This window comes from Adiantum capillus-veneris, chromosome 12 (assembly GCF_014529385.1).
Source record: "Adiantum capillus-veneris isolate H3 chromosome 12, ASM1452938v2, whole genome shotgun sequence".
Lineage (NCBI taxonomy): Eukaryota > Viridiplantae > Streptophyta > Polypodiopsida > Polypodiales > Pteridaceae > Adiantum > Adiantum capillus-veneris.
Genome location: NC_140942.1, coordinates 159,979,482 through 160,051,570, shown reverse-complemented (window position 1 = coordinate 160,051,570; position 72,089 = coordinate 159,979,482). Strand labels below are relative to the sequence as shown.

Sequence of the window (72,089 nt, the reverse complement as noted above, 5' to 3'; positions counted from 1 at the left end):
TGGAGAGAAGGATGATCCACCATTTGTCCAAGATAGACTCCATTGAAACATAAAGAGAAGCAAGTTGCACCATGTCTCCCAGATACTAGCCTCCATCGAAATACCTTAAACCCACATTATTTTGTACATGGGGAGTTTACATTCAAGGTCCACCACTTGTCCAATCTATTATCGCTAGTAGAATGAGTGGTCTGCTCTCAAGATTCACCACTTTTCCACTCTATGTCGTTATATTAAGAATATCTGGGTGTTAAGGTCCTCCACTTGTCCAACCTATAAGACTACATCTTAAAGGTTATTCTTTCTTACCAATTGGAGTGACCATGATAGGTTTTACATGGGGTTTTGGTTCCAAGGTCCACCATTTGTCCAAGCTAACTCTATTGAAACATAGAGAGAAGCAAAGGTCCACCACTTGTCCAAGCTAGGCTCCATTGAAACATGGAGAGAAGGATGCTCCACCATTTGTCGAAGCTAACTCTATTGAAACATGGGGGGTTTACATTCAAGGTCCACCACTTGTCCAACCTATTAATGATAGTAGCATGAGTGGTTTGGTCTCAAGATTCACCACTTTTTCACTCTATGTCATTATATTAAGAATATTTGGGTGTTAAGGTCCACCACTTGTCCAATCTCAAAACCTATTTCTTAAGGGTTATTCTTTCTCACCACTTGGAGTGACCATGGTAGGTTTTACATGGGGGTTTGGTTCCAAGGTCCACCATTTGTCCAAGCTAACTCTATTGAAACATAGAGAAAATCAAAGCTACACCACTTGCCAAAGGTAGGGTCCATTGAAACATGGAGACAAGGATGCTCCGCCATTTGTCCAAGATAGGCTCCATTGAAATATGACGAGAAGCAAGCTGCACCATGTCTCCAAGATGCTAGGCTCCATCGAAATACCTTAAACCCACGGTATTTCGTAGATGAGGGGTTTACATTATGGGTCCACCACTTGTCCAAGCTATTATGGCTATTTTCATGAGTGGTTTGGTCTCAAGATTCACCACTTTTTCACTCTATGTCATTATATTAAGAATATCTCGGTGTTAAGGTCCACCACTTGTCCAACCTATAATGCTACATCTTAAAGGTTATTATTTGTTACCAATTGAAGTGACCATGATAGGTTTTACATGCAGGTTTGGTTCCAAGGTCCACCACTTGTCCAAGCTAGGCTCCATTGAAACATGTAGAGAAGGATGCTCCACCATTTGTCCAAGATAGGCTCCATTGAAACATGAAGAGAAGCACGCTGCACCATGTCTCCAAGGTCCACCACTTATCCAAGCTAACTCTATTCTTATCATAGAGAGAAGCAAAGGTCCACCACTTGTTCAAGCTAGGCTCCATTGAAACATGGAGAGAAGGATGCTCCACCATTTGTCGAAGCTAACTATATTGAAACATCGGGGGTTTACATTCAAGGTCCACCACTTGTCCAACCTATTAATGATAGTAGCATGAGTGGTTTGGTCTCAAGATTCACCACTTTTTCACTCTATGTCATTATATTAAGAATATTTTGGTGTTAAGGTCCACCACTTGTCCAATCTCAAAACCTATTTCTTAAGGGTTATTCTTTCTCACCACTTGGAGTGACCATGGTAGGTTTTACATGGGGGTTTGGTTCCAAGGTCCACCATTTGTCCAAGCTAACTCTATTGAAACATAGAGAAAATCAAAGCTACACCACTTGTCAAACATAGGGTCCATTGAAACATGGAGACAAGGATGCTCCACCATTTGTCCAAGATAGGCTCCATTCAAATATGACGAGAAGCAAGCTGCACCATGTCTCCAAGATCCTAGGCTCCATTGAAATACCTTAAACCCACAATATTTCCTAGATGAGGGGTTTACATTCAAGGTCCACCACTTGTCCAAGCTATTATGGCTATTTTCATGAGTGGTTTGGTCTTAAGATTCACCACTTTTCCACTCTATGTCATTATATTAAGAATTTCTCGGTGTTAAGGTCCACCACTTGTCCAACCTATAAGGATACATCTTAAAGGTTATTCTTTCTTACCAATTGGAGTGACCATGATAGGTTTTACATGGGGTTTTGGTTCCAAGGTCCACCACTTGCCCAAGCTAACTCTATTGAAACATCGAGAGAAGCAAAGGTCCACCACTTGTCCAAGCTAGGCTCCATTGAAACATGGAGAGAAGGATGCTCCACCACTTGTCGAAGCTAACTCTATTGAAACATGGGGGGTTTACATTCAAGGTCCACCACTTGTCCAACCTATTAATGATAGTAGCATGAGTGGTTTGGTCTCAAGATTCACCACTTTTTCACTCTATGTCATTATATTAAGAATATTTGGGTGTTAAGGTCCACCACTTGTCCAATCTAAAAACCTATTTCTTAAGGGTTATTCTTTCTCACCACTTGGAGTGACCATGGTAGGTTTTACATGGGGGTTTGGTTCCAAGGTCCACCATTTGTCCAAGCTAACTCTATTGAAACATAGAGAAAATCAAAGCTACACCACTTGCCAAAGGTAGGGTCCATTGAAACATGGAGACAAGGATGCTCCACCATTTTTCCAAGATAGGCTCCATTGAAATATGACGAGAAGCAAGCTCCACCATGTCTCCAAGATGCTAGGCTTCATCGAAATACCTTAAACCCACGGTATTTCGTAGATGAGGGGTTTACATTCAAGGTCCACCACTTGTCCAAGCTATTATGGCTATTTTCATGAGTGGTTTGGTCTCAAGATTCACCACTTTTTCACTCTATGTCATTATATTAAGAATATCTCGGTGTTAAGGTCCACCACTTGTCCAACCTATAAGGCTACATCTTAAAGGTTATTCTTTATTACCAATTGGATTGACCATGATAGGTTTTACATGCAGGTTTGGTTCCAAGGTCCACCACTTCTCCAAGCTAGGCTCCATTGAAACATGTAGAGAAGGATGCTCCACCATTTGTCCAAGATAGGCTCCATTGAAACATGAAGAGAAGCAAGCTGCACCATGTCTCCAAGGTCCACCACTTATCCAAGCTAACTCTATTCTTCTCATAGAGAGAAGCAAAGGTCCACCACTTGTTCAAGCTAGGCTCCATTGAAACATGGAGAGAAGGATGCTCCACCATTTGTCGAAGCTAACTCTATTGAAACATGGGGGGTTTACACTCAAGGTCCACCACTTGTCCAACCTATTAATGATAGTAGCATGAGTGGTTTGGTCTCAAGATTCACCACTTTTTCACTCTATGTCATTATATTAAGAATATTTGGGTGTTAAGGTCCACCACTTGTCCAATCTCAAAACCTATTTCTTAAGGGTTATTCTGTCTCACCACTTGGAGTGACCATGGTAGGTTTTACATGGGGGTTTGGTTCCAAGGTCCACCATTTGTCCAAGCTAACTCTATTGAAACATAGAGAAAATCAAAGCTACACCACTTGCCAAAGGTAGGGTCCATTGAAACATGGAGACAAGGATGCTCCACCATTTGTCCAAGATAGGCTCCATTGAAATATGACGAAAAGCAAGCTGCACCATGTCTCCAAGATGCTAGGCTCCATTGAAATACCTTAAACCCACAATATTTCCTAGATGAGGGGTTTACATTCAAGGTCCACCACTTGTCCAAGCTACTATGGCTATTTTCATGAGTGGTTTGGTCTTAAGATTCACCACTTTTCCACTCTAGGTCATTATATTAAGGATTTCTCGGTGTTAAGGTCCACCACTTGTCCAACCTATAAGGTTACATCTTAAAGGTTATTCTTTCTTACCAATTGGAGTGACCATGATAGGTTTTACATGGGGTTTCGGTTCCAAGGTCCACCACTTGTCCAAGCTAACTCTATTGAAACATAGAGAGAAGCAAAGGTCCACCACTTTTCCAAGCTAGGCTCCATTAAAATATGGAGATAAGGATGCTCCACCATTTGTCCAAGATAGGCTCCATTGATCATGAAGAGAAGCAAGCTGCACCATGTCTCCAAGATGCTATGCTCCATTGAAATACCTTAAACCCACGATATTTCGTACATGGGAGGTTTACATTCAAGGACCACCACTATTCCAACCTTTTATCCGTAGTAGCATGAGTGGTTTGGTCTCAAGATTCACCACTTTCCCACTGTATGTCGTTATATTAAGAAGATCTAGGTTTTAAGGTCGACCACTTGTCCAACCTATAAGGCTAGATCTTAAAGGGTATTATTTCTCACCACTTGGAATGACCATGATATGTTTTACATGGGGGTTTGTTTCCAAGGTCCACAACTTGTCCAAGCTAACTCTATGGAAACATAGAGAGAAGCAAAGGTCCACCACTTGTCCAAGCTCGGCTCCATTGAAACATGGAGAGAAGGATGATCACCCATTGCCCGAAGATAGGCTTCATTGAAACATGAAAAGAAGCAAGTTGCACCATGTCTCCAAGATTCTAGGATCCATTGAAATACCTTAAACCCACGATATATTTTACATGTGGGGTTTAAATTCAAGGTCAACCACTTGTCCAAGCTATTATCCCTAGTAGCATGAGTGGTTTGGTCTCAAGATTCACCAATTTTTCACTCTATGTCATTATAGTAAGAAGATCAGGATGTTACGGTCGACCACTTGTCCAACCTATAAGGGTATTCTTTGTCACCACTTGGAATGGCCATGATATGTTTTACATGGGGGTTTGGTTCGAAGGTCCACCACTTATCGAAGCTAACTCTATTCTTCTCATAGAGAGAAGCAAAGGTCCACCACTTGTCCACCACTTTGAAACATGGAGAGAAGGATGCTTTACCATTTGCCGAAGCTAACTCTATTGAAACATGGGGTGTTTACGTTCAAGGTCCACCACTTCTCCAAGCTATTATCACTAGTAGCATGAGTGGTTTTGTCTCAAGATTCACCACTTTTTCACTCTATGTCATTATATTAAAAATATCTGGGTGTTAAGGTCCACCACTTGTCCAACCTATAAGGCTATATCTTAAAGGTTGTTCTTTCTCACCACTTGAAGTGACCATGATAGGTATTATATTGGGGTTTGGTTCCAAGGTCCACCACTTGTCCAAGCTAACTCTACTGAAATATAGAGTTAAGCAAAGGTCCACCACTTGTCCAAGCTAGGGTCCATTGAAACATGGAGAGAAATATGCTCCACCATTTTTCCAAGATAGGCTCCATTGAAACATGAAGAGAAGCAAGATGCACGATGTCTCCAACATGATAGGCTCCATAGAAATACCTTAAACCTACGATATTTTGTACTTGGGGGGTTTACATTCAAGGTCCACCACTTGTCCAACCTATTATTGCTACTAGCATGAGTGGTCTACTCTCAAGATTCACCACTTTTCCACTCTATGTCATTATATTAAGAATATCTTGGTGTTAAGGTCCACCACTTGTCCAACCTATAAGGATATATCTTAAAAGTTATTCTTTCTCACCACTTGGAGTGACCATGATAGGTTTTACATGGGGCTTGGTTCCAAGGTCTACCACTTGTCCAAGCTAACTCTATTGAAACATAGAGAGACGCAAAGGTGCACCACTTGTCCAAGCTAGGCTCCATTGAAACATGGAGAGAAGGATGCTCCACCATTTGTCCAAGATAGGCTCCATTGAAACATGATGAGAAGCAAGCTGCACCATGTCTCCAAGATGCTACGCTCCATCGAAATACCTTAAACCCATGATATTTTGTAGATGACGGGTTTACATTCAAGGTCCACCACTTTTCCAAGCTATTATGGCTATTTGCATGAGTGGTTTGGTCTCAAGATTCACCACTTTTCCACTCTATGTCATTATATTAAGAATATATGGGTGTTAAGCTCCACCACTTGTCCAACCTATAAGACTACATCTTAAAGGTTATTCTTTCTTGCCACTTGGAGTCTCCATGATAGGTTTTACATGGGGGTTTGGTTCAAAGGTCCACCACTTGTCCAAGCTAACTCTATTGAAACATAGAGAGAAGCAAAGGTCCACCACTTGTCAAAGCTAGGCTCCATTGAAATATGCAGAGAAGGATGCTCCACCATTTGTCCAAGATAGGCTCCATTGAAACATGAAGAGAAGCAAGCTGCACCATGTCTCCAAGATGCTAGGCTCCATTGAAATACCTTAAACCCATGATATTTCATACATGGGGGGTTTACATTCAAGGTCCACCATTTGTCCAACCTATTATCCTTAGTAGCATGAGTGGTTTGGTCTCAAGATTCACCACTTTTCCACTCTATGTCGTTATATTAAGAAGGTTTGGGTGTTAATGTCCACCACTTGTCCAACCTATCAGGCTATATCTTAAATGATATTTTATCTCACCACTTGGAATGTGCATGATATGTTTTACATGGGGTTTTGTTCCAAGGTCCACCACTTGTCCAAGCTAGATCTATTACATATATATTATACATACAATATTCAACTAGATTCCCTACCTATCATGTCCAGTAGCATGGATGCTCTGGCTTTAAGGTCCACCACTTGTCCAACCTATACTCTCTTATATAAGGGAGATCTCGCTATAAATTCAAAACCTTCCCGCCTAAATTTAAAATATCCCTCTCAAATTTTAAATATCCCGCCTAAATTTTAAAATTCAAACTTTTTTATAAAATTTAAATTTTACCACTTAAATTTAAAAATTCCACGCGAAATTGATTTTAAATTCAAGTTTACCACAAAAAGATATCATTATCCCACCTAAATTCAAATATGCAAACCTCAAATCATTATATTGTACATAAATTCAAACAAATTCAAATTAACAAGCCTAAACTGATATTAGTTTGCATAGATATGAATTTATCACACCTAAATTATGTCACCATGTTAGAGAGAGTGGTTAGAGAATTTGAACAAGGTCCACCACTTGTCCAACCTAGATACCAAGAAGGATTGAGTGTACAAGGTATTGTTTGGAGCTCCTTATATGAATTTATCACACCTAAATTATGTCACCATGTTAGAGAGAGTGGTTAGAGAATTTGAACAAGGTCCACCACTTGTCCAACCTAGATACCAAGAAGGATTGAGTGTACAAGGTATTGTTTGGAGGTCCTTATAGTCCACTGGTCTCAAGGTCCACCCCTTGTGGTAAGGATCACCAAAAAGTGTATATATTCATCCAAAGAAATACACCTATTTTTTTTCTACATGTCCTAGTTTCAACCATTTATGTCCATTAGGTGTATCACTAAACAACAATACTTTTGTTGAGAAACAGAAGTTACAATCATATCTACAAATGGATTAGAGGAAAATCAGCTTAGCATACATCCAGAACTCGCTACAAGAATCGACTTTAACAGATCACGCAACTAAGTCTTCCATTCAAGTTTACTAGTATTACAATGTGTTAGTATTTGTGATATTTATGTATGTATATATACTATGTGTGCATATCGTAATTAAGTGTAATTGTGTATCTGCATTATGTATGAGTATTACAATGAAATAACACAAATATACATACATACACATAGATAACACAGATGCACACATACATGAGCATGTATTTTCAAGAGAGAGATAGCAAGATACAGAGATAGATAGAGAGATAGAGAGAGAGAGAGAGAGAGAAATACATGTTTTCTAGAGAGAGGAGAGAGACAAAGATAACAGATTTCACTGTGTTTGTGTATGTGGAAGAGAGGAAGACGATGTATGGGAATATGTGCACGTATTTTCAAGAGAGAGACAACAAGATAACATATTTCACAGTGTTTATGTATGTTGAAGAGAGGAAGACGATGTGTGGGAATATGTGCATGTATTTTCAGGAGAGAGACAGCAAGATAACAGATTTCACTGTGGTTATGTATGTGGAAGAGAGGAAGACGATGTGTGGGAATATGTGTATGTGTGCGGGAATACTTTTAAACTATGTATCTCTATCTTTTGACGAGAGTGTGTGTGCAAGAAAGAGTTACAGAGAACCATCTTCTCTATATGGAGAAAGACAGAGAGTGAGAGAGAGAGAAATACCTATTTTTTCTCTATTCGTGAGGTGTGCAATGTCTCTTGAGAAGAAGCTATGCCCGATCCTGCCCTTTTGCAAAGTGTTGCGTACGATGCTATTTCTTTATCTTGTGCGCGAACTGTCAATCCTGTGCGCTCCACCTGTGCGTTGTGTACGATGCCGGGTTTTCTCCTCTACGCGTGCGTATAACTCCAATTGTGTGCGATCCGTGTGCGCTTTCTGTGTGTTTGCTGCTCGGCTGCTTTCTCTGTGTGCATTGCTTGTGCGCTCTCTCTGTGTTTAATCTTGATGGGGTTTATTAGAATTCCAGGTATGCTACAAGTCCATGTTTTATCATAGTATTAAAAAAACCAAAAGCACTATAAAACATTAACCAATTCAGACGGCCAAAATTAAAGAAATCATGGTTGAAAATATGTTGCCCCTTGACCCCGCGCGGCGCGCTTCCCCGGACCCCGCCCGGAACAATATCCCAAAATCAGCCTCCCAAGCCCCTCCATTGAGAGCGCTATATTCCACATCCCCATCAAGAGCACTACCCCCAAACCTCACGTGGAAGCGCTGCCCTAAGACCCCGCATGTGGAGTGCTAAATGGGAACATTCTTCATTAGTGAAATTTTGAACATAAATTATATTTAGCATATACTTAAATATAATACAAATATTAACATACTAACTATACTACTAATTTACTATAGCAGTTCTAGATTATGTCCCATACTATATTTAAGGTGCCAAACGTTTGGCCTTATGGTGCTAGATTTAGCCAAGTGGTCAACACATATAGGACCAAGTGCACACTATGCCACAAAACTTGGCCACCACTTCACTTGCCAAAGTTTAGGCCACATGGTCAATCCTAAGTTTCCAATGTTCGTATTATGTCATAAGAGACAACATATCTTTTTTGTCACCTTTTTCCTCTTGGAAAACCTAGGCTTGTTTTCACATACTCAGGCACTTCAAGCCATAATAAATTTTCATTACTCTTCGGTAACCCTTTTGTTCAAGTCTTTGAAAAAACGTTGTTTAAGGCCACCCTGAACCATTTTCATTTAGGGGTGTCTAAAACTAGCTTTTTGGCAATTCGAGAAGAAAATGGTCAAAGTTTTATACTTAGTTTTAACCACTTGACCAATTCAAATATTGGAAATCAAGGTCTTGTAATACTTTCCTTTGGACATCACACATTAAAACTAGGTCCCTCACTTGTCCAAGCTATGCTCTAATACAATAAAGGGCTTTTGGTTTCAAGATGCACCACTTTCCCAACCTTGATTCCATTAAAGAAGCTAGCTCTACTTAGACATTTAATAGCAAGGTCCTGTAGCAGTTCACATTGAACATTTTCCATGACAGCTAGGTCCACCACTTATCTAAGCTATGCTCTAATAGAGTAAGGGGGTTTTGGTTTCAAGATCCACCACTTGTCCAAACTTGATTTGGGAAGCAAGGTCCCATAATAGTTTGCTTTGGACATTCACCATTACAACTAAGTCCACCACTTCTCCAAGCTATGTTCTAATACACTAAGGAGGTTTTGGTTTCAAGGAGAACCACTTGTATGACTTTGTTTTTGGAAGTAAGGTCTTTACATAGTTCACCTTGGACCTTGGACAATGGATACTACAACTAAGCCCACCACTTGTCCAAGCTATCCTCTATATATAGCCAAAGGGTTTGGGTTTCAAGATTCACCACTTTTCCAACCTTGCTTCCATTAAAGAAAGGAGGGGAATTATAACTAGGTCCACCACTTGTCCAAGCTATGCTCTGATATAGAAAGGGTATTTTGGTTTCAATAATCCACCACATGTTCAACCTTGCAAGCATCAAGGGATACTTGGACATTGGAAAGCATAGTCCTATAGTAGTTGATAGGTCGCAGTGGGTATTACAACTAGGTCCAACCTATGCTCTCATATAGCAAAGAGGCTTTGGTTTCAAGGTCCACCACTTGTCCAACCTATGCTCTAATATAGCAAGGATGCTTTGGTTTCAATATCCACCATAATTTCCAACCTTGCTTCCATTAATATAGCAAGGAGGATTTGGTCTCAAGGTTCACCACTTGTCCAACCTATGCAAACCTTTTTCATGTTGTAGCATGATTTTTTGTTTGAAGAGTATTTTTCTATAACTATGGATTTAACAATGTAATATTTTTCACTTACAGGATGGACTTCCAATCTGGGGAGAAAGTACATATGATACTTGACAATGAAATTGTTGGTACTGGTTGTGTGTGTAGAACAGATCCAGATTCCACTTGTGGTGGTACAAAGATAGGGCAAGGAAATGTCTCCATACTAGTGGAGGAATGCTTGAAGGATGTGGTCCTACCTTTTCCTACAATGGATACTTCATCTCTCCAAGGCTCATTATGGAGTGTTGTTTGATGGTCAAATCTTCTTTTGCAATCTTTTGTATTAAATGGGAACTTAATTGATCCACAGGAAAGCTACAATGGTGATGAAGAACATGATCATTCTGATCCTCTAGTTACAGATGCAATACCTATGACAAGCCCAGAATTTGAAGCAGTGATTTGAGTGTCTTGGAGAAATCAGAGGGTCCTTTTAAAAGATGACACAATGATGCAAACCATGAATGAAGGGACCATCTTATATGTATTTCCACATGATTATGTCAACTTTCAGGAACTTGGTCATGATTGTGTGGGTGTAGGTATTGAAAGAGAAAATGCAAGCATTGATGATGTGGTTGAAGTGGGTAGCATCACTTTGCTAAAGTGGCCCATCAAGCAGACAACAATGTTGAATGGGAGCCCATTACAACGCTTTGTTCCTATTGATGGCATGCATGCTACATATGAGGATGTATCCAACGATGACAATGTTGGAAAAAAACTTGATGGGAGTAATGTTGTCCAGTTGTCAAGGAAGAGACGATACACTTTCATGAACACGACTCAAAAATCAAAAGCAGCACCAGCTTCCACTTTTTACCTTTCAAACAAATCAATTCAAAGGGTATCATGCATTGATTGTTGTGCACAAAAATGTTGCCAGTTTGTAGATCGTGATATGGTGACAAGGTTACGACAACAATTTTGTGGAGAGTCTCAAAAATCACGCACTAATTATGTTTATGATGTTCTTTCTATATGTTATCAGAAAGATGAGAAGTCACGATACCAATTCAGACTAAATGGCTCTATTGTTTTTTGTAGAGCATGGTATGAGCTACATGGAATACCAAAGACATCATTTTATCGATACAAGGAGAACTTTGAAAATGGTGTGCGCCAATATGTACATGGGAACACATGTACATTGAGAAGGGGACTTCAACATACTAGTTTAGCAAGAGCACTACTAAATGAGTTTGTGGAAAACAACTCTGAGAAGATGCCACATAGAAGTAGAACACTGCTAGATGGCTCAAGAGATACTCAATTGGTGATTCCATCAACATACAAACAAGTGGATATTTTATGTGAAATCAACACGACACTTGACCAAATGGGCTATGAGAAGAAGCTATCCCAATCTTCTTTTGGTAGAATTTAGAACAAAGAGTACCCACATGTCACTTTACCAAAGACAAGTGAGTTCTCTAAGTGCAATATTTGTAGCTCAATCAAGGCAAGGTTAGAAGCTAAACCTTCTCTTGAAAAGAGAGCTCTTCTCTTGAGGGAGAGAGAAGTTCACATGGCACAACGAAAGAGTTGCAGAAGCCTATATTATGCATGGCGCACGTATTCAGAAACTCAACCACAAAAATATGTATGCATAATCCATGATAAGATGGATCAAAAGAAGACTGCCATTCCTAGATTTAGCATTGTTCCTAAGGGTGTGGATTCAGGATATAATCTGCAGGTGGCATTGATTGGCATGATCACTCATGGACATGGAGAAGGTCATTACGGACACTTTGTCTTGAATGGTTTGCGGCCAGCTGATCCAAATCTTACAATTGTTCCATTGGACTCACTGAAGGAGTTTTCATCTGTGATAGTGTCAGTTGTTTGGCCTTGCCCATATCCAAGAATCTCATAAGTCCCATTGAAGGAATGTTAATCCCTCGGTTTTGCCTCTCCGATTGGATGATGCTATGGATGACATTGCAGACCATTTGTTTCCGCTCCTCTAGACTTGTGGTGCTAGAAGTAGATTGTACAATTTCTAACCAACCTATATGGTATGTGTAACCCATGTACAGGTCAGTCAAGGTTTCAGTTTTTAGGTCATATTCTCAATTTTCGTTGAGAAATAACCCGTTTAGGCCCGGCGTACTAGAGCTTTCCCTTGATGTGGAAGCATTGTTGTTCCCCACAGTTTGACCCAAATTGCATACTAACTCAGGAGCACTCGATTGCTCGATTGCTATGCCTATTGTCCCAGGGGTCTTTCCCTTCTTGGCTCGATGTTTTCCTAGGAAACTCTCCATTTCCCTCTCCCTAGCCGCTTACATATAGCGCTCAACTTCTTGCACCTCCGCAAGACTCCTACCATGGGTAGTAGAACTTCGGGGGGTGATTTCTTTGCAGGGTCTTCCATGAAAGCAGGGGGTAGGATATCGACGTGGAAACTCTTGGGGAGTATAGGCTCCCCCTGAGATACCAAAGGCGAATCTACCTCTCCCTCACCTTAGACGTTAACTTCACTAACCACAAGTTCAGAGCGAGTAGCTCTACTAAAGGTTTCTATAAAGCGACTAAACACACTAGATACAGGCTGTGGGGCCCAAACAGGTACATTTTTGTTTACTTGCTTGGGATTTTGTGTAGGATTCCCTTCCATAATATCATAGCCAGATGAAGAGTCACCAGCAGCTATGTTTGGGTCTTGGGGTGTACTTCCTTGGGTCCCCGTTGAGGGCCCGGAACCTAAGGTAGGTAGGTATTGAGAACCCGCATAAGTTGAGGTGATCGCTAGTTTCTTGGCCTCTAGTACATGACCAGAGTGCAAATGCATGTTCCTTTTGCACCCTACAAGCGTCAGCGAATACCCTCGAAGGTTAGCCGCTTGACTTTTTGTGCATTTTGCACCCCGTTTTCACTCTTTTTTTATGTTCTATAATGTCTTTTTACAATCAGTTTTTGGAGATAGCTCAAAACTAGCGTATCGCTCAGGGGGTCGTGGTGTGCTTTATAGCACAACATTCGGTTACTCGAAGCTCCGATGGTCCTCAAAAGGGTCGATTTTTACTTAGGCGTGAGGTTAAAATAAGGAAGTCCAAAGGGTGACTGAGGCTTGAGCCTGGGCTTGGGCTTGGGCTGGGCTTGGGGAATGTTTTCAATCCCGGTCCTTCCTTTTAAATGAATAAAAATTATTATTATTATTATTATTCTAATTTTTTTTGGATAAGGCCGCCGCGATCGCGTCGTGCGCGCGCACACACACACACCTAACCTACCTACTTATAACTAACAAAGCTACTGTTTAACACAGTACTATATTGATTAATCAGCTGCACCTTACAGATCTAACATTATAGATCTAGTGCCTTAAATCTAACACCTTATGAACAAAAAACAATACATTGCAGCAAAAAAAACTAACACCTTATTAACAGAAAATAGTACACTGCAGCAAAAACAAAGTTCACAAATCCTTCTCAACAACCACATACCTTCTTTCTCTACCTTTCCTACATCTCATATTTCACCACAAAGCAGCATAGAGTGCTATAAGAGCTTAGTGCATGGCATTTCCCCGGCAATGGCACCGAAAATGTGTGCATTTGCCACACATGTCAAAGCAAGGGACTTGCCGTACACTATGTGCGAGCCACAAATGGGTGCAAGCACACAACCCGATTAATCTACCAAGCTCGAGAGAGCAAGGGTGTGTCACTCACCGCCCTACTCTTGCCTTCGTGGAGGATTCCTTGCCGCAAAGAAGAGGGACCTACCGCCGTGCCACGCTCAGCCGTCGTGCCATCGCAATGCTCTCTCTCTCTCTCTCTCTCTCTCTCTCTCTCTCTCTCTCTCTCTCTCTCTCTCTCTCTCTCTCTCACACACACACACACACACACACACACACACACACACTCATACACACACACACACACACAAGGAGATGAAGAAGAAAACGGAGATGGAGCAAGAGCACTCTTCAATTGCACAAATGAGAGAATGAGTGATTTTTAGGTTTAGGTGACAGAAGGTGAGGTACTTAAGTAGATTCATACATCTACTATCACAACTTGTTCTACCACTGCAACAACTCACTCAAAGATCAACTTTCACTTGGGACGAGGAAAGCGAACATCACTACAACAAGGTAAAGGAGGTCTTAGCCACTCTGCCAACTATCTCACCACCTAAGTGGGATGAAAAATTCTATGTCACCTCAAGTGTTGGTGATGACTCATTGGGGGTTGTGCTACTCCAAAAGGATACGACGACATCTTTCATGAGGCCAATCTACTTCTCTAGTCGAATGATGACGGAAGGAGAGAAAGGTTTCACCCATGTGGAACACTTAGTCCTAGCTCTTAGATTTGCAACTACAAAGTTTAGGTCATATTTGCTGCCTAAGCAATTTGTGATTCTAACCACAGATGAAATATTTCCCTATGTTGTACAACACATGGATGTGTCTGCTAGAATTACTAAATGGCTAGTTCGTCTGCAAGAGTTTGACTACACGGTACAGGTAGAAAGCACGACAAGGGAAAGTTTGGGGCGACTCATGACCTACCAAGTCTTTGAAGGGAAGGAGAAGCAATCTAAGGAAGGAGAAGTCCAATTACCGCAAGTACCACCGATGGTAGAAGGAGCATACTCTCTCTACTTTGACGGAGCCTACAAGCGAGCGTCCAACAAAGCAGCTGCAGGCATAGTGGTCTTTGATGACAAAGGGACAAAGGTATTTTCGTTGGGCCAATTGTTAGATTCACATTCTAACAATGAAGCTGAGTATGCAGCACTAACCAAGGGTCTACAATGGTGTGTCTCGCAAGGTGTACAACGCCTTAATGTATTTGGGGATGCTCTACTTCTGGTAAGGCAAGTAAATGGAGCATGGACATGTAAGAATCCTAGTTTAAGGACTCACTTAAGTGGTGTAAAAACCTTGTTGGGTAAGTTTGAAGAAGTTCAAATACACCATATCCCAAGGGCTCAAAACCAAGAAGCAGATGCCCTAGCAATTGAAAGACTACAGGAAGTGGTGGTTGGAGCAATAAAACTAAAGCTCCCTCTATTTCAAGGAAGTGATGCCTTGCCTGACATCATGCATTTTTTGGAAACACAGGAATGCCCATCAGATTTAACAAAGGGACAGAAGCAATGGCTGATGCGGAAGGCCACAAGGTATCGACTCATCACTGATGGTTTGTACTGTAAGGGTAAGGACCAAATACTCAGGAAGGTGCCTCTCTCTCATGAAATCACGGGAGTAATTGCTAGCTGTCACGATGGGGTTTGTGGTGGTCACTTTGCCCTAGACATAACAAGTAGGAAAATCTTGCAGGCAGTCTTCATATGGCCTAGCCTCAACCGTGATGTACACCACTGGTGCAAAACGTGTAAGTTGTGTCAAAAGGCCGGCACTAGGTCACTTATGCCTGAACCACAGACACCTATTCTCTCATATGGCCCATTTGAAAAATGGGGTATCGATGCCATTGGGCCATTACCTAGGGCCAAATCAGGAAAATTCTACATTATCATGGGGGTCGACTACATGACTAGATGGGCAGAGGCTACAGCCACCACTAGAATCACAGCGGTAGAGGTAGCTAAATTTATCTACGAGCACATATGTTGTAGGTTTGGCACACCTTTAGAGATCATCTCTGATAGAGGGCCAGGTTTCAGAGCAGACTTGGTAGGAGAATTAATGCAGAAACTAGACATTACAAGGAGGAACTCTTCACCATATTACCCTCAATGTAATGGCCTAGTTGAAAAGGTAAATGGAATGGTTTCTAAAATTATTACCAAGCAGGTAAACAATCATCCTGGAGACTGGGATAAGTATCTACTATCAGCTTTATGGGCCTACAGAACTTCATTTCGTACATCCTTGGGATTCACACCGTATCATCTAGTATTTGGTAAGGAAGCAATCTTGCCCATTGAAGTGCAACTACAAATTCTCAGAGTAATGGAAAGCCAGCTTCAACAGCCCAACATGCATTTGAGAGATCACATCATCAACTTGGAAAGACTGCAGCTGGACAGAGAAGAAGCAATAAATTATTATGCAGCACAAGCTGAGCATAGACGGCTTAGCTTTAACGAGCATCTCCGCAAAAAAGAATTGAAGAAAGGAATGTTGGTGCTCCGCTACGACAATCGCTTCGACACGCGCAAGGATAAGAAACTCCTACTCAGATGGAAAGGTCCTTTCATCGTCACGAAAAAGTATGCCAATGGAAGCTACCAGCTTATGGAGGCTGATGGAAAACTTCATAAAACCAGGGTAAATGGTTGGCGACTTAAACCTTATTTTCTTCGATTTGACCAGGCTCCACCAATTGACATTCCAGATGAGAACACACCATCAGCCGCCACCTCCGACGATAATGATCAAACAGATGAGCTAGAGACATGAATGCCTCTAGCCAAAAGGGGAGGGCTAATGATGGGGGCTTTTCACAAGCCAAGCTCCCATACCCCTCTTCTCTCGTCCCCACCCCATGAAAACCCCCTCTTAGGGAGGGAGTGATAAAAAGCATTGGAAAAAGTAAGAAAAAAATAAATTATGATTATGTAAATATATAAGAAAGGTAAAATAGGCCACCTCATGCCTGCGGGGTAGCCCATCCCCACCTTGCCTCCTTTTTCTTCACTGTTGCCCCGTCGGGTGTCCCTTTTCCTCTCCTCCACTCAAAAGGTCAACCCCCTCTCTCTTCCCCTTGTCCTTTCTCTTTTCTCTCTCCCCTCAAGCTACCCCACCTCTCACCAATAATGCACCCTAACTCACATGCAACTTACCCTATCTTCCAAAATAGTATACCCCACCCCCTCTTTCTCTCTCCTATCATATCCCATGACCCAAATACCCCCCTCTCTCTCTAAAGGGCGCCATGTCTCTTGTCTTGTAGCTAAATAACCTCCCCCACACTCACACACACTCAGTTTCACTGAAAAAAGGTGCCCACAGATCCATCCCCACCCGGTGGTTACCTGATTTTTCTTGTGTTCACACACATCTGCACACAGATTCACCTCTGAACACACTCCCCTCTCTCCCCTCTTGTAATTACTTTATTCTCCATGTCACCTCTCACTTTTTTTCATCAACCCATCTCTCTCTCTTAGTCTCTCTCTCATGAGACTGCTGTTCTGGCACATATACACACAGCCAGACAAGTGGGGCCCACAGTCACATGGCCTATGTAGATAATGATTTCTTCATTTTTAAATTCTAGAATTTCTCCCCCCTCCTCCCCTATATAAAGAGGGGTCACCATCACACTAAGGACACAACATCACCAAAGAACACACTATGCACTGTGTGTGCCTAGTGCACACACACACACACCCACACCATCACCATCACCATCACCGCAATCACCATGCTTGTCTTGAGCATGACCTCTACACCCTTGGCTATGGAAGATGAAGGGCAACTAAATGAAGGATGATGGCCATAATCCTCGTGCGAGTCTTCGCCATCAACTCCCACCTATCCGCCATGTGCTCTACCACTCTCTCCCTTCTCATTCCCCTACCCTATGCTCCCCATTTCATCGCCTAATTCTCTAAATAAAACTTGAGGTTTTGTGAGTATGTTTTCTTGCAATGTTTTGCCCATGTGAGGTGTGCGGAATCGCCACCTAGTCTTGTGTTTTGGAGTGAGCTTGTGTATGTGTGAAGGGTGTGCGGATTCACCATCCTTTTGTGGTGCCTAAGTACTAAGCCGCTATACCCCGTCTCTCTCTCTCTCTCTCTCTCTCTCTCTCTCTCTCTCTCTCTCTCTCTCTCTCTCACTTGATCTCATTCCCTTTCCTCTTCATCATTACTCCCAAGCATCCATCTCTCTTGGATGAAAACTTTGTTATGGTGGTGTGTTGTCGCGTCCTAGCCGCTGAAGCTAGGTGGTGCCCCCTGTTTGCTTTACCATGACAGGCTCGAGGCGCCCCATTCGGTCCCCGGTGTTTTAGAGACCGTCGGGGTTCGGGGTTCGCTTTGCTCCCGTCATTTGGTGCCCCCACTCAGAATCTTTTCATGAAACCCTTCAGTTTACAAGACTGAAACCCCTAAACTATTGTGAATGGATGAATGGATGGCAGGATTTGCTAATTGGACGACAGAAGAAGAAGAGCTCCAAGCACAACTAGACGAACTCCGCATCTCCATCAAAGCTCAAGTGCCAGGCGTAACGGTAATCGATTTGCAGTGGGAGAGTCAACCAACACGCCAAACCCAGTGGATATACATAGGCCAAGTGCCAAGAAGAAGAAGGAGAAGGTCGAAACTATGTCCGCAACCTACAACCAACCAACAACAACAAAATGGAAGGAGCTCTGCACAATAGAGAATCAACACTATTCTACTTTGAGAATCGGGTAACTCAAGTCCCCGAGGTAATTATCACAGTCAGTTTTCAAGTCGCACCTGATGCTGCAGCACAGATAACGGAAGCATTGGCTCACACTCTCACTAGAGAAACTAGGGATCTACTGAGTTTGTTTCAGGAAAGAACACCACTCTCTCCCACAAGCTTGGACAGTGACTAAGCACCTCTAAGCTTCACATGAATCAGTGCAACCTACCTCAAGACAGATCACACATACCAACACGTGTACGCTCAATCAAGGTAATACTGGACTTGAAGGCTCACTACCAGCACGTCATTGACACCATGCTAGGTGGGGAGCGGTTTTTGGAGGTTCTGGCATCAGATCAACCATTTGTCTTACCTTTGGTACAAGGCAATGTACCGTTTGAAGTTTTAATCTATGTCCTAGTATAAGAGGGTATACACGCCTCCTTGCAAAGAAGAAAAAAACTTTTGCAAGTTAAGCAGTGTGTCTTTCTAGCTCTCTCTCAGTAATCATGGCAAGTGTAGCATTTCCAACATTTAAAGGAAAGAAGGGGGAGGATTTGGTAATAGACTTCCTAGATGACTTTGAAGTAGCATGTGTAGTGAGCAACAAAGATACGGATGAATCCCGGGTTAGAATCCTTAAGCATCTCATGAAGCTAGAAGCTAGATCATGGTACAATGCACTTCCACAAGCAACCAAGGATGACTGGGAACCCTTAAAAACCGCTTTTAAGAGGCGCTTTGGGGGAGGTACCACTTCAGAAAAGTTGTGGGACAAGTTGAGAGACTTGAAGCAGGAGGGTTTTCTAGAATATGCCACCTATGAGTCCAAATTTGTGGATTTGTGGGAACGGTGGGTTGAGTCACTGGCAAGGGGGGAAGCTGCACCCGATTTCCTAAAAAAAGATCGGTTCACGCATGGCTTATCGCCGCTTCTCAAGGAGAAGGTGAAAGGTAGATTCTCGGCTACGTACGAATTAGCCGTTGAGATTGCTCGCCTTAAGGACAAGAAGCTGCGAATGAAAGCCAAAGAAACCGAGTCCACAGAATCAGGAACATCGCGTCAACCAGCAACTACGACAGCCACCATTCCACCATCGGCTCTTGGGGTAAGAGATGACCAACAAGATATGTTGGCCCATATTACTGACCAACTGCAGAATTTACCTGTCCAATTAATACAACAAGGGACGAGTCAAGAAAGAGATCAAGACCCTGGAAGAGCACGACGACAAAACAAGGAGTATCATTGCTACAACTGCGGAGAAGATGGTCACGGTATGTACTACTGTCCCAAACCACGACAAAATTATAATAGAGGAGGTAGGAGGAACCAATTGTCACCCCCTAGAGAAAGAACACCCACACCCCGAGCACCACCCCCACCAACACAAATTCTACATCCACCCCAGACACCACTACAAGCATCCATCCCACCTCTTCCACCAGCCCCACCACCTGATCGCCTTGTAAACATCATAAGGCTAGAAGAGAAAGGAAAAGCCTTAGTAGTGGATCCACCCAGAGCAAAGGAGAGGGACAAGGGTAAGGAGAAGTTAACCTTTTTAGAACCACTTGAAGCCATGACTGTGAAAAGAGCTAGGAGGGAGAAAGCTACACAATCAGATGATGAGAGAAGCATGAGAGGAGAAACTAGCAAGAGGCCATCCAGGCCACGACGGAAATTGGGCATCACCGACTTCCAGCTAGGGGAAAGTTCTAAGCCCTATGATCTAACATTGGATGTGGCAGAGCAAGGACCGAAGATTACATGGCCACAGCTGCTACATCTTGCACCAAAAGTAAGGCGACAATGGTCTAAAATCGTAAGTACAAGACGCTCCAAAAAAGAGGTAGCCGAAGCAATTTCGGGATGCAACATGGATGACATCCTTCCAATTGTCGACGTAAACATAAAAGGAAAGAGGGTTGGAAACACCTACATTGATGGAGGTGCACAAATCTGTGTAATGAGCGAAGCTATGATGCTTCGATTAGGGCTCGAGGTTGACAGGCCTTCTCCATGCAAGGCAAAGATGGCAAACAACGCAAAAGTAAAGTGTGTGGGTGTGGTAAGTGCCGTGAAAATCAAAGCTTTCAACACTGAGGTAGAGGTAGATGTTTTTGTAATGCCTACTAAGGGGGAGGGATATCCACTAATTTTGGGAAGTCCATGGTTGATGGCCATGAAGGCAAAACAGGACTAAGGTACTGGCCTTCTACGCATGACCGGTAACAAAGGGGAGACAATCTACTACGACATGAGGATTGGCAAGCAGAAGCAAATGAATCTGGAAACATCGGCAGATGAAACCACTAGCGAATCTTCTAGTTCTGAGGAGGAGACCACATCCACCGATGAAAGTGATAGTTCCATTGATGTGATGGGTATCATTATGAAGGATCCACAAAGGTTAAGCACAACTAGTGATCCATCACCAAAAGGGCAACCCAATGAAGAGAAGAGCAAATCACCTGGCCTAGGAGGAAGTAGGTTGAAGGGTATGTTGTCTACGGAATTAACACTTGAGGAGAAAGATAGTTTTTTGCAAATGTTGATGGGATTTCCTAACCTGTTCATTGACAACTATGAAAGAATCCCAGGCATTACAGTGGTGGAACATCATATTAAGCTGAAGAAAGGGGTAAAACCATTTGTGCAAAAGCTACGACGACTGGGGGTCATACAAGAAAAGGCACTCTTGGCCGAGGTAAGGAAATTGCTGGATGCGGGATTCATCTATCCTGTAGAAAACTCAAAATGGGTGTCACCCGTAGTGGTGACTCCTAAAAAGAATGGTAAGTGGAGGGTCTGTGTTGACTACAAACCACTAAATGCAGCTACAAAGAGAGACCACTTTCCTCTCCCTTTCTTGGATAAAATTCTGAATGAAGTAGCGGGTTTTGAATGCTATACCGTCTGTGATGGTTATTCTGGATACTTTCAAATACGCATAGCCTTGGAAGATCAGCTAAAAACCACTTTTATCACGCCATGGGGTTGTTTTGCATACAGGGTTATGCCATTTGGTCTCACAAATGCACCTGCCACATTCCAAAGATATGTCACATATGTTTTTCAACCGTTCTTTGGAACATCCATAAGAGTGTTCATTGATGATTTTTGTATATATAGCTCCCGTATTTCACATTTAGAAAAGGTAACTGAAGGTTTGGCCAGGTTGCAGAGCCTAGGTGGGCAATTAAATGTGGATAAATGCCACATTGGGGAGAGTAAGGTCATTCTACTAGGCCATGAAATTTCAGCAAAAGGTATCAACGCCGACCCAAGTAAGGTGTCCGCACTCATAGCCCTACCATCACCAACGACTGCACGTCAACTGGTCTTTTTCTACAGAAGGTGAGGTACTTAAGTAGATTCATACATCTACTATCACAACTTGTTCTACCACTGCAACAACTATGACAGCAGGAGAGAAAGGTTTCACCCATGTGGAACACTTAGTCCTAGCTCTTAGATTTGCAACTACAAAGTTTAGGTCATATTTGCTGCCTAAGCAATTTGTGATTCTAACCACGGATGAAATATTTCCCTATGTTGTACAACACATGGATGTGTCTGCTACAATTACTAAATGGCTAGTTCGTCTGCAAGAGTTTGACTACACGGTACAGGTAGAAAGAACGACAAGGGCAAGTTTGGGGGGACTCATGACCTACCAAGTCTTTGAAAGGAAGGAGAAGCAATCTAAGGAAGGAGAAGTCCGATTACCTCCAGTACCACCGATGGTAGAAGGAGCATACTCTCTCTACTTTGATGGAGCCTACAAGCGAGCGTCCGACAAAGCAGCTGAAGGCATAGTGGTCTTTGATGAACAAGGGACAAAGGTATTTTCGTTGGGCCAATTGTTAGATTCACATTCTAACAATGAAGTTGAGTATGCATCACTAACCAAGGGTCTACAATGGTGCGTCTCGCAAGGTGTACAACGCCTTAATGTATTTGGGGATGCTCTACTTCTGGTAAGGCAAGTAAATGGAGCAAGGACATGCAAGAATCATAGTTTAAGGACTCACTTAAGTGGTGTAAAAACCTTGTTGGGTAAGTTTGAAGAAGTTCAAATACACCATATCCCAAGGGCTCAAAACCAAGAAGCAGATGCCCTAGCAAGTGAAAGACTACAGGAAGTGGTGGTTGGAGCAATAAAACTAAAGCTCCCTCTATTTCAAGGAAGTGATGCCTTGCCTGACATCATGCATTTTTGGAAACAGGGGAGTGCCCATCAGATTTAACAAAGGGACAGAAGCAATGGCTGACGCGGAAGGCCACAAGGTATCGACTCATCAATGATGGTTTGTACTATAAGGGTAAGGACCAAATACTCAGGAAGGTCCCTCTCTCTCGAGAAATCACGGGAGTAATTGCTAGCTGTCACGACGGGGTTTGTGGTGGTCACTTTTCCCTAGACATAACAAGTAGGAAAATCTTGCAGGCAGGCTTCATATGGCCTAACCTCAACCGTGATGTACACCACTCGTGCAAAACATGTAAGTTGTGTCAAAAGGCCGGAACTAGGTCACTTATGCCTGAACCACAGACACCTATTCTCTCATATGGCCCATTTGAAAAATGGGGTATCGATGCCATTGGGCCATTACCTAGGGCCAACTCAGGAAAATTCTACATTATCATGGGGGTCGACTACATGACTAGATGGGTAGAGGCTACAGCCACCACTAGAGTCACAGCGGTAGAGGTAGCTAAATTTATCTACGAGCACATATGCTGTAGGTTTGGCACACCTTTAGAGATCATCTCTGATAGAGGGCCAGGTTTCAGAGCAGACTTGGTAGGAGAATTAATGCAGAAACTGGGCATTACAAGGAGGCACTCTTCACCATATTACCCTCAATGTAATGGCTTAGTTGAAAAGGTAAATGGAATGGTTTCTAAAATTATTACCAAGCAGGTAAACAATCATCCTAGAGACTGGGATAAGTATCTACTACCAGCTTTATGGGCCTACAGAACTTCATTTCGTACATCCTTGGGATTCACACCGTATCATCTAGTATTTGGTAAGGAAGCAATCTTGCCCATTGAAGTGCAACTACAAAGTCTCAGAGTAATGGCAAGCCAGCTTCAATAGCCCAACATGCATTTGAGAGATCACATCATCAACTTGGAAAGACTGCAGCTGGACAGAGAAGAAGCAATAAATTATTATGCAGCACAAGCAGAGCATAGACGGCTTAGCTTTAACGAGCATCTCCGGAAAAAATAATTGAAGAAAGGAATGTTGGTGCTCCGCTACAACAATCGCTTCGACACGCGCAAGGATAAGAAACTCCTACTCCGATGGGAAGGTCCTTTCATCGTCAGGAAAAAGTATGCCAATGGAAGCTACCAGCTTATGGAGGCTGATGGAAAACTTCATAAAACCACGGTAAATGGTTGGCGACTTAAACCTTATTTTCTTCGATTTGACCAGGCTCCACCTATTGACATTCCAGATGAGGACACACCATCAGCCGCCACCTCCGACGATAATGATCAAACAGATGAGCTAGAGACATAAATGCCTTTAGCCAAAAGGGGAGGGCTAATGATGGGGGCTTTTCACAAGCCAAGCTCCCATACCCCTCTTCTCTCGTCCCCACCCCATGAAAACCCCCTCTTAGGGAGAGAGTGATAAAAGACATTGGAAAAAAGTAAGAAAAAAATAAAGTATGATTATGTAAATATATGAGAAAGGTAAAATAGGCCACCTCATGCCTGCGGGGTAGCCCATCCCCACCTTGCCTCCTTTTTCTTCACTGTTTCCCCGCCGTGTGTCCCTTTTCCTCTCCTCCACTCAAAAGGTCAACCCCCTCTCTCTTCCCCTTGTCCTTTCTCCTTTCTCTCTCCCCTCAAGCTACCCCACCTCTCACCAATAATGCATTCTAACTCACCAATAATGCACCCTAACTCACATGCAACTTACCCTATCTTCCAAAATAGTATACCCCACCCCCCCTTTCTCTCTCCTATCATATCCCATGACCCAAATACCCCCCCTCTCTCTAAAGGGCTCCATGTCTCTTGTCTTGTAGCTAAATAACCTCCCCCACACTCACACACACTCAGTTTCACTAAAAAAGGTGCCCACAGACCCATCCCCACCCGGTGGTTACCTGATTTTTCTTGTGTTCACACACATCTGCACACAAATTCACCTCTGAACACACTCCTCTCTCTCCCCTCTTGTAATTACTTTATTCTCCATGTCACCTCTTACTTTTTTTCATCAACCCATCTCTCTCTCATGAGACTGCTATTCTGGCACATATACACACAGCCAGACAAGTGGGGCCCACAGTCACATGGCCTATGTAGATAATGATTTCTTCATTTCTAAATTCTAGAATTTCTCCCCCCCCCCCCTCTTCCCCTATATAAAGAGGGGTCACCATCACACAAAAACACACAACATCACCAAAGAACACACTATGCACTGTGTGTGCCTAGTGCACACACACACACCCACACCATCACCATCACCGCAATCAGCATGCTTGTCTTGAGCATGACCTCTACACCCTTGGCTATGGAAGATGAAGGGCAACTAAATGAAGGATGATGGCCATAATCCTCATGCGAGTTTTCGCCATCAACTCCCACCTATCCGCCATGTGCTCTACCACTCTCTCCCTTCTCATTCCCCTACCCTATGCTCCCCATTTCATCGCCTAATTCTCTAAATAAAGCTTGAGGTTTTGTGAGTATGTTTTCTTGCAATGTTTTGCCCATGTGAGGTGTGCAGAATCGCCACCTAGTCTTGTGTTTTGGAGTGAGCTTGTGTATATGTGAAGGGTGTGCGGATTCGCCATCCTTTTGTGATGCCTAAGTACTAAGCCGCTATACCCACTCCCTCACTCTCTCTCTCTCTCACTCACTTGATCTCATTCCCCTTCCTTTTCATCATTACTCCCAAGCATCCATCTCTCTTGGATGAAAACTTTGTTATGGTGGTGTGTTGTTTGCGTCCTAGCCGCTGAAGCTAGGTGGTGCCCCCTGTTTGCTTTACCATGACAAGCTCGAGGCGCTCCATTCGGTTCCCGATGTTTTAGAGGCCGTCGGGGGTTCGGGGTTCGCTTTGCTCCCGTCAACAGATCTTTTCTTACAAGCTGCAGGTAAAGAGTTTCAAGAAAATTTGGAGCTTCTTCTTGAAGATAAAGATGCTGAGCAAGGACTAAAGACCGAGTGGAATGAGGTTGAAGGTGCTGTCTCACTGCTTGCCAAACGACAAAGAAGAAGGGACAAGATGGTAGTAAACACTACAAGTCCTTCCACCTCAACTTCTGAAAAAATGATAAAGCCTACTTTTATCGCTCCTAAGTTTGATGAGTCCATGCTAGATGAGCTTGTGAAGGGAATGCGTGACTTGAAGGTGAAGTTTGCAAAGCTTGAAGAAAAAGGCCAACCATCAGGGCCACTTCCTAGGCAAAGACAACAGCCCAAAGAAGGGTTTGTTAATAGATGTATTTGGTGTGATAGTACAGACCATGTAAGAACGGATTGTGATGATTTTAGTGATGCTTTGTCAAAAGATGTTGTATTTTTTAAGGATGGTAAAATCCACTTAAGAGAGACAGGTCTACCCTTGAGAACTAACTTTGGGAAGGGGGGAATGCAAACCTTAGTTGAAGATATGGCAACCAAGCATGCCACCTCTTCAGTTGAGGCAGCTACTTATGGAGTAAAAATTGAACATTTTTGTGATGAAGAGGTGAGTGACCATCATGGTCAAATTTGGCCAAATGTCATGCAATTAGCTAAAAAGGGAAAGCTTACAAAAGAGATTCTACATGAAGCAGGTGATTGCATACGTTTAGAAACAGGATGGAATGATCCAGTGGACTCATTGTCAGTGCATGCCTACATTACAAAATGCCAACAAAATGAGGCAATTGTAGAAGAGAAGCGCAGACGTGAGAATGCTGATGAAGGACCATCAAAAAGAGCTTCTAGAAGTGGGGGAAGAAGCGACTCAATGCCTTCTCAAACACCCTCAACACAAGGAGCATCTCCACCTGAAGTACTCATGGAGGAGTCTACAACAGGAAAGAAGAAAGAGCCAACGAAAGGTAAGACAAAAGGCCCAACTTATAAACTACAATCTAATATTGAGGTTGCTACAGATTTAAAGAAAGTCTTGGAGGAAAGGATCTTGAATAGCAAGATTGAGTTTACTCTGGGAGAAGTTCTTGGCATTGCAAAGCATGAATTCCATGAGGAGATCATTGACATCATCAAGAGGAAGAGGCAAACCCTTGCTGAAGTTTCTCGTCCACAGGTTGAAGGGGAAACCTCAAAGACACAAGGGATGCAACTGCAAAATAAGGAGAATGATGGAGCTGTGGTAGGATGCTACCAATCTAGTGGGAGAGTGAAGCAAGTGCATTTCTCAAATGATGATGAAGAAGTTGAAGATATTCCTAGGAGTTACTATTCACGAAGTCATTGGGCAAGGGCTACTACAGAAACTTTGGTCAAGGTAGGTGATCTTGAAGACCCATTTGTTGCCTTGATTGACCATGGTTCAGAAATAAACATAATGTCAAAGAGTCTCTACAACAAGTGCAAATGGCCAATGGACACAGATCATGGTTGGATGGTAAAAGTGGCAAACAATTCATCCGGTGAATTATATGCAGCATGTCCAGGTGTGAAGGTGACAATAGGTGATGTAAAGATTGACCAAAACTTCTTTGTTCAGGATACATCTTCATATCATCTCATCCTTGGACAACCCTACATTGTGGGATTTCGAATGGAAACAAAGGTAATGGACGATGGTTCAGCATATGCTAAAATACGTAGCAAAGATGGTAAACGAGCTGTCCAATTTCTCACAGTCTGTGTAAACCATGAAAGAAATCGTGACAACCTCAGAGAACATCCTCTACCAAAGGTAAGAAAAGAGTTTCATGATCATAGAGAAATGATGGGTTTTGGCCAAGTACCATTGTAAAGCGGGATTGCAGTGGTACAGAAAGAAAAAGGGTCTCGCTTGATCCAAAAATAGGTGAAACTTTCTCGATGAGCTCCTTGGTAACAAGGAATGGATCAATATGTTTTACAAAACTTGAAGATTTGAAGAGATATGAGAGGCAATATGTGCATAATGTACAAATAGGCATGAAAAAGAGTGGGTTGCTAAAGCCTACTGAAAATGTTTTGGGTTTGTGTGAACAAGTTTCTTTTGTAGATACTATGGGTGAGCTTGATGCTATAATGAGGTCTAGTTTGCATCTTGAAAATGAAGTTGTGGAAGATTGCTCTATGAAAATGTATCAAGTAATAAAAGCCTTTAAAGAAAGCCAAACAGTTGGCCCAGAAGTCCATGTTGAAACTAAATACAAGAGTGTAGCAAAGAAGGTGAAACCAGTAGCTTCACCCTTACCACCCAACAACAGGGAAAAGATTGAACAGGCTTCTTTACAACCAAGTTTGCGGAATCCTAAAAAGATCGGGCATACCTTCACAAAGGAGTCTTTTCAAGAGTTGCAAATTGGTTGCGAGGAGTTTCTAACACAGGAGGAGACAAAGTGCTTCAAAGAAATGCTTTCAAAGCATGGTAAGGCTTTTGCATTTGAGCCACATGAGATAGGATGTGTTGATCCTTATATTGTAGCTCCTATGGTAATTTTCACAATACCTCATGTGCCTTGGAATCTGCGGCCTATTCCGGTTCCAAAGGCTCATTTGCCAAAGTTAGTAGAGCTACTGAATGAGAAAATCAAAATGGGAATGTTGGAGCCTTCTTGTGCTCCATACTCAAACAGGTGGTTCACAGTTCCAAAGAAGAATGGTTCTCTACGCTTCATCCAAGATATGCAACCAGTGAACAAGGTGACAATTAGAAATGTAGGTACAGGTCCAATTGTGGATGAATTTGCAGAGGCGTTTGCAAGGAGGGCAATCTACTCAATGGGGGATCTCTACTCAGGGTATGATCAATTTCAGCTTGCAATCAAAAGCAGAGACTTGACAACCATGAGGACACCTTTGGGTTTGGTAAGGATGTGTACCTTGCCACAGGGAGCAACCAACTCGGTTGCACATATGATGAATGGGATGAATAAGGTCTTACGTGACTTTATTCCTCAAATCACAATGCCTTTCATTGATGATTTGCCTATCAAAGGATGTGAAGAAAGTGACAAAGATGAAGCTTTGGATCTCAAGGGATGTCGCAGGTTTGTGGTAAATCACATAAATGATTGTGATAAAATTTTGTCTAGGTTGGAAGAAGTGAATCTTACATTGTCAGGGAAAAAGTCTATGTTTGGTGTCAAAGAAGTGCTCATTGTGGGGCACATGTGCGGGCCATATGGTAGGAAACCTTGTCCATCAAAGGTAGATGCCATCCAAAGAATGAAAGAAACATGCACTAGAATCACTGAGGTTAGAAGGTTTCTGGGAGCATGTGTCTTCTATGTTATTTGGATTCCACATTATGCACATGTAGCTGATCCTCTTTATCAGCTGCTTAGAAAGAATCAAAAGTTTAAATGGACAGAAGCACATGTAAAATCCATGAAAAAACTAAAGGAGTTACTTGAGTCAGCAACGACTTTGAGAAAGGTAGACTATGAGTGTCAAAGGCCAGTGATTGTGACAGTAGATACCAGTCCTACATGGATTGGATGGGCAATAGGGCAAGATGACAAAGAAGGACACAGGTATGTGGTAAGATTTGGAGCAAAGGTACTAAGTGCTCGCCAAAGAAACTATCCACAGATAAAGAGAGAGTTATGGGGTATGGTTACAGCCTTGAAAAGTGGGAAAGAGTACCTAATTGGTGCATGTGTGGTTGTAGAAACAGATTGTCTACCACTTCTTGGGATGATTACAAGCTGCTCAACACCAGACATTGCTATGTTGCGGTGGATTGCCTACATTAAGTCCTTAAATTCCAAGTTTAAGCACACTGCAGGTAAAGACAATACAGTGGCAGATATGCTATCAAGGGCAAGGTATGAAGATGAGTCACAAATGATTGATGAGGGAGATGATGTAGGCACAAAATTCTATTCTATCTCTCATGTCAAAGGTAACAATGTCTGCATGACTAATTCACTTGAATTGTTCTTGAAAGATCTTTATGAAGGTGATTGGCTTTCTATTGGAAGGTACTTGAGTACTCTAACAAAACAGGATTATTGGTCTGAACAAGAATTCAAGAGGATACGCAGGAAAGCATATGGGTACTTTTTAAGGGATGGTTACTTGTGGAAGCATCCTAAACAAAAGGGTGCTACACCACAACGGGTTATATGTAAAAAAGAGACTCAAGTAAAGCTCATGCAAGAGTTTCATGAGAGTCTATGGGCTGGACACAGGGGTGTGTGGGCAACCTTCTCCAAGTTGAAAGAAAAATACTAGTGGAAGGGTATGTATAAAGATGTATCTCAGTTTGTAGAGTCATGTGTAACTTGTCAAATGTATTCAAATGTTCGATATCGTGATGGATTGCACCCTACATATCCACTAGCCATGCACTATAAATGGGTTGTGGATCTAGTCACGATGCCTTTAGGACTCTGGCAGATGAGATACTTGGTTCTTGCACGAGAGGACCTAACTAACCAGGTTGAAGGAAGAGCATTAAGAGCTAAGACCATAGAAGCTGTGTGCAAATTCCTTCTTGATGAGGTGATTTGCCGTTATGGTTGTGTGGGAAAAATCACTGCAGATCGAGGTGAACTGGATGCCGAAGAAGCAAGGGAGTTCTTTTCTAGATTAGGGATCAATCTTTCTCTTACTACAGTTTACAACCCTGAAGGCAATGGAAAGAGTGAAAGAGGGCATCCTCCTATCATCAAAGCTTTGGCCAAGGCTTGCGAAGGAAGAGTTGGTGAGTGGCCAAAATTGTTACCATATGCTTTATGGGCTGATCGTACAACACATAGCTTAGTAACTGGCTACATGCCTGCGGAGCTAATGTATGGTCAAAAGCCAGTGATGCCGATTGAAGATACAATTCCCACATGGAATCTACTACCTTGGCAAGAGGGGCTTAGTAGGGAAGATCTCCTTGCACTACGTATAAGGCAGCTAGAGAGAAGACCTGGAGACATTGAAGCTGCAAAAGAATGACTCAAAAATGCAAGGTTGAAAAACAAGGATTATTTTGATAAGCGACATCGACTCAGGAGCAAAGCAATTGACAAAGGTGATTGGGTTTTAGTGTATGATAGTAGCCTTGATAACCAGCACACAGTCATGCGTAAGTTCTCAAAAAGATGGTTTGGACCGTATGTTGTAAAGCATGTCCATGAAAATGCTACTTACAGCTTGTCTGAACTAGATGGTACAGAAGTAAAGATTCCCATTGCAGGAAAAAGGATTAAAATGTTTTAGAGAAGAGGAGACAATGATCTAGAAGATATGGATGAGGAAGAAGAGAAAAACACAGGTGAAGATCAAAGTGAACATGAAGCTCTGGAATCATCCAGTGAAGAAGAAGACAAGGAAGATGTACAAGAGGTCTAATCTTACAAAGAGACAATGTGGCACATACCGGAGGATGTGCGGGTTTAGAGGGGGTGGATGTCATGCTGTGACACGTACATAGTGGGAACGCATGCTACAAGATCTATCTTGTATTTTTTTAGATACATAATTATATTTCCTATAGTGTGCATATGCATATTTAAGTATAATAATAAGCCTTCTATCTCATCCTATTATTTTTCTCAAGGGTAACATATCCTTACTTTACCATCAGAAAATACTATGGGAAAAGCATAAATAGCTCCGCCTCTTTAACTTGGGTCAAAAAGCATTGATTCTTTATTTTTACTATTTCATTATCATCTCACACTCTAGCTAGATCCTATATCTAGGATAAACTCCAATATATATATATTCTATGTATTTTTTATACTTTTCTTATATTTCTTTTTAAATAGCTACTAGGAGAGAATCAAATCCTAGTGGGACACTAGGTGGCATGATTTCAAAGATACACTTATTTTAATGCATTATTGCAAGCATGATTACAAAACTTTGTCAAGGAGCAATGTCATGCTTTCATATGGCATGAGGTGTCCTTTGGAATTAAATGAAAGTCTAGGCTAAGGAGACCACATGAAGACTTTTGCTGCCATAAATGGACCCTATTTTGATGAATTTTTTACACAAGGTTCCAATCCGAATTGGAAAACGATTTTGAAATGAAAATCGTAGCTAATGAGCTGAAGTTTTTGCCCATATTTTTACTTTTTTATTTGGAGCCACGGTTGAGGAGATATGATCAAAATACTGGACCCCAGTCTGCCCACATCATGTAGGGACAGCTCATTTCCAACTTTTCCAATTCCTGTTCACACTGGCTCCTCTCTTCTTGTGTAAACCCTTGGGGGTTCCCTTCACCTATAAAAGGGGACCTCTTCTTCCTTGGAAGGGACTCAAGCATTCAAGCCATTGACGAGAGGAATTCTCGAGGGAGTGAGTAGTAATGCCTAATTGTACTTAGCCATTAACATAAGCCCAAGCCTACACTTTCTCCTAGAGGGAGACTAGCCATTCTTGCAACAAGCTAGCCTTGGAAGATCAACTCTAATCAAAGAAGGTCTTGCACTTGGTGTACCAATCAAAGTGGAATTATCCACTCTTCTTCTCTCTCCCATCAATAATGGTGCCCAAGGGTTTCAAGTGAGATGTGTTCTACATTGATGTTTTCTTGATTTCTTGTTGTTTTCATTTTCATCTCTAATCCAGCATATATATATGTATCTAATCTCATCTCCTTAACCAAACCTATCTCTCTCATTTTTAGTAATTCATCCTCTCTAGGTTCTCTTGCTACAGGTACATCTCTCCCCGCAGTATCCTTATTTCCTACGGGCAAGAATAGGGCTTGGGAGGGAAACTTCTCATCTCTTCTCTTCTCTCATATCTACATTTCTCACATACTATCCTAGATGAATAACCTACATGATGATAATTTCTATCGCTTTCACTCTGTACGATCTATTAGAATTAACGTATGGATTAGCCGTAAAATACACTTTCAACAACGTATAGTGTTTCTCTTTGGCCCAGAAAGGCTCAATGAAATACTTCTATCACCGGATCCCATCATACTACCTCTCATAGACTATAACTTTTCTTTTGACGTAAGCATAGTTATCTTGCTATGAACCAAGAGGATTTGTACACACAATTAATCCCAATCACTAGACAAAATATATATATTATGGTAAGCACAAAACTACAATTCCAAAGAACAATTCGTAGCCTATTTGGCCAGCCAAGATTGAATGCCATTAACTCATCTGTTAACCCTTTCATATTACCCATGATACAATATGACCATAGCCTTGATGTTTTCATCTTTGTGTTATTTTGACATTTTCTTTTGTGTTCTTTCTTTGTGCATATGAGTGCAAGAGAGAATGGGTGGGCTTCTTTGATTGTACTTCTTTCCAAACCCTAGTCTTCATGGAATTTATGGTTTAACTCCTTCATATAGTTTTTGTTGAGTTCTCTCACAAACTCTCACAGCCATAAGCCTGGTGCTTTCCTGGCAAGACCGCAAATTTCGCGACAGCGCTGCCTGGCTGGTCAAATTTTCCTTTTTTATTAGGTTTTAACAACCCCTTTTTTTACTAAGTGGGCGGCCAACCCTTAAGTTCTTGGGCGGCCGGCTTACCTTCTTGGGCGGCCCTTAAAAGGCACACCATATGGCATGCATAGCTTCATGTCGACCAAAGCACTGCCAATCATGTCTGCTCTAGTTCCCCTCAAGGACACCCCATTTGTTGTACATAAAGGCACTTTATTTGGCATGCGGCATCGATCAAGCTTTGATCCGCAAAAACAAGGCATCATATTTGATATTTGGCATACACATCGGCCTTGCATTGGGTTGGCCCCACATTAAGCATACATACCGGCAAGGCATTGCTTCCTTCATAGGTGGCTTCGGCACACTTACCGGCCATGCAGTGTCGGCTAAGGCTAAGCTTGGGACTTCAGGTCCGGAACATATTTCGGCCAAGGCAAAGTCTGGCACCTCTTTTTTATCTTCCAGCAAGTCGCAGCCGTGGAGAGGGGGAATGGGGAGCACGCCCAGCGCGCCAACATGGAATGCCTCCTATAGCCCAGGGCACACACTGCACCCCAACCCACCTTGTGAGCACCTTCGACTCGCTCTTTTCACCAAACCACGCACGCACACGTGCTCACATAGACACACACTAACTCACACAACCCGTGCACCTCAATGCAGTATCTTTTATGCTCTCCCACATGCTCAAAATGCCACACGCACTCTCTCTCTCTCTCTGCAACACTTCGTCGGGGCGGCACACACTTACCGACACGCCCGCACGCACACACACGAGAGCAACAGAGAAGGGGGGAAAGGGGGGACGAGATTATGCAAGAGACTCAATGCAATGGGGTAAATTCTGCTTCACTAGCATCAATCACAAGTGCAGGATCAACGCCACAACCGGCACGCATCAAAAAGTACACAAGGGCGAGACCCACTCGAGCCCGGCTTCAAGAACTCCATGGCTTGTACTCCTCATGAGCTCCCTGTGGTTCCAAACGAGCGAACAACCCAAGACCGAAAAGACTCGTCGAAGAAGTTCTCTCCCCTTCTTTTTTCTTTCTCTCTTTCAAGCCTAAAGGGAAAACCCTCTTCTTCGAAAAAAAACCTGCTCCTCTTTCCTCTTTCTTTCTCTCAGCTCCAAAGCCAAGGCCCACAAAAACTCGAACCCGCTGCCCTTCTCTATCTCCCTCTTTTCCAAGGCCAAAGAAAAAATTAAAACATGCTTTTTTGGGCAATGAAGCCCGGCGCTAATGCTCCTTGGGCTTTCCCTCTACCTTTCCTCTTTTTTTAGCCTTTGAGTTTCCTTCCCTTTCTTTTTTTCCAACTCGAGCCAAACTTTGCTACTTTTATTTATTACAACCAAGGAGGCTCATGTGTTTGTTTCCCACATGGTCGGTGCCTCTGTGTGCACGGATTCTCTAAATAAGATTTTATCGAGCATGCCGCATGGGGACTCCATCTTACTGATTCCGAATCCCATCCCTCCTCCATCGCTTGATGTCACCCTGGCCTCAAGTACCACATCCCAAAACGGGAAAAACCATCTGACCCCTTCCCGCCATCCGCTTGCCAACTTAGATTCGGCCCATCTCGATGCACACGAATTCGATCAGCAAGCTGCAAGTCTTGACTGACCCCCCACGTTACATGCAATCTTGGCGAGCCCTAAAAACATGCCTGTCGAATTGAGCGGGATCCGTCTCGACGCACATGACTTCGATTCAAGTGCCGTCGACTCGACTAGCATCACATGCTGCATACTATCCACCAGACACCTGGCGAGCTCAAAAATATCCTTGTCAGCATGCCTATCAACGCGGCGCGGTGAGCACGTACCCGACCCCCGACAAATATTCCACAGGCCATAACTTGCTCATTCGTGACCCGATTGACAATCCGGAAAGACCGGTGTGCTCCACAACTCGAGCTTTACAAGCGTATTCAATTATCCCAGTTTTCACCACCTGTCTGTACCTGTCCTGTCCATCGGGACTTGCGAAGCCTTCTAACTTCGGACAATCATAACTTTCACACCGAAGGCCCGTTTGACGAGCCGTCTGGACGAGCTTCTAGAGCATCTTGAACACCACATTTTTGGGCACATTCCACGCATCTCGAACACTTGACGTGCCATCCCAATTAGCCCACTTCATAGGCCCGCTGGCCTTAAAAAAACACTTTAAGGATGCATTTTCATTGCCACTGTCCTGCTGAGGTCTCCCACACTGGCTTCAGCCCTCTACCATGCACCTGTTGACACCCTTTGCACTGCACAACACACTTTATAGCGCGGACCGACTTTGGTTGCACCACCGTGTTGGCATTTCTCCACAATCGTTGCATTCCAAAACTTGGGTAAAACTCAAAATAGCACTCCGATCGAGCCGACCAGACTGGTACGGAACCGGCCCCTGGTGCATCTTAAACGATCAATAACTTGACAACCGTAAATCCGATCACTAAACTGAAAACACCAACACGCTCCACAAAGTGAGCATTTCAGCCGGACGTATTCATTTCAATTTTATCCCCTCAGCTGTTGTTGCCCAATCCGGTACGGATTTGCAATAATCGACTCAACTTAAAACTGCCATAACTTCTTACCCGTAGCTCCGATTGACGAGCCGTAAAGACAGGCATGTAGATCTTTTTGAGTACTTCAACTTGGATTAATAAAATCCCAGCTATGGTCACTTCAACCATGCTCAATTTTTAGCATTACCAAGACATCTTATGACCTTTAGAGCCACATCTGGCACACTTTCAGCTTATAAATTGGCTTGTTAGCAAGCCCTTATAACTGCTGATTAACCATGCAGGATTCAAATAATCTTGATCAGCATTCCTTTGGTCATTTTCTCATCATGGGAGCAGAGCGGCACGACAGCGGCCTACCTAGGCAGCTTTACATAGCGCACCCTAACACTCCAAAATACTACCATCTATTAGCGGCTAAACCAACACTAGTCCTAAGACATTAACCCTAAGTGACTAGCCCTAAGCGGATTGAAATGGCTAATTGATATCCTAATCCAATTTGGATCAGCTTAACCTAAGCGGCTTTACACACTATACCATAAGTTCTAACTGTTCGAACACAACGTCCATCTATTAGCGGCCAAACAAAGATGACGTGTTCTTCTAAAAACGCAAACGGACTTCGGTTAGGTTAGGTTATAGGTTATGTTAGGTTAGGCTAGGTTAGGTTTAGGTTATAGGTTAGGTTAGAGCTAGCGCCAAATAGTAGAAAAAACGCAAACGGACTTCGAAGATGACTCGTGTACTTTGTTGAGAAGGAAAAATCTCATAACCTTTTCTTGCATTGTGATGTCCATCTTCCTAACAATGCCTTGTCCCTGCGGCTCGTCCCCTATCACCTTGACGTTGACCTCAGTAGTTCACATTCGGGGCATCTCTAGATCAATTGAGACCAAAAATTCATTGATGAGGACAAGAGACTCTTGTACAAGCCATCCTTCGGCCATGCTACCCTTGGGTCGAGCCCTTTGATGAACAAACCCCTTTAAAGTATTCATAAATCTCTCCAAGAAGAACATCCACTTGCTATGGACCACCCCAGCAACTGCAACTTCATTGACCACATGCACAAGTACATGCATTTGGATGGTAAGAATGTTTGTTGGAAAATACTTCTCCACCATGCACACTGCTTCAATAGCATTTAAGCGTGCTGCATTGATGTTGTCTTCTCTTATCTCTTTTGAACTGATCCAGTGTACCAACTCACTGATTTTGTAAATCGTTCTTCTAATTTCATCCGTCAAACAACCCTTTATGGCAATTGGTAAGATGAACTGTAAAAGTTTGTGCCAATCGTGGAACTTAAGACCACTGAGATTGTCATCTCTTGTAAAGCCATTTTCAAACATCGCATGCACCCTGTGGGAGTCTTAAATGAAGATATAGTTTTCTTCACTTGTTGCTTTTCTGCACGACTCAAAACCCATGGAAATTTTGGTATAGAAAACTTTCCATTGGGTTTAAGTCGAGGCCACATCTCTGGCATTCGACCCACAGTCTGCAGGTCATCTCTTTGGGCCTTGCTCTCCCTTTTTCTAGTGATGGTTTTCCATATGATCTCCCCCACATTCTTGAAGATGTGCATTGGGTCGAGAAAATGATTAATCAATAGGTCACTCCAGTACGGGAGTTCATGGAAAATAGAAAGTTTTTTCATTTCAGGTGGCATCCAATCTCCCCTCTCCAACCACATGTTTTTCCAATCGCTTGCTTTCAGTGGATGCATGTCATGTTTGCATATGTTTGGTCCACGTAGCTCATGTCCTTCAGGAAAAAATCTACCATGCTCCTCGTAAACTGTCTTGCTCAAATGCTCAAAGCGGTGGAAGCCAAGTCGAGGACCACATTTCGGACATGCATGATTGCCCGAGTAATTCAAGCCTGAAACATAACAAAATTAAAATATAAAAGCGTTGGCATAGCCAGGAATCACATGTGTGTGAGGGTTTCAAAGGCACTTACGTGAGCACTCACCGAAGCATGACCAATCGTGCATGGTTCACATGATAATTCCTTACACATGTACATTCCGTTGTCCAATTGGTTGGGACATATCAACCACATCGATTCTTATCCACAAGATTTTGAGCTCTTCTATAAGTGGTGCCAGATAGACGTCCATGTTCTTTGCTTTGTACTTTCCTGGAATGATCAATGACAACAACAGATGGCCCTTCTTGATAGCGAGCCATGGTGAAAGATTATAATTAACTAGACAAATAGGCCACATGCTCCATGACTAACTTCGTAATCTGAATGGGTTTACTCCGTCCATTGCCAGACCAAAGCGGATACACCAAGGCTTGTTCTTAAATGTAGGCCAACTTTCCTCTATGTACTTCCATGCACGAGAGTCAACAGGTATCCGCATCACATCATCTGTCAATCTAGTATTTGAGTGCCATGTCATCAAAGCGGCTATGGACTTGCACCTGAACATGCTCTTTATTCTTGGAATGATAGGAAAGTATCGTAGGACCTTTGCAGGGATAAATTTTCCTTGTGTGTCCTCCCTATACCTGTTTGATCCACAATTGTGACACTGTTCCAAATTTGCATACTCATTGCAAGTAGGGGGCATGTGATTCCCTTCTAGCAAGATTTTCTCATTGAGCAACCTGTCGTTACATGAACAAGTTAGCCCCTTGATCACATTATTGAACTGCAACTTGCACTTTATCATGCTTAGGATACAATGTATTTACTTGAAAAGCTCTGTGATTGAGGCATCAGATTAATCGTAGACAGACTACAAATTAAGCATTGTCAATGCGGTACGGAGAACTGAGATTTTTGCACCACTATAAAGCGGCATGTGTGCAAGACTTTGCATCATCTCACCCTCTTTATCATTGCTATCATGCCGTCGATATGAATGGGATGACTGAGGTTGGTCTGCAGTATTGCGTTCAACGTTGTCGTCTTCTATGTTTTCAATGATGGGATCCATATCAAAGAACGCCTACAACATTAGCTCCATCTCTACTTCTTGAAATGCCACATCAAGTATTGGTTGGAAGGACTCAGTGGATGGCTACTTGTTTGAAAATCATCCTTCTTGGGATGAAGTTGGAGAATATCTACTTGTGGAGTTTGACCTTCAGTCTCTAGACCATGAGATCGATAACGCAGGTCTTGTAATTGCTCAATTGGAAAGAGACTATGATTGCGTATGTGTTGGTCATAGATTTTTCGTTTTTAAAAGATCTAATGCTTGCAATGCGCACAAGGACACGCCATCCTATCGTCCATACTTTTACCAATGATGCAAAAAATAATTAAAACACTCTAGTTGTTATAACTACACACTACTAAGTACATGACAACCTCACATTCTCTAGCTAGGCCCAATCCCCGCACACCTCGGTCTAGAGTTGCATGAAGATTAGGACCACATGGTAATAATCTTGTCTTTATTGGTCAATGACTATATATTAAGGTTCTTGAAGTCTGTGTGCACTTTCGAAGTCTGATTGCATTTTTTTAGCTATTTGCTGCTAGCTCTAACAACCTCACATTCTCTATCCACGCCCGATCCCCGCACACCTCGATCTAGAGGTGCACGGAGATTAGAACCACAGGGTAATAATCTCGTCTTTATTGGTCAATGACTATATATTAAATTTTTGAAGTCTGTGTGAACTTTTGAAGTCTGATTGCTGCTAGCTTGAGTTCTAACAATCTCACATTCAACCATTTTCTACTAGCTCGAGCTCTAACAATCTCACGTTTGATCCCCGCACACCTTGGTCTAGAGGTGCACAGAGATTAGGACCACAGGGTCAATGACTATATATTAGTGTTTTTGAAGTTTGTGTGCGCCTAACCTAACCTATAACCAAATTAAACCTAACCTATAACTTCACCTATAATAAAACCTAACCGAAGTCCGTTTGCGTTTTTTGAAGTATATGAGTCATTCTTGAAGTCCGTTTGCGTTTTTTCTACTATTTGCCACTAGCTCTAACTTAACTTATAACCTAATCTAACCTATAACCTAAATCTAACTTAACCTAACGTAAACTAACCTATAACCTAAACCTAACCTAACTGAAGTCTGTTTGCATGTTTAGAAGTACACGAGTCATCTTCGAAGTCCGTTTGCGTTTTTTCTACTATTCATTTGCCGCTAGCTCTAACCTGACCTATAACTAAACCTAACATAACCTAACATAACCTAACATAACCTATAACCTAAACCTAACCTATAGGTTAACCTAACCGAAGTCTGTTTGCATTTTTTGAAGTACGCAAGTCATCTTTGAAGTCCGTTTGTATTTTTTCTACTTTTTGTTGCTAGCTCTAACTTAACCTATAACCTAAACCTAACCTAATCTAACCTAACCTAAAATACAACCTAAACCTAATCTAACCTAAACCTAACCTGTAAGCTAACCTAACCAAAGTCCGTTTACGTACATCATGCAAAAGTGGCTAGAGAGGTGCGAAGGGGAAAAGCAACAACGCTTGACAGATCACCTTCAATTCAAGCGCAACCGTGCCACTAAAAACCTTCCTTTTCCATATCATCTTCAAAAATTGCTTGACTTTCCAACTGGGTGGTAGTTAGATATGACAATCTCAGAGACAAAGAGGAATGGAGTGTTGATTACTGAAGAGGAGAGGAGATGTCAAGGGGTTGCGATCGGCATGTATATTTTCAAAACTTCCTTTTTGAGCTCCACATGATCACATTGCTTTATACAACTTTTAGTCTGTTTTAATTTTGTGGCTGTAGTATCAGAAATACAGAGCTTTGTGGTTACATTCGTATTTCGCAGCATTGTGAACAAGTTGTGTTCACACACGATCCACTATGGACAGAAAATGATGAGAATGATCTGTCTAAACCCTTCTGGCTCTATGTCGTTCAAGTTGCTCTACGTAGCAAGCAAGTATGTGAAGGATTGGACGTTGAGGTCAAAGAGTGAACAAAGCGCAGGACCGACAGAAACTTTAAGTTTAGATATTGAGGTGGATGTCAGCAGTGAGCAATTGTCTGAACCTAGAGATAAGGTGTCAAATACTGAAGCTGATACGGAGAGCGACGAAGAAGTAGAGTTCGATGACGAAGATGCAGAAGTACAGATTGAGATAGACATCTTTGGTGCATCATATCTCATAGAGGATAAGAGATTAACTAATGATTTTTGCTAGGAACTCTTTTGTAAAATTCTTTTTATTAATCTACAATATACTTTAGATTCATTCATTTGTGTTGCAGCGTCGTTGATTTATTATTTGTATTGATTAAGCATTCCTTCTGTAAACTAACGTATTTTGTGGGTGTTATTTGTGTATGATTAGCCATGGCCGATGGCGATGAGCCATACTCTGCTAGTTTTAGTTTTCCTGTCACTCCAGTCGGCATGTCACCCGAGCAGATGGGCTCGTTTTTGTCTCAGTTCACACTAGAGCAGATCGCGATGGCACAGCACCTTTGGGCAGCAGGTACCTCTAGACCTACTACGATTGACCCTACGCCTGGGACTAGTGTGGTCCCTACACCGAGCGGCCCCACACCTGAGTCTAGTGTGACCACTACACCTAGGACTCGTGTGGCCCCTACACCGACGGGTGGTTCATCCTCAAGACGAGATAGGCGTCGTTCTGGAGGCGGTGGTTGTTGTGGTAGCATTTCTACCGATGCGTCCACACCACCGAGAGAGCGTCCACCACTCTCTTCAGTAGATAGTTCACCAAATGGCACACCACATACACCTTGGGAATCACACGAGCATGATCCTAGCAAGGTGTACAAGAGCAGGGATGGGGTTGGTGTGGCGGATAGGGTCGGAAAGGCCATGCAAAAGAGGATTCGACGGCTCTGTATGATTTAGTTTGGTCACTCTGTGATGGAGGTTTGGAATAACCTCATCTTGAAAGAAAGAATTACATCCTCGAGGCTATTCACAGAGAGTACAGGCCGGCAGAGGGGTACGATCCAGTCTCGAACCACTGGATTTTTAGCGTGACGAAGGCCACAATGTCACACCGTCGGTCAGAAACGAGAGACAGTTACAATGACGGAAGTCCCAAGCCGGCATGGTTGGACACAGAGGAGTGGGTGGGGATTGCACGGGAGACACAAGACAATCCCGAGAGATTTCAGCAGCAGAGAGATGCAGCCAGAGCAAGTTTGGAGTCTGCTAGAGCGTCACATCTTGGGAGTGGAGGCTACGATATGCTTCAATATGAATTTGTAAGTATTATATGTATGCTTTAAATTATTGAAAATATATATGTTATTTGAAGATTTATCTAATGATTAAACCATAATTTTGCATGAAGTTGCCGTGAAGCGCCCTTCGACACACCGAGAGGAGAAGTATGGGTACAAGCATGGGCTTGTGGCCCTTTTGACCCAGCTGCACGAGGAGGGAGAGGACGTCGACTGGGAGGCATTACCATGAGGGTCTTCTCACTCAGTGATTGTTTGCATATGTACAGTCTTGTAGTGCTTATGTTTATGGTTTATGGTTATGATTATGATATGGCAACAGATGTTATGGTTAAGGTTTGGCACTCAACTTAAGGTTATGGTTTTTCTATGATGGTATGGCAATCATGTATTGCAATCATGTGATGGTCATGGTAATGGTTATGGTTATGGTTATGATTATGATTATGGTTGTGGTTGTGGTTGTGGTTATGGTTATGGTTGTGGTTGTGGTTATGGTTATGGTTATGGTTATGATTATAGTTATGGTTATGGTTATGGTTATGGTTATGGTTATGGTTATGGTTATGCAATGATGGTATGGTTGTTATGGTTATGGTATGACAAGCAAGTTATGGTAATGGTCATGGTATGGCAAACATGTTATGTTTATAGTTTTGCAATTTTCGACTCATGTTTTAATTATGGTTATAAAATCTTTATGATGTTATGCCATGATCAAGCTTTTGATTTTGTGGTTATGTTATTCTTATAATTTTTCTAATTTCCATACACGCACTCTTTAGCGTCATCTTGTAGGTGGAGTGCGGTTGCTTGTGCACTCTTCCTTTGGGCAGAGAGGACTGTTTTCTTTTGCTGCAGTATATGCAGCATCAGTTCCCAGGCCTCTCTGCCCAAAAAAAATTTGTAGGTTTGGTCGTCGGTACAGAGTACGGTAAACGTGTTGGTACACACTTCGGAACAAGCGTCGGAATATCCTTTACAATTTTCAACGGTTATTTCATTGCGTATTTCGACGCTCATTTCATAGTTTATTCTGACGCATAGTATACCGGTACTTATACCAACATCACGAAACCGGTATCTTTTCAAAGCCTATTTCAGCACTTTTTTAGTTTTAAAACTAACTTTATTTTATCGATATCTGCCCCGATTTCTACGCGCCATGTTGTAGACTTGATCCACCATACTTTTAAGCAAATAGAGCGTAACATATGAGACACATTAAACCAATAAACGAGTGTAACATATGAGACCCATTTAGGAACAATAAATCCCCAAGTGTTTTACAAGAAATAAAAGGACTTCCTCAACAAAACAAGGGAAGTATCAAAGCACACCACCACTACATTACAAGAAAATGTTTATATAAGACATGACATAGCTTCACATGTTTTGGGTGATCCTATAAACATATGAGCACTTCTAAAGTATGAATGAAGGAAAGTCTCTTTTGGTCTTAGGAGTTTCGAGAGAAATTCTCGTTTGCCAAATACCTACCCAAAAAAACTCTACATATTGAGATATCATGTCATAAAATCTAATATCTAACCAACCCAAATGATTTCCTCATATTAAACTGATCATTCAATATGGGAAGATAAAAGGGGAACAAGAGTTAGGATATAGATATGTACTTCTAGACCTATCTCAACAAGGGACCAAAAGGAGAAATGGTTGCATCTCAGTAGGGGTCCAAAAGGAGACAGTCTACCAAAGAGCAATGTGTAATAAGTGCTTCTAGATTTACCTCAGCAAGGGACCAAGAGGAGAGATGGTTACATCTCAATAGGGGTCCAAAAGGAGGTATCTATCAAAGAGCAATGTGCATCTAATGGAGCTTAAAAGACCTTAGGGTTAGCTTCATTAAAGACCTCCAAAAGTTAGTGTTAAAAAGTACCTTAGGCAAGCTAGGGCTGACCTTGAGGTGGGTCCTACCCAAGCATGAGGTACTTGTCAGCTTGCTAACTAAAATGCTTAAAGTGTTTGTGGGAACCTTTCCCAAGCTTGAGGTGCTTCTCATGCTTAAATGACTAAGGTTCTTGAAGTGTTCAATTCAAAGGTAAACTCTCAAGAGGCATAAACGATCTCCATGCTTAATTGACTAGGTGCTTGAAGTGTTCAATTCAAACCAAATGACTTAAGAAGCATAAGAGACACATGTCAAGATCCTCCCCATGTGGCCCTCATGATGTGCTTGAATCCTATTGGATAGGCTTTAAAGGGGTCCAATGAGAATTTAGATGCATAAAAATAATTAATTAAGTTCTTTCTCTCAAAGAGGAAAAAGAGGACACATGTCCTAATAATACGCGCGCGCGAGAGAGAGAGAGAGAGAGAGAGAGAGAGAGAGAGAGAGAGGTGGACGAAGCATGAGAGGGGGTATACCCCCCCCCCCCCCCCCCCCCCCCCCCCCCCCCCTCCCCCATACACACACACTCTCATTATGGGAAGTGCAAAGTGCAAGAGCTCCATCTCCTTCTCCAAGCTTGTTGAGAAGTTGAGAGCCTACAACAACACTCTTGGCTATAAGCTTGGAGTAGGTGATAAGCTTTCCATTAAAGCTTGAGAAGGAGAGAGAGTCTTCTTTACTTCACACATGAGCTAGTGTGAGTGTCTAGGTGATAATGCCTTTGAGCCCCCTCTCTCTCTTGGTCAACCCCTCTTGCTATTTGCTCTTCCTAGCATCCTATTGGACCTCCCCAGGCTTAGCCAATGGTAATTAAGCAGCATAAGTGATAGCCTTCTGACATGTGGCCCCCTTTCCCCTTTTGTGAGAGCTTTAGGTAACTATTAATTCAATTAAACTCTCATTGGACCCCTTTGCCTCCTGGCCAATAGGAATCAAGCAAGCCATTGGGCTCTTGAATGCTCATTGGTCCCCTTGGAAGACTGTCCAATAGTCTTATAGAGAGCTTAATTCCTATTGGTTCTTTTATTAAGTGTTTTTTTAATTAATTAAACTAGATTTACTCTAACCTAATTCTCATTGGTCCACCTCCAAGACCATCCAATAGGAATTGGGTACACCTTGTGGGCATCTAGGCTAGGGAGCTGACATGTGTCCCTCATTCCCTTTGTGTAAAGGGAGCTTGTGTGTGTATGTGTGTGTGTGTGTGTGTGTGTGTGTGTGTGTGTGTGTGTGATTTTCTCTCTCATCCCCTACTTGCAAGGCTCTCCCCCTCCTATGTAGGGATTGATAAGGACTTTTGGGACACACACAAAGCATCGAATTCCCCCAATGACCTTTGGACACAACCTTTGAATTTTGGAACCTTAGCATTTTGGAAGTCTTAATGGGCTGAACCTTAGGGTCTTTTAAGCCCATTGTTTCACATTGCTCTTTTACAGATGTCCCCCCCTTTGGATCCCTATTTTCCCTCCTTTGGATGCCTATTGTGGCCGGTCTGCTAGTTTAACCAATATTCTAGCTTTTTCTCCCCTGGCACTTCCCCATAGTAAATGATCAGTTTAACATGAGAAAATCATTTAGGAGAATTAGATATTGATTATTATGACATAAATTCGATTCTCAACTATTGTTATGTTCTCTAATACTCTCTCTCTCTCTTGCAAAAGTATTGTTCATGCCAAGTTAATTAAGCACTATGTTTATGTTGCTACCATCAATTAAGTTCACCCCCTATCTTCTCAAAGTAATCTAACAAACGTGCTCACTCTAATTCTCTTAATTCCACTATTCCCAAAGTTCATAGGCCATTTCCATTACATTTCATCTCAATAGAAAGCTGCAAATGGATTGGTTGTGTGCACAATAGATGTTGCATGATTCCCTTGTGCGCACGCTCTTTGTGGAAGCGGGGCGTCCCAGACAAGTAGAAAAAAAAAACACATTAGTATCTAAAAATAGTGAAGCCCTCCAACATGAACATCTCCATTGACGGCAAATGTTAAGATAAAAAAATTGGATGAATATGTTGCATTCCAAGCTTTGTAGAGAACCCACAACCTTCCACGGTGATAGACTTGGCATCATCTGATCTCTCATTCATGTGCTTGTTCTTCATGCGTGTTCAAAAAATCTTAGCAAATAATGCATGTTAGTCCACTCACAAAAATTACAAATCTAGTAATGCTCCTCATGGCAACTACAGTGTTCACTCATGTAAGCACATACAATGTATTTGATCTACTAACAAGCGTTTGCTTCATGATGCTCTGATCACATGTGGCAAATTGACAATTGATTTAGATGAGAGGTTTGAAGGTTTTGAAAGAAAAGGGTTAGATGGAATTTTGACACCTTTATATAAGGTAACCGTATGAAGGCAGATTGGTTTGCTCCACCCAAAAAATTGTGGGGGGCAGATTGGATGGAGGCAAAATGGTTAAATTATGCCAACAACATCTAGCCATTAAAATGGCCAAGCTCTATAAAAGCCTTCGCATGAAAGGCGTTGCCTCAAATACTTGTTCTGGATGTGAGGAAGCTTCAAAAGATTGTTGGGGTTCTTCAACACACACAGAACTTAGGTGTTGACAACATGTCACACACACTAAAGACAGAGTTAGATAAAGCCAAATAGATTCAACTCATCATCATTTCAATACTCACCAAATTCTGACATAGCAGACTGAAGAACAAACATAAATCATAGAGCAAGAGACTATACAGTTGATCCATCTTGGTCCAAAGATAACTTCCATTTCAGCCAAAATTACATTCTCGCGTGAACCAGCATGACCTTTAAATAGTAACTTCTGGCAGTTATAACAGTTTCATCTAATTGACCAAAATCCGACTTATCAAGACTCCGACTGACTAAGAGTTGATTGATTAATCATAAGAGACAAGTACTAATCTGGTGCAGGGTCAACAAAGATCCCTTGGATCTTTTCCAAAATTTTCCTTCCACAAGGGGTCTTGTGATTTGTAAAATATGCAAATGGTTGTAAAAGACCTAGAAAGTTTCCTTCCTTAGGATTGACTTGCTTTTTGGGAGGGAGAAGGCTCCATAACCTAGCAATTTTGGTGTCCATACAAATAATCAGACATTGCTATTTGAATCACACTTGGAAGGTTAGAAACCTACGAGTATCCGATAAAAAACTCTGTGGTGGCACAATTTAATGATACCTTGCAAGGAAGCACCAAAGTAATGAGTATGGTATAGGGTATGATAGGCATGACTATGATTGGAAGTAGGCGCTTAGTAGCATCGGATGGATGGCAAGAGCTTTATAGCATGGTTCTATGTCAAAATGCATAGAAGTATGCGTATATTCCTCCCCGGGAGTATCCGAGGTACGTTGTTTTGTGGGCTCAAAATAATCAAAGGTTTGGCGATAGTTACCTACTCTACCCTCGTTTGGTGTTGTAGTTTCCTCAAGGCACATGTAAGGTGTGTGGCCTAATGTACATTCTTTGTTGAGCTAATATAATACCACTTAAATTGTGAGTATGGGAAAAAAAGATACATTGCTTAACGGAATCAATGGAAAATAATTGGAAGGACTTTCTCGTATAGTAAGAAAAAACAAACATGGATGTTTAAAGAACTCCCTATAGTAAGTGCTTAATAGGACACACAAAAGTTAGTATTGGTTAAATAACTCCCTACAGTAAGTGCTTGATAGTGCCTAGTTACTAAATTGAAAATAAGGAAAGGAGTAACTGCTATATAGTAAGTGCATCGAGACTAGGATTTGCTACTTCCAATTAGCAACTTCATTTACTTACTATATATTAAATGGGTCGGCACTATGAATTTGCTAGCTCTGTCTAGCAATAACAAACTTATTATGTTGCAAGCTCACAAAATTGTGACTTTGCTAGCTCTAGCTAGCAATTATACTACATAAATTGTGGACTTGCTATTTCTATCTAGGAAATAGATCAAATGACTAGAATATTGCTATATAGGGTAGAGGATCCAGTAAAAAGGCGGGTACTAGTTTAGAAGCAATTTTTAGATCCACCTTTACATATTTAAATAGGTTGACTTGGACCAATTTAGGGACAAATTCAAAACGTGGCTACTTTTGGTAAAAAGGGTCTTCTCACTCTCTACGCTACGTTTCTTTCCTTCGAAATCTAGCGCCTAACCATTCCCGCCCTTGGCTCCAAGCCTGCACAAATAAACACACAACCAATCTCAGAAATCATTAACCACGCTTTCAAGACCTGAACAAAGCATGATCTTACAAAAACACATCACAAAATTGACAATAGTTTTCATCATTTTTTAGCACATGCTTACAGTCCCAATAGAGGTTACAGACAATATAACAACAGACAACCAATAAGAAGCTGACTCTAGTATTGCATCCAACAGTCCAGATTGCACCAATGCATCAATGGATCACAGCAAACCGTTGCAAAATAAAATGAATTCTTTACTTCAAACTCATGCGCAAAACAATTTCACCCTGCCATCTTGCTAGTGCTACTCCTAACCCACTCAAAAAGTCAGAACTTTCAGCCCCACTGCTTTCCCTACAACATTTGGCTAGCTCTTCACTTGGATTTGAGTTAATTAGCACAAGTATAATAAACATAAGTAGAAACCACTCTATCAGTTTACTATTCTCTTGCAACACACAACCCACCTTCTGTCTATACCACTCATCTAACTCATTTTCATTTGCAATCTACAGTGAACAGATTTACATCCAAGTCCCAATCCATGTTCAACCATTTCGAAAGTCCATACATGCTTTGAAGACGGATGAAATCAGCATACATTAATGGCTTCAGAGGCTCCATGCGAGTGTAAGGCATGTTTGTTGGAAAGGCATCCTCAACTAGCTGACCTTTTGTGTACTTCTATTCTTGTGCACCGACACAGAGGCCGCGTATGTTGTTGTGGTCGAGTGCACGTAGCCTCCTCAATTCTATGCAGGAACCCAAAAAAGACTCCATTCACAATACCAAAGCCAGCTATTGAACCACCAAAGCCAACTACTACAACAGCCATACCTCGCAAGCGAGTTGCAAGCCCTCCAAAGGCTATTGCACCACCCATCCCGAAGAAGAAATTTTCAGTTAAGGCATACGCAAATCTTCTCAAACAGTACGAAGATTAGACCTCCAATTACAAGTAAGTTTCTTTACCTTAGGTTTTCTTTCAAGGTCTTCCGCCAAATGCTTGATACTTCTCTTAAGAGTGTTCAAATTTAAATGCAGACAATGGTGAGGAGTTCAAGAGCAAGTAAAGTTAACAAAGGGAGATATGCTTCGACAAACAAATGCATGGCCTTATCGCCTCCGTCACGAATAGCACACTGCAACAAGAAGAAAAGATATGGAACTAGATCAGTGAAGAAGCCTACTCTTGCTTCTCTAACAAGAGCTACTTTTCCAAAAAAAACTCCTCAACAAACCAGTAGTCCTATTCCTACTGAAGAAGAAAGCATCAATCAATCAAATGAACGTCCTTAGGTGCAACCAAAATCACGCCCAAAGCTTTCATGGACTGAGGAGGACATGGCCAAAGCACTCCATGCTCGTGAACAAGGCCTCTCTTTGCACAAGTGTTCGATGCAATTTGGGATGAGCAAATCTACATTGACAAATTGGGAAGAGGGGCGGACACACAAGAGGAAAAGGGGTCCTTCCACCATGCTCACAACTGAAGAAGAAGAAGAAGAGGCACTCTTAGAATGGATTTTTCTCAAATGCAACTCAGGATATGGAGTTTCGGTTGTGGATGTCAAGCTTAAGGTGGTAGAAATCTGTCAGACTAGACATACACTTTTCAGCAACGGCATTCCCGGAAAAAGTTGGTGGGACGGGTTTTGAAAGCGTCATCCACAGCTTGTGTTTTGTGTTTTAGAAAGTTTGGACCAATCAAGAGCTACAAGGTTCAGGCCAAAGATCGTGAAGACTCTTTACGACAATCTTCAAAAGCTATATTCAGAAAACAGCTATCCAGCTACAAATATTTGGAATGCCGATGAGACCGGCTTTCAAGGCTCACGGGACAAGGGGATGAAGGTTCTAGCAAAGAGAGGAACAAGATCAGTGTATGGACTAACGTCCGACTCAAGAGAGTGGATGACAGTGTTATGTTGTGTCAATGCAGCTGGCTTCGCACCCTTCCTACTACATATTCAAAGGTAGCTGAATCAACAACAACTACATTGAAGATTGTGAAGAAGGGGCAGCCATGGCAATGCAAAAAAAGGCTTGGATGACAGGGGAATTATTCCAAGCATGGATAGAGCATTTCAAGAATTCTATAATGCAAAATATGGGTTTTGAACATCGACATCTTCTAATTCTAGATGGACATGGTAGTCACGTGTCTCTAGAGGTTGTGGCCAAAGCTCATGACTATGGCATAGATATCGCTACATTGCCTGCGCACACCTCACACAAGTTGCAGCCCTTAGATGTTTTAGTATTCAAGTCTTTGAAGGCAAACTTTCGCAAGGAGACGACAATATGGCAGCAAAGAACAGCCTGTGCTCAAGCAAGCAAGAGAGACCTTGCTGCAATTGTATCAAAAGTCTTACATTTATCTTTAACAGAGGAAAATAAATATCTAGGCAGGCTTTCGAGCTACTGGGATATGGCCACTTAATTCATTAGCCATTAAGTTCGACAACATGCTGTGCAACTATATAAACTTAGTGGAAGAAACACCCAATCACATAGACGACAACCTCTCTCAAGTCCCTGCAACTCCATTGATGGGAGCAACAGAGAATGAAGTCGCCTTCGCTTTGAAATTTATGGCAAATCAAATGGAAGATGACCTTTTCAATGGTAACACTGCACCAGATTCACCCCAACAAAGCACCCTTCTGCAGCCTATGAGTTTCATGGAAATATTACAACGAGGCAGGTGTCAACAAGATGATCAGTTGCAGGATGCTCATTGCAATGGAGAAGCTGCCAGCCATAGGTCATCACAAGAACAATGTGTGCAACAGCAAGGACTAGATCAGAATGAGGAGTACATCAATCTAGAAATTTTCACTGTCCCACACACACTACATAATTCTGAGCAGGCTAGAATTATTGATCTACTACGAGTGCCAGTCACAGAGGCTTCTATTAGAAGAGTGCCTTGAGAGGCATTTGTGGATTACACCAATAGTTTAATCCTCACCTCTACACAATACATAAAAACTATGAAGGCCAAGAACCAAAAGAAGAAGGAGATTGCAAAGGCAAAGGAGCATAAAAAGGTAGAGAAAGAGAAAAAGAGAGCTCAGATGTTGGCAGAAAAATAAGCCCGTGTGCAATGAAGGCAAGATGCTATTCAAGCAAGAGACTCAAGAAAGGATTGGGAAGCTCAACAACAACGCTTTGAAAGAAAAATGTGAGCAGTATTTTGGGAGCAAGGCTCACTTGAAGGAGTATATTTAAATCCTTTACACATAGATCTACCATTTCATGCATTTGCACGCAAACAACGCATGGAGAAACTGCATAGATCTCTCAAGCAAGCCACACAAGTGATATGTGTATAATCCTTTTGGCACCGCTGATTACAAACCTTACTTTTTGTCTCATCACTATGTACTGTAATACCTCAATTAACCTTTTTGGTCGTACATTAGGTTGCCTTTTAGTTGCAACCATTTTGGTGCCAGCCAAAATGGTGCCAGCCAACGCTAATGTAATGCTCTCCGAAATTTCAACATTTTGGCTTCATCTTTTACACTGTCAGCCAGCATTAAGTTACAAATCTGATGAATCCATTTTTGTACCAGCCAAGATTAAGTTACAGATCTGATGCATCCCTTTCTCTTCCAGCCACCATTAAGCTACATATTTCATACATCCATTTTTGTAACTTAAGCTTTTTCCATTCTTCTTTATGTTACCTTTTAGAAACAGCTTGAAACCGACAATCACAATTAGGTACAAAAAAACAAGGTCAAAGGTTCTCGTAATAGTTTCAAAATATAATCCCATCACAAAGATCAAAAGGACTGTCAATTTTGGGTAAAATTCCTTATGCAAGCAACATTACAATTATGAGAAAAAATCTTTTATGCGTGCTTCAATGTTATACTCAAAAGTTGAAGTACAGACAGAAAGAGTCTTAATGATTGCCGAGTGAGATTTAATAAATCTCACCATGTTTGAAAGCCATCGTCAATGCTAGCAAGTGTTCTACCATTCCATTTGACAACCTCTGAAATGGTTACACATACAATGATAGTGAGAAAAGGTGGATGGGAAATGAAAACAATCATTAGATTTCTCAAAGCTAAAGATCTTACTTACTCTATGCTCTAGCTCCATCATCCTCATCTTGAGTAATCACACAACCTGATTGGATTTAGAGAGTAATTATCGCTTGGCCTGCACAAACTGACCCTTTCCATTTCTTCTTCTTCCTCATTTGCTACTCTGTTCTTAGCTGAGGCCTTTTCTGGTTTGGTTCAACCTCGTGCATCGAGACCGCATGCTAAAATGCAAAGGTTTCAGAATCATCTGAGCCGCATTCATCTTCATCATCTTCCTCACCCACAGGTATTGGATACCTACAAGAAGACGAGTACATGCTCACCATATCGACTCTCTAATAGTGACAACCAAAATGGGGCCTTGCTTGGAGTCGAAGAGGAGCTTAAGCCAGCTTTGTTGAACCTCTCTCAACATGAGATCCATGCCCTTACGGCTGATTTCTTTTCCCTCAAGAACCAATAGATGTAGTCCCAGAAAGTTCAACTCTGCAAATAAGCTCGCCAATTTCTGCCAATGCAAAAAACATCAGAGCGCCGAATGTGGCCTAGAGCAATTACAAGTGCATGCAAAGAAGAAACGTCTCACCTCTTCGGCAACCAGATGAGAGGCTGCAGCGCAGTTGGCCAGGGTAGCCATGGCTCGAGCAGATGAGGAGGCTGATGAAAGGCAAGACACACTCACAACAGGCACATGCAATGCTAGCCAAGCCCCACCAGAACCCAGAGCACGCCCGTTCATCTTGCTTGCTGCCAAAGAGATGAGAGGACTTGGAGCCATCAGACGGGTCTGCTGCATGTCTGATAAAGCACAATGTTGTGAACTGCAATCTGCATGGAATAGGAGGGTACCAACCTAACTTGCTGACAAATAATATGTGCTCGCCTCTGGACGTTGATCATCTGCGCATAGATCCACAAGAACATCATAACAAATTCCCACAAGGGAAAGGAGACTCTTTTCCTACCATTATTTCAATATAGAAATGGAAAAGCATAGCAGTTTCTATTTTCCAATCAAAAAAAAAAATGGTTTCATAAATTCCATGTTGAAAAAGTTGAGTGTGTTTTCTCTAATGTAAAAATCTAATGGGAATTTTCACCATTTAGAAATGACACATTTTTCTTGGTAGGATTATTATTTACATGTAAAAATGACACATTTTCAAGAAAGGAAACAACATGGAAAAGTTCACCTTTTGGAAATCTGACTTTTCCAAGATGGAAAAAATGTGGATAAAAGGATTTCACATGTGGAAATCTTACTTTTTCAAGATGGAAAAAATGTGGATAAGAGATTTTCACATGAGAAAAAGTTCCATTTAGAAATTTTTACAAATTAAGAATATAGTCCTATGGATATTTCATGTATAAATTTATTTGGCATTGAGTTTTAACACCTACTTAACTAATATATTAGTACTATTGTTTAAACAATATCTACTACCATTACATTAAAAAAAAAAAGTGTTTCCATCCCTTTGTTGAGTAATTCCACTAAAGAAATGGAATATCACTTTGAGATATCTTTCATTAAAAATGAATCATAATTTATACCGTGTACTTACATGTACTTGAGAATACACATACTCAAGTAATCTAAGTAAAGTAGCTGAATAACATGACTTTCGGGTATCTATCATTAGTAGTTATTCATTATCCACATCGTTTGCTTACATGTACTTGAGAATACACCTACTCAATAAACAAGTTAAAGATCGTTATCCATCCTTTTAAGTTATGACTAGTACGGCTGGCGGGCGCCTCTCTCTCTCTCTCTCTCTCTCTCTCTCTCTCTCTCTCTCAACTGTGTGCTCGGAGGTGCATGAAACACTCCCGGATGAAGGAGTGCTCGCCATGTGTTGTGGGGGGGGGGGGGGGGGGGGGGGGGGGGCATCCCTCCCCCTTTTATAGTAGTATACATTGTTTCAATTGGTTAGAAAACTAAAAATATAGATTTTAAAAGACTCTTCAAATTAAGACACACTTCATGCAGAATGCAGCAGACACCTAACGTAATGATTGAGAAAAAAGATCTTAAGTGAAAATACCATAAAAACTTTAGAGATTCAGTGATTGAAAAAGGGGTCTTAAGTGAAAATGCCATAAAAATTTTAGAGATTCAATGATTGAAAAAGGGGTCTTAAGTGAAAATTCCATAAACATTTTAGGGATTCAATGTTGCAAAACTTTCAGTATTTCTCTACCAGAGTTGAGCTCAAATGCTGGAGCGATAAGAAAGCCTTCATTTAGGCATTTTGTTGCTAATAACCCAATCTACATAACATTTCAGAAGATCTTCCGGCTTTATTTTTCTTGTGCACAGTCGAAAGTGCGCCTTGTGTATCGTTTTGAGATCTTTGATTGTTGGCCACAATCGACCATACATATCGTCAACGTCATCCACATTCATAGCGCTCATTGCCATCTCCTCCATTTGATCATTGCTTAGTAGGGTGCCAATCACCACCTTAATCAAACAAAAAATAAAAGATTCAAAACCTAACCATTCACTTAAAGTGCATGCAAGTAATAAACTCAATTCAAATATTCTTTAGTTTATATATAACCATGTGCTACATATACTTAGATTTGTGTGTGTGTGTGTGTGTGTGTGTGTCAAAGAGAGAGAGAGAGAGAGAGAGAGAGAGAGAGAGAGTTGAATACTAACTTTTTGGCCTACAAATTCATCGTGTGAACTGCTTGTGGCTTTACATGAGCTCTTTTTCATGCTTATGTTATTGCTAGCTTCAGAATGAACCATTTGAAAAAGGTAGCCATCCAAGGTAGAGTGATGCTTAGCTTGCTTCTCTAAGTTATGTGGGAGAGACATATAAAGATCCTAATAAAGTGAGTAGAGAAAGTGTTAGATTTAGAGTTGGTAAGAAAATACTAACTCACTTGAGTTTGTACACATGAGAAATGTGTCAAGAGATCTTCTATAAAAGGTTTTCTTAGATTATTCAAGTCGATAGTTTATATATAAAAGATATTGAAAAAGCATACATTTCAAAATTGTTAGACTAAGAGATGAAAGACTTACAAGCATCTAGAAACTAGGTCCACACCAAAATAAAATTAAAATGCGAACTATGTTGAGAATGACCATTAATTAAACTTACACTAGTAAAATCATTGCACCCAACAGCATGACCTTCATGGGTAGTGTAACTTTCCATGGAACCTTTGTTCACAAAATGTTCAGAGACACTTGAGAGGTTGATTGTAGATATTTGCTATTTACATAAAAGGACAAGTTATGAGTGTATAAATGGGAGATGGTATAAACTTATAACAAAAAAAAACTTGCACTTATTATAAAAAAATTGTGGAGGCAAACCTCGTTAACTTTAACGTTATGATCGTGGTGGCTATCCTTGAAAGTGGATTTATCAATAGGAGAGCGAAAAACTTCATAGCCATCATGTATGTCACCCAACCAGGCATCCTAAATAGAAATTATCAATAGCTTTGTGAAAAGAATCTCTATCTCATAAAGCATAAATTTTTAATTTTAAAGGAAAATACCTCATGTTCATCCTCAATATTAACAACACCTTGCAAAAGGCTTGTATAACATAGTCGTTGAGGAGCCTCATCCTTGAGCAATGGTGTGGATCCATTTGTTGTATAAGTATTATGCGATGACTTAGGCATTGTCATGGGTAAATCCATTAATGTTGTACTCTATAATGAAAGGTGAGTAAATAGAGAAAAAGATTAGAAAAAAAAACCAAGAGATAAAGCTATAAATTTAAAAAAAACCGCTTGAAAATTATAATAATCATGACTCACTTTTTTTTGCCAAGTCATGCGCATAGTATCGTCGCCTTTTTGCATCAACCACCAACTTGCCACATTTTCGTATATAGTTTCGATGTTCTAAAACCTTTGTGTAGATATCCTCCACTTTCCACTTCATTGGTGGTATTTCCTTTCCAAATTGTAGATCCTCTATCTCTCCCATATTTTGATTAATAAAATCAAGAATTTCGTTCGACTTCTCTCGACGGTTTCGAAGATTAACGGAGGAGAAATCCGTTTTTTCTTGGCCACAAAACCCTTTGTCAAACCATTTTTGAATTGTCCTAAAGTTTCTATTGAAAGACACCCATGCCGCACTATAGTGCTTTTCTAAAAACGTCTTACCGACGGTCGCATACATTCCTCTCACCTTACTAGGATGAAACACCCTATCGTAGGTGATAGGATATGCATCGGACAAAGGGGATGCATTGTTTGATGTGGCCCCATTAGGTTGATGTAGATCTAGTGGGCTTTCTATAGGTTGGAAAAAGTCATCATGAGATTTACTTAATGAATTGATAGATAGATTGTTAGAGGGAAGCAAATTCGTTAAAGTGTGATTCTTTGAAAAATCAAGATTGCTACCCTCTAACACACGTTTGCACCAACCTACAAGAGCATGTCTATGGACAATAGACTTAACACCAATCTCTGACCAACCTTCAATGGTCATATTAGAAAAAGTTTACCATTAAGCATACTAGACATGATAGGCTCTATGTATTGAGTGGTGCCACAAAACTTTGCGATGAAATCGGCCACCGAAGCAATGTCCCAAGCTATCACATTGGTAGCATCGGCATTGCCTTCTTCAAAGCTGCAAAAAAAAATCACGGATTCATGTCAAAATTTAGTGCTAAGACACTTTTTTATTGTTGTAAAAAGCACACCATAGTTAATTAAAAACATACCATTCAACTCCCCCCATTTTATTTGTACCCTCCATAACAAATTTTTGGCCAATCTCTCCACGAGTCTTTGTGTGTTGTTGTGCACAATAACTAGTCAACCTTGACATTCAGTTTATCGATATGAAGCATGAGGACTTCCAAGAAATCAGCGAGTAACTTCTAAGTGAAAAGCAGCACAAGCACAAACGTACGAAAGCAGAGGGAGCTTGCCAAATGGTGAGAGTGTGGCCGCAAGCATCAAAACGAAGTGATTGAGAAGTCTGGTAGATGAAGGCGTTTGGCAAGGTGAGACGGGGCCTTCCAAGAGCCCACAATAGTAAAATGTCCTCCGACGCGTCCACAACAGGCCGACGACATGGGGTCGATGGTGTTACCTATTAGATGGAGAGCCAAGGGGCTGGCCTGGAAGCTGGAGAGCTGCCGCCGAAGGGGCTGGCTTGGAAGCTGGAGAGCTTCCACGCAAGGGGATGGCCTGGAAGCTGTGAGCTGCCGTGCAAGGGGCTGGCGTGGAAGCTGGAGAGCAGCTGCGCAAGGGGCTGGCCTGGAAGCTATGAGCTGCCGCGCAAGGGGCTCGCCTGGAAGCTGGAGAGCTGCGCTGTGAGCATGGGGTTGAGAGCAAGGTGGTGACCGCAAGAGATCAGAGAGAGAGAGAGAGAGAGAGAGAGAGAGAGAGAGAGAGAGAGAGAGAGAGAGAGAGAGAGAGAGAGAGAGAGAGAGAGAGAGAGAGAGAGACGTGCAACAGTCTCATGAGAGAGAGAGAGAGGGAGAGAATGCATCTGCTGAATCTCGCTCGCTGCTCTTAATTTACCAGCGCTGCTCAAAAAGGACACCCCACACACACACACACGGGGTGTTGGTCTCAATTTTCTCACTCTTGCCAGCGGAGTCCGGTCCTGCAACTTTTGCAAGGCTGTAAGTGATCAGGGCGCAGTAATGGCACCTCACCTCCAAGCTCTTTGGTCGAGCAGTCACCCCAACTTGGTCATTCTGCATATATTTTGAGCGCCAAATACCCTGTAATAGATTCCTAGTTTATAATGTTAGTGTTAGCTGGAGTGTTCAGAATAATCGTTTTGTACAAAGTTACTATTTTTGATTTTGTAAAGAGGAAATTTAAAAAAAATTAGGCCATTCTTTTGGGATCTTAGACTCTTTTTCTATATTTCGGGACGGAATATTTTGGGGCGGAATTTCTGCTTGTCCCCTTGCGCTCAACGACATTTTTGAAATTGAAAACGGCATGATAGATAGGTAAAGCATAATAAACACTTACTAAGATTTAATACAATCGATTATTAAGCACGATTATATATATATATATATATATATATATATATATATATATATATATATATATATATATATATATATATATATATTGTGGAGTAGTGGGTCTAGGGGTTTTCTTGGCGAGTGAGTCTTCTTGATGTAAGCCCGTGGGGCAAGGTCTTCTTGAGGGAAACCCAGTCTGATTATAAAGCGAAGAGAACCTGCAATACAGGCAAGGGATTTGGGATCTCTCTTAGTGTCTTGTACTGTATTCCACATTGGTGGAGACGGCGGGCACCTCCTACTTGCTCCTAGCCGTAGCGTAGCCATACTCCTCCAATTATGAGCCACCCACTCTCACCTCGTCAAACTCCTGCCTCTCCTATCTATGAGGATGCTTCGATGCATCCTAAGTTCACCACTTCACAAGTGCAGATGGAACACATGTTCTAGGATATGTCAAATATGATGGTCCAGGTGAATCACACTAACCAGACCTTGCTGAATTTTCTCTCTTCTACAACGTCCCACATACACAGACCTGACAACAAGATTCGGCCAAAACACTTCTCGAGATTACCAACAGAAGATGTTTTGACCTGGCTGGACCACTTCGATAATGTTGCTGGCTACTACAATTGGGTCGATGACCCCAAGGCGATGGACGTTAAAGGTGATTGGCCGATGCTTAAGTCTTTGCTGATTCAAAATTTCGCCCATCAGAATATCACACAGACAGCGCTGCAATAGCTTCATGCTTTGAAGCAACAACAGTTGGAACCAGTGGCACAATTTGTATTAAAATTAAATCAGCTCTTTTTAAGGGCCGACCGTACAATGTCTGAGGAAATGAAGTTATTCTTTCTCTCTCTCTCTCTCTCTCTCTCTCTCTCTCTCTCTCTCTCTCTCTCTATATATATATATATATATATATATATGCATATATGCATAGAGACGAGCTAGTTAATCGATAGACAATGAGATTTCTAGACGATAATGGTAATGAAGTATGAAGGTGGATAGCAACAAATTCTATCTATCAAATTGTTTGATAGATAGATAGGATATCACTTATGAAGTATCACTTAGATAAATAGAATAATATCACTTATATAATATCAATTTCAAGTATCACTTAGACAGAGAGAATAATATCACTTATGAAGTATAAGATATGGGATCTATATATTAATATATACAGTTATACAAATAGATGGATACATAGCATCAAATAGTTCATCATAGACATAATGATAAGTTCAGTATGATAGAATAGTTCCTCTAACCATGTATGTAGAAAGATGTATAGCTAGTCATTTTGGGTAGTTTTCACATAGGTGCATGCATTTTCCATGGTTGACAACAACATGTCATTGATGTGCAAGAGTCACTTTCTAGAAAAAACAAGACTAGGCAGCATGCAGTTGAACAGGCTTTTATTACAGCTCAAAGAAGCGCATTGCAAAAAATTGGACAATAAGGGTATCAAATGTTTTTTTTTGTTATAGTGCTGAAAGCAAAGGTTACAGGTTGTACCATCTACCATTACCAAGAAAAATGTTATGAAGTTCTTGTGCTCCTTCTCCTTTCTCCTTCTCTCTCCCAAGAAAGAATAAAGGAAGCTTGCAAGAAAGAACAACTTGCAAAGAAGCTAACTACAAAGAAAGGAATAAAGCCAAATTCAACGTACACATCCATGCTCATTAAAGCACCTGCCCATACACAGAAAAGAAAGGCACATTTGTCACAATACTTACATCGACACTACAAGGATTGAGAGGTGAAGGTAGAATGTAGAGCGGAGGCCGCCATAGCCATGAATATGCGTGAGGGTGTTGATTGAAGAAGAAGCGATGGAAACCTTCAGCTTGATAGTACTCTGAGGGGGGATGATGTGCAACCTTCTGAGAGCAGCAAGGGGGATTGAAGAATAATGGAAACCTTCAGCTTGATAGTACTCTAAGGAGGGCTGATGCGCAACCTTTTGAGAGCAGCAAGGGGGGCTGAAATGCGCAACCTTGCAGTGAGAGTAGAGCATAGCAATTCGTGGAAGAACACTATAGCTAGAGGTTGAAGGCGACGCAAGACAATAATGAGGAGCACACGTAGGATAGTAAGCAACAATTGCAGTGAGATGGAACTGGAAGCTTGCTACGTACACTGGCACTCGAATGATTCACTATGAATACATAGTCCTCCTCCTTGGGTGAGGTGGCATCCCTGCTCCGATTCACTATCGCGTTTTAATTGGTCCCGTACAAAGTCAGCTCTCGTCCACGCAAGGTGAACCCGAGGGGGTAGGGTCCATCCCTTCACTCGACCCTTTTTTTTAACAAAGGATTACCAAAAACCAGTAATTTGGCCCCCTATATGGCTTTGCCACAACACCAGGTTAGTCCCACGTGTAGAGAAACACATGGACTGCATGCCTGTGGTGATAAATTTTCATTCTGGCTCATTTTTAGGCTTTGACTCAGGTCCCAATTTGGGCGCCTCTAATCTGGCTCCGCTACCCTATCAAAACGTCAAAAGCTCCTTGTGAATGGGGTGCAAAACGAGCGGAATGGCTGTGATAGATGTTGAAGCTTCATCATTGGCGGTAAGTACTGTCGAAGCGAACACAGATCAAGACAAAATGGGAGTGGCAGAATCGACAGACGGAGATTCTCCGACAGAGGATGAAAAGAGAAGCAAGCTGCAGGAGGTCACATCAGGCGAAGCCATTGCTCAATATCACACTGTCGAGAGAAGCAAGCTGCAGGAGATCACATCCAACAAAGCTCTCGCACAAGAGAAATTGAGAATCTCCTTACAAGATTCTTTGAAGAAAGGAGGAGATGCCCCACTGCATGAACTTGATGCAGATTCTCCAACAGAGGATGAAGTCCTTGCCCAATATTACACTGTGGAGAGAAGCAAGCTGCAGGAGGTCACATCAGGTGAAGCCATTGCTGAATATCACACTGTCGAGAGAAGCAAGCTGCAGGAGATCACATCCAACAAAGCTCTCGCACAAGGGAAACTGAGTATCTCCAAACAAGATGCTTTGAAGAAAGGAGGAGATGCCCCACTGCATGAACTTGATGCAGATTCTCCGACAGAGGATGAAGTCCTTGCTAAATATTACAATGTGGAGAGAAGCAAGCTGCAGGAGGTCACATCAGGCGAAGCCATTGCTCAATATCACACTGTCAAGAGAAGCAAGCTGCAGGAGATCACATCCAACAAAGCTCTCGGAGAAGAGAAACTGAGAATCTCCAAACAAAATGCTTTGAAGAAAGGAGGAGATGCCCCACTGCATGAACTTGATGCAGATTCTCCGAAAGAGGATGAAGCCGTTGCTCAATATTACACTGTGGAGAGAAGCAAGCTGCAGGAGATCACATCAGGCAAAGCCATTGCTCAAAATCACACTGTCGAGAGAAGCAAACTGCAGGAGATCACATCCGACAAAGCTCTCGCACAAGAGAAACTGAGAATTACCAGACAAGATGCTTTAAAGAAAGGAGAGGACGAGATTCATGCCCCACTGGATGAACTTGGTAAGCAGAATGACGGTACTGAACCAGAGAAGATTAAGGAACATAACTACCAAGGGCAGAAGGCCTGTGCAACAGAGGAGCAGAAGGCATTTGGTTGTGGTAGACTTGATATTCCAGATTCATCTCTCAAGCAGAACGCAACCGAAAGTCATTATCAAGTGTTCCTCCCAGAAGCTGGCAAAGCCATTAGCACAGACTTTACAAGTTCTTCAGCCAGTCATCTTCTAAAAGGTTTGAGTACTTCAGTTCTAAATACACAGACGAAAACTGTGGTCCACATCAGTCAGCAAAACCCAATCATGTCTGCGGTCAAATGTCCGAAAGATTCTGAATGCCTGAAGGTAGAAATAGCTGGCCATGGGATCCATTAAATTACTGCACATTGCTCTGCGTTATATGAATTACAAGGTTTGAGTTGATACCGAGATGTTGGCATCAAAGAAAATCATACTGGCAGAACCTCTGAAAATTGATTCTTTTGTTCTAAGAGCAGAATGGAGGTGAAATGGATGTGCAGCGGAGTGCGGCCTGCAGTTGCTTAGTTACAGAGCATCCTGACAGTGGGCAAGGAGGTTTTCTGCCTGACAAAGTAAGTCCCGTCGATTTGTATAAGCACCGGTCAAAACCGCATTTTGTTATTTACAGAGTATCTTGACAATGAGCAAAAAGGTTTTCTGTTTGTCAAAGTCCGGTCACTGCAGTTCGCAAGCATGGCACATTGTCGTAGACTCCTTTTGTCAGTTTGTGCCCATGTCCAGCCTGGCTATGAGTTTGAGGAATGCAAGTTCAGATTAAACAAATGGCACTATTACTGCCATTCACAACAGTAGGTTCGATCTCCATGTTCTTGTTGGCCAGGGTAAAGCTGTAGTCATGAAGTTGGTTTAAAGTGTTGAAAGCTTGCCAGCGGAGTATATATTAGCACAGGAAAAGCGTGTCGCAGTTGCAAGTAGCTCTAACCGTAGCCGTAGATCTCAAGCCAGCAGCATCTGCTTCGCTTGATTTTGGAGGCACCAGCTTCTTCAGATTTGATGACAGCTGCAGTAAAGCGCAGGCCGCCAAATGCAGAAATTACCAGAGATGGAGGGAGAAGAACTGGCATTGACAGCCTCCATGGCAACATTATGGGTTGATAACTTAACAGTATGCACATCCTTGGCCAAGGGTTCCCAGGATGATCGTCACTATTTGCACCCGACGTAATTTATCAGAGGTGTTGGAAATTGGGAAGCTAATATTAATGTGTGTGTGGCACTTGCTGAGCTATACGTCGGTTGACTGACGGAGTAGCTTTGTTAGACAGGTTTCTTTGAGGTCATGTTTCAGCTATTTATGTGTATCATGGAGGCAAGCCTCTTCTTTCGAGACAGAATGCACAGCTGTTTCTTGGTTAAAACACCTGTTTCTTGGTTAAACAGGTTGAACACTCAAACTCAAATGATGATGATCCACTTCTCAATCGTCTACCAGAGGAGTTGCAACTCAGAATCTATTTCATGGCAATTCCTATCATTGCACATGCAGTAAAGCTTCAGCTTGTCTCAAAAAAAGTCAAGGAACACTTGGGCACTGCAGTGTTGGATAAAGTGTACAGTACATTCGAACCTTGGTACTTCTTGTACCATCGAGGATTCAATCTGACAAAGGCTTGGGCCTACCAAGCATCAGCTCAGAAATGGGTATGCATTAGATCCTTGCATTTACGTAAGATTCCTGAACAGGTGGAGTGTGTATGTTCCAACCACCAATTCATGTGCATTGTGAGGACAATCAAAGACCAAAAGCTAGAGATTTTGATAAGGAATGTCCTTAGAGGAGAAGGAGAAGTAAAACTGCCAGGACCACCTACTTCAGCTGAGGGCTTTTCAATGTTACTTTCTGCAATGTCCAGTGAAGCAGTGGTTTTAATACGTCACCAAGGAAGAGGGAAGGTGCAGATCAACTCCCTTTGCAAAGGATGGAAATGTTTGACTAGTAATCAGGTGAAGTACACGATGGGTTTCAGCGTTGTGATCTTACAGGACACTTGCTATTTCACGATGTCACCTGAATCTAGCAATCTTGAGGTTCCTCATGAAGTATTATCCTTCTCTGTGAGCACTCTCCGTCGTTTAAACCGTCGCATTAAATTTCCCATGGAGTGCTGCAGCTTGTATCTAATGAAGTCCAATGATCAGTTATTTGCAATGGCGACATGCATAAGTCCAGCAAAGAAGCCTGCCATCAGCCTCTGGACACTTGAAGGGCCGAAAGAAAATTGGGTACAGATCAGCTATGCACCACCTGCAGTATTACGGGGCTTTCAGGCTTATAATATCATGAGCTGCCAAGCTATATTTGGGGTCTTCTTTATTCAATTGAAGAGCACTCAAATGATAATCTACAGTGCAAAGGATAACAAATGGGCAAAGACCACCATTTGCCCTGGCATAGGGTGGGAACCGACGACAGCATACAGTGGGTTCGCCTTCTTACCAGCCTTGACTAATGTTCCCTCTGTGTGGATGCACCTCAGCACACTAAACCGCAACTGAAACAAATGTCCTACCAGCGTTGTCTACTGAATCCTGCAGGAACTCTTATGGCGATGTACTGGTCTAGTTGATAAAGCTTAGCTAACGAAATCATTAATTGATCTGGCACTGACACCTTGAATGCACCTGTCCTTGTCTGATTACAAGAATGTGTTACCCAAAGTTCTTTACCCCCCTGAAAAAACCTGCTGGCTGACATGCACGGATTAGCTAATTATTCCTGCTGCAATGACACTTAGTCGCTACTTGGTGATTTTTTTAGAAATCAAATCATAAGGAGATCCCCCTTCAAAATCCCCCGTGTGACACAGAGAGAGAAAAAAAGAGAGAGAGCGCGGCACCTCGACACTATTTGACACCTTTATCCTAGATCATTGTTGACCGTTGACCTTCCGATCCATTTGGAAGAAAAGACATGGATTGGGCAGGGATTGACCTCATGAACCTCCCATCATAGGATATATGTATTACCACTACGCTGACCCACATGTTTTGCTATGCAAGGAAAAAGATAGCATTATATTAAGTCGTTTCGGTACGCTCGCAATCATAGTTCACATCGAGTTTACACTAAGTTCACACCACCCAAATGCAGTGCACATACCTTGTAGAGTTCACATATAGTTCACAACGAGTTCACGTTTGCCCAAGTTTACACTTAGTTTACATCTAGTTCACATTCGAGATCAACGGTTGTGATCTTCATCGACACGCGACGACGATTTTCAGCCATAGATCCCCTCTAAAATTGATGTGTCATTTAGCAATCTGCTCGGTTGAGAGAGAGAGAGAGAGAGAGAGAGAGAGAGAGAGAGAGAGAGAGAGAGAGCAATGATCTACCCACGGCCACACCTCACCGATCCATACCCCACCTTCCTCCCCAACCCTCTCGTGGCAGAGGTAGAGAGAGAGAGAGAGAGAGAGAGAGAGAGAGAGAGAGCATGCCAAGCCCTGTGTGTGTGAGATAGAATCGGACTAGTACCCTTCAATCTCTGACCCTTCCCTTTTACTTATGCAACTAATGATCAATTTTTTGATTTGGTACCCCCTAATGATTATTTGTTTATTGGTTCATAACTTCATACTGGCTCCTCTTTAAAAAATTGCATTTCTTCAAAGATTCCAAGGTATAAAAAAAATTAGGCTATGCCAACTTCCTGACGGCATGCCCCTCTCACCCCACACACCCTCGTCAGCAGCCAGATTCAGTCTCAACTTCTAATGAGATGGAGATGCCCCCCTCCCTCCCCGGGCCTTCAGCATGAACTAGCTCGCGCGTCCCGTCTACCGGCGGACCTCGCTCGCTCTTACCACCTCACTTTGTATGTGTGTGTGTGTGTGTGTGTGTGTGCGCATGTTTATACATCTCTCCATGACATACACACGATCGACACTTTTAGTGTTTGGTTTCTTTAGACTTCTCCTGGTACATTTAACCCCTTTTGCACACACACACACACAGAGCGAGAGAGAGAGAGAGAGAGAGAGAGAGAGAGAGAGAGAGAGAGAGAGGAGAGAGATAGATAACATAAAAGTACATGACTAAAGCGACATATTTCAAAAAAAAGGTTTACAACAGGATCAAGATATTGAGCTGGAGCTCTACAAACTTCTCTCAAGTCTAAGTTTTGAACCTAGCTCAAGTAAATCTTATAATGACGAATCAACCCAAGCTCTTTCTTTAAGAGCATGAACCTAATGTTGGGAAATAAATAGGGATCAAGCAACTTGATGTAAATCGTGTCCAACTCTTCATCTACATATGACCCCTGAATAGTGTATTTTTTCTCGATCACTTCCCATGCCCATTGCCATCCTCGTTCAACAGGTAACAAATTTTCTTCAAAGGCATCAACAATAAGATTTTTTACACTTGAAAAAATATTCACAATTTCGTGGGCCATTTAATTGGCTGCAAGAAAAGAAGACAACATTAGTACTCAAAGCTTAAAATGAGAGAGAGAGAGAGAGAGAGAGAGAGAGAGATGGCCACTTAAACACTTTAAAAAAGTATAAGCCCAATACGAACACTTCAATTAATAATTGTCATGCCAAAAAGTGTCAAGAGGTTCATTAGGTCAAAGTCTTTACAACAACCTCAATGTTTTTGTTTACAACGACTCATATTCTACTCTATAATTGGACGATTGAGGATTGCTCCAATATACCCCATTGATAAACTTCACAATTAATTTCAAAATTTCAAATTCTTCATTTGAAATGTAAGATCTGTGATTGTGATATATCTTTCGCAACTGAATATCACAATCACAAACATTGACATAATAAATATCAACCATATGTAGTTCTTGTAGGACTCTCATCAATTTTATTTCACTCAATATTTGTGACACTTTGCATAGTGAAATGCTTAAGCGTCCACAATTTCCATACCACCCATCAGCATATGAATACACCCAATGATGCCACAAACACCATGTACCATATCCTTGACAAATATACTCTTCCTTAACTTTCAAATATATAATCATCCTTATATGTGTTGGGAGAATAGCCAATACACCATGACCCATGTTAACCTACATTAGCAATTCGCAAATTTCTCTCTCTCTCTCTCTCTCTCTCTCTCTCCAATAAGCCAACAATAACTAAAAAGATATGGTACTTAGAATGCATAGACAATGGATCAAAGTGTTCGATCATCTAGAGAAGTTGAGCTTACGACACACTCTACTTGGAACTCTCAAGATCCAAGGTCTGACACGTTGAACATTGCGACCAAGGCGTCGAGGTGATTCACCCAAAGAATAGATTCTGAACATCCATTCATTCACTCTATAGGGACCGTATGAAAAGTTGCAATTGAGAGGCCGTTGCATACCTAACTCTCGTACAGTGATTCGCATATCATCTATATCAAACTCTATGTGAGAATAACCTATAATACTTCTAAAATATTGTGCTTCATATAATGCCAAGATAGAATGTCTGCAATAATATTGAAGCCTGCAATGAAGATAACAACCAACCATTCAGACATAAAAAGTAACAACACATTTAACGTCATATGGATTCAAGTTCAAGCTATACGCACCGAAGGATCTCAAAATCCTCGATAATACGAACAATATCCTCAGCATGTGCAGGACCCCTCCACAATGGAGGATCTAGATAAATGTAACACGTGTAAACATACAAGATAAAGGCCACAAAGTTCTCATTCATAGTAAAAGTAAGTGTCAAAGATAAGATTTTAAATTTACATACTTCTAATATAAGTAGGTATAACATTGAGGATGTACAAAACCATGATGTATCGTGCCATTTTTTATCTGCTCTAATAGCACAGATTTAGAAGTTTAAGAGGAACAAAGATGAAATAGAATAAAGAAGACTTTAACCATCATGCCGTAGAGAATCATGTCCTTCTTTCTTTTGTTTTAGTGAAGGATGAGAGAGAGAGAGAGAGAGAGAGAGAGAGAGAGAGAGAGAGGAATGAAAGCAATTCAAAAGACTTTCATATTCACAACTTCACAAAGATTATTTGAATATTTTGAATGTAGTAGAGACGATACAAAACAATTATTCAAAGTGTAGCCTTTGAGAGACCACATTAGGAATTCTATAAGTCCAAGGACCTATGCTGTATACATTTTGCAAAATACAGGGTGGTATTTCAAATTGAGTAAATATCCTCAATCGATATGGTGTAGTGCAGTCTCCAGCAACCCCCACTGTCGTGCATTGACTAGCCTCTCATCACTCACAAACCAAATATTAACTTGAATTTGACGATGCTCGTGGTCCGAAGAAAAGGCAACATGGTAGTATCCAAGAACTTCCATAGACATATCTCTACCTAAGCTTAAAACTACCAATATACCATATATAAAAACTCTTACAATATAATATGAGTTGTATCAAATAAGATCACCAAAAACATAGCAGGAACTCTTCCCCTCCATTGTGGTGGATCTTCAACAGAGTAAGTCAATGTATAAGCCAATCTTCTCAAGAAAATAATAGGTCAAGTTAATAAACTAATTTAAAAAAGAAGATAAATACCTCGAATGAATTCAGTGATGTGACCCACTACATAGGAGATACTGCGTCGAGGATCCATCTGTGTGCAATACTTTGATCTAAGAGATATTAATAAAATTTAACATCAAGTGTGTCTGACTTTAAGTGAGAGCCACACTGTCAATTTGAACTTATTGTTATGAGTTCACTAGTTGTAATACTTCCTTGAATACAATGTTTGGAGTGTAGTAACACTCCGCTTGAGTGTTTTCAGTATTGACATTGCAACATACAATGCAAAAAACATTGTTGAAGTGGATTTGAACCGCAATCAAGTATACACATATTTCTAGTAAGCCTCTGTATCTTCGTATATTTCCATATGTGAGAATGACACGACAAAGCATTTACAATGTCTGTACGACTACCTTTTGGTACAACAGGTAGTATTTGTTGAAAGAAAGTGATACACAGATATCAATCACGAGAATAGAAAAAACTCTACTGTCCTTATAAAAGAATAGCTAACTTGATCAAATTTGTACAGGAATCAGGTTGCAGACAAGGAATTAGTGGCTTGACAGAAAGTTGCAATTGAATCAGGTGGAAATTGACGACAAGTCAATCCAAAGGTGAGTACTCTATCCAGGGCTTCATAAGTCTATGAACCTTAGATCTGGTCGGGTACTAGGAAATCAGAGCATACTCGGAGAAACCTCCAATAGAGTATCTACCAAAGAAAGCGTTAATCAAGGCAATTCATTGCACACAATTCCTGAAGAAGTATCATACACTTTTTTAGATTCAACATCTGAAATGTCTTCTTACTCGACTCACTCGAAAACCAGAAGGACAGTGCGCTATAAGCATATACTATCTTTTTACAAGACTAACCGTCATGGAGCCCAGGTTTACTTGGACCCTAACAAGGAGTATGCTATTCGTATTGATGACCATGGTATTGAGGTTGAAGAAGAGGTTAGGGTAAACAAACAAGGAAAAATGTACATGGATGAAAACGGAACTCAATAGTTACCAGTCGAAAACCCTGACGTGATAGACAAATGGGGGTTAGAAGTAAACACCATAATCCCGGACATGTCAGCAAAAGAAGGACCACCAAATTTAGAATTCGAGGGATACGTTCAAGTAGATTTGAAGCCTTTGAAACGGCTTAGTACGGATAATCCTAGGATCGGAGTCTATTGTTGGGAAGATAGAAACATGGACTTCTCATGCTAAACCAAGATAATTAACGGCCATGAAGATCATCTATATCTTCAAGATCAAAGATAAGGGATCAGAAGACCTACCAAACTACATGTTTAAGGATTGTTATAACAACAACTTTGTTATGATGACTTTCGAGGAGGTAGAACAAACCAAATACCAAGGGTATTCCATACGGGATTGGATATTGGGGCAAGGACCAGAAACAATTCCAAGAGATGAAAACCGTGAGAGATCATCTGAGAGTAATCTAAAGAAACCAGAAACCACCTCATCACGTAGAAAACCGAGTGACACTAAGGCCAGTCCAGGGCTACTTGAGTCACTATTACCAACAGACTGGTTTGAAGGACTCGGAACAGGATCAACTCCCAGAAGACCTGGAGTAAGTTGAACCAAACAGACGCGTCAGACCAGCTGATTTTCAAAAATGGGTCAGAAAATACAGTGGATCAGGGGATCCATACGACCACTTAGCAAGCTTTAAGCAAGTGCTAAGAGCAGAGCGTATATTCAATTTCCATACTCAATTCGAGGGGTTTGGAATAACATTAGAAGGAAAAGCATTGACATGGTTCCAAAACATTCCACCAAGGTCAATCATGGACTCGAACACATTAGCTCAAGGATTTGTAGCTGCTTGTTCCAAGACGGGGATCAAACATAATACGGTAGCTCAAATCTACAGCTTTAAACAGAAACATGGTGAGTCTGTTAGGGATTATGTAACTCAAATGAAACAATACATTGCCAGATGCCCAGAGATGGAGATATCTGCAGAAGAACGACTTGTATCTTTGTTTTTGGAGGGACTGCTAAACAAAGAACTTCATGCTATACTCTATACTAAAAAGCATACAACCAGAAGCGTGTGTGTTTGATGCTATTGACCTAGAAGACAATTGCAAAATTTTCAACGAAGAGGATGTCCCTAAGGATAACCAAAGCGAGAAGACAATATCCACAAAACCAGCACAAGTGGTGTTTGCGGGTCGCCGCGATGGACGTCCATAGCATAGCTTTCACGCATCAACATAAAATATCAATACAAGGAAAGCGACCAGGATGAGGCATGGAAACTCACTAGGGTGTCATTACTAATGAAGTGAACTCGATGAGATGCAACTACTAACTCTGCAAGCAAAACATACGCACTAAAGCCAAGTAACCTGCCTATGTCCTTCTACACAGCTCTACAATCATCAGGCCCGTTTACCATGCAAATCATGTGAGAGTCGCACGAAACTTGAAGGGGAGCTACAGGGGACTATTTAGAATTTGTCCTATCACTGTCACAACATTCTAGAGAGGTAAAAAGATTGCGACCCAAAGTCAGCAAAAACAGTGAACAGGTGATCCCAAAGAGTCGTTTTAGGGTCCCTGAAGCCTCTTCTAGGGTCAAAACAACATAAAATACGCGTTTAAACAATGAAAACAACGATTTAAGGTCTCAAACTCGTTGTTGAACACCTACACCGAATCTTGAATGATTACACTTGAATGGAAGAGCAAAGTAAGAGGAACACAATGCAATAAATGAATCTGAATTTGGATTACCGTAGCTACAATAGCGAAGATTACAAGTTGGAGCAAGATAGAGCTCTCAAACGTTGTTGACCGCTGGGTCAACAACACAACATAACTCAAGTTTCGTACCAAAGTCTTATCTTTTACGAGTTATGAAATGCTGCGGATTATGGCTATAAACGTCATAATTTGTAATGAGTAGTTATTCTAGTTTCAGAAGCCGGGGTGCAATGGCACTTCCAGATTGTAAATACAAAGCCATTTGACCCTTTCAACCCCATTTTTGGTTAAACCTAAGGTAGCCTTAGTATATAAGGTACCTAGGTCATTTTGTAAAGAGAGAGACTTTAATCATAATAAAAACTTTAGTGCTGCCGTCTACTGTGTGTGAGAGAAAAAGAGAGTGAGCGTGACCTTTATCCTCTAGCTACGCCCGGCTCGCTCAACACATTGGAGATCCGACTGCACCGTTGCTGTAGGCTCGAGGAGAGCTAGGCGACAACGCCAAGCATTCCACGTGAGACGAAGCGCACACACCGACGCATCTACGAGCTATTTGTGGCCGTAAGTGTATCAAACGATGTCTGTTTTTTGCGTGCTAGTAGTCTATAGAATCATGGCGACATAAGCTACACATAGGTACTCATAAATTTCAATTTCGGGCACTTTTAAATTTTGCTCTGTCATCCTACGCGTTTTCCGCAGATATGTTTAGAGTGAGGGTTTTGAGTGTAGAAGCTTAGGGACAGGTGTATCCTAGTGAGGGGATGGTGTTCCTTAAGTTTCGTACGAATCTGGCATGATTAGGTGAGTTATCTTCCGTATGTGTGTATGTGGCTAGGTGGTGTAGTTGAGAGCAGTGAGGTTCTTGATTGTGGTATAGTTTGCCTTCCAGAGTGTTGTATGTGTAGGATGGTCTTAGCCTGACAAGCTAAAGAGATTTCCTACGTGTGCCTATCGTGTCATCTGTGTCCTTGATTGACATTATGTTGATCTAGGTAGTGTTTGCATGCACTTCATGGGTGTGCGAGTCGCTCCCGCAACATTGGCGCCATTGCCGGGGACACAAGGACCTGAGTAGGTTTCCTACTAACACTCATGTGATGTTGCTTGATTTAGTTTTGGCTAAAGAAAGAGTTTTTATTAAGTGGATCCGGAAGAGGATATTCCGCGATCAAGCGGATAGCCAGGAAGCGTGTGTCTTGCCAAGGGTCTGCGACTAGATAGGTTTAGTGAGGATCTGTGGATTAGAGTAGTTGTTGGTGGTCGAGTGATTTGTGAGGTGATAAAAGCGTTAAATAGTCCGTGTGTGGTAGTGAAGCGTTTTTCTACTCATAGATGCAAAACCCCATATGATTTGTAGGAGTAGCTT

General features: G+C 41.7%; 3 protein-coding genes across 3 annotated transcripts; all 3 read left to right on the top strand.

The window, feature by feature from the left end:
* The first annotated feature begins 49,196 nt into the window (after positions 1-49,196).
* LOC147446773 (uncharacterized) lies at positions 49,197-50,788 on the top strand. Its single transcript, XM_086526298.1, has one exon. The coding sequence runs from the start codon at positions 50,321-50,323 to the stop codon at positions 50,786-50,788; it is 468 nt and encodes a 155-aa protein (XP_086382424.1). The 5' UTR covers positions 49,197-50,320.
* Positions 49,879-50,295, top strand: LOC147446774 (MFS-type transporter clz9-like). The gene has a single exon (XM_086524743.1). The coding sequence runs from the start codon at positions 49,879-49,881 to the stop codon at positions 50,293-50,295; it is 417 nt and encodes a 138-aa protein (XP_086380869.1).
* Positions 50,789-59,827: 9,039 nt separating the features above from the next.
* LOC147446772 (uncharacterized) lies at positions 59,828-64,088 on the top strand. The gene is made up of 3 exons (XM_086525954.1): positions 59,828-61,783; positions 61,936-62,031; positions 62,861-64,088. Exons 1-3 carry the CDS (start codon positions 60,443-60,445, stop codon positions 63,974-63,976), a joined length of 2,553 nt encoding a protein of 850 aa, XP_086382080.1. The 5' UTR covers positions 59,828-60,442; the 3' UTR covers positions 63,977-64,088.
* The last annotated feature ends 8,001 nt before the right edge of the window (positions 64,089-72,089 follow it).

Bases quoted from the DNA above. Each gene is read 5' to 3' on its own strand.
- LOC147446774 (XM_086524743.1), top strand. From the start codon at position 49,879: ATGGCAATGCAAAAAAAGGCTTGGATGACAGGGGAATTATTCCAAGCA.
- LOC147446772 (XM_086525954.1), top strand. From the start codon at position 60,443: ATGGGGTGCAAAACGAGCGGAATGGCTGTGATAGATGTTGAAGCTTCA. The intron at 61,784-61,935 runs GTAGAAATAGCT...TTCTAAGAGCAG, and splicing joins AAGATTCTGAATGCCTGAAG to AATGGAGGTGAAATGGATGT. The intron at 62,032-62,860 runs GTAAGTCCCGTC...TTGGTTAAACAG, and splicing joins GAGGTTTTCTGCCTGACAAA to GTTGAACACTCAAACTCAAA.
- LOC147446773 (XM_086526298.1), top strand. From the start codon at position 50,321: ATGCTGTGCAACTATATAAACTTAGTGGAAGAAACACCCAATCACATA.